The 60,948-nt window shown below is 44.7% G+C and overlaps 3 long non-coding RNA genes across 8 annotated transcripts in view; all 3 read right to left on the bottom strand.

Annotated features, from left to right (window-relative positions):
- Nucleotides 1-4,907, bottom strand: part of LOC106038951 (uncharacterized) — a 16,200-nt gene extending 11,293 nt beyond the window's left edge. Inside the window, exons 1-2 of the long non-coding RNA XR_001208926.3 lie at nucleotides 4,108-4,907; nucleotides 1-2,194 (exon numbers count right to left, since the gene is read on the bottom strand). The exon at nucleotides 1-2,194 is cut by the window's left edge and continues 3,616 nt beyond it. This is a non-coding gene — a long non-coding RNA (uncharacterized lncRNA). The remainder of the gene's footprint in view (nucleotides 2,195-4,107) is intronic.
- An 11,350-nt stretch (nucleotides 4,908-16,257) lies between these two features.
- LOC125180159 (uncharacterized) lies at nucleotides 16,258-36,251 on the bottom strand. The gene is made up of 5 exons (XR_007158484.2): nucleotides 36,051-36,251; nucleotides 25,340-25,462; nucleotides 24,433-24,513; nucleotides 19,953-20,141; nucleotides 16,258-16,484 (listed from the first exon to the last, which is right to left on the bottom strand). It is a non-coding gene; the product is annotated as an uncharacterized lncRNA (long non-coding RNA).
- Nucleotides 36,252-38,937: 2,686 nt separating this feature from the next.
- LOC106039009 (uncharacterized) lies at nucleotides 38,938-59,279 on the bottom strand. 6 transcript variants are annotated; one of them, XR_010832820.1, is made up of 7 exons: nucleotides 58,013-59,279; nucleotides 56,078-57,922; nucleotides 45,952-46,164; nucleotides 44,512-44,582; nucleotides 43,263-43,372; nucleotides 42,120-42,270; nucleotides 38,938-41,027 (listed from the first exon to the last, which is right to left on the bottom strand). It is a non-coding gene; the product is annotated as an uncharacterized lncRNA (long non-coding RNA). The 6 variants fall into 6 exon arrangements; XR_010832821.1 differs by having other exon boundaries at nucleotides 38,941-41,027; nucleotides 43,263-43,369; nucleotides 56,078-59,279; XR_010832819.1 differs by having other exon boundaries at nucleotides 38,941-41,027; nucleotides 56,078-59,279.
- Nucleotides 59,280-60,948: the final 1,669 nt, after the last annotated feature.

Here is a 60,948-nt window from a genome sequence, read left to right on the forward strand (position 1 = left end):
GTGCAATGTAAAGGCACATTTGTTTTTGCAGAGAAGAGTGTAGTTTTACACTGTTTTATATTCATGTATATCACTGAAATTTATATCGCACAGAGGAAATTTCCATTTTGCTACTGTTAACAAGCTGTTTTCTGTTTATAAGAACATCTGTAAAGGAAGCCAGAGTTAAAAACAAGCATGCACAATTTAGGAAAACTTCATACAAGTTTGCTGTCAATTCCCAGTGGTTCCCACTTACCTTGCAAGCCTCCATGTGTCAGATCTGGGCTCCAGAGCAGCCCAGACCCAGAACTGCCCCCAGCTCCCCCAGGTGCTCAGTGCCCCATGCAGCAAACTCAATGCCCGCTGCAATATTTCCATCGGTGCGACCGGTGTGGGATCGGAGCATTTAGGCAGATGTGATCGGCATCGCCTCCTTCACCAGGGAGCTCTGGCAGCGGGGTTTGCATGGCTATTTGCAATCTCGACGTGAACGTCCCTGGTAAAACCCGAGAAACGTGGGCCCTGGAATTCAGTTACGAGGTGCAGCAGCAGTACATCACTGTCATGCTTTATATTATGGCCTAGGAAAACTGTTGTGTTAAGCACTAACCAGGGACTGGACAATTATTTTTCAAGCGATATAAGCCCTGACAGCTTTAGCAACGGTGCTATATTCTGGCGTTGTAATAAAAGGCCCATCAAGCACCTCTGATATGTATATATATTAGGTGAATGTATAAGTAATGCTGCACACACGCGCAGCACTGCATCTGTTCAATTAGGCACTGACAGGCTGATAATGAGGTGATGTGAGCCTCTCCCACGTGCTTTGCGTTGCCGGAGTCTGAGCGGGCCCAGTCAGATGCAGCGACACTGGTTGAATTCCAGATGTTCCCAGATGTGCGATCCTTGCAGTGAAAAACCAGCCCTTTCCTTAAGAACGTGGAGTTTAATTCCAGCCACTTGGGTGATGTGAGCCTGCTCCCGGCCTGTGAAGTTTGGGCAAACATCTCAGCCAAATCAGCAGCAGCTGGAAAGAAAGAGGGGAAATGATGAAAAGGCCGATAGCCCCTTTAAATAAGTGTAACAGCACCACCGGGCCTCGCCATAATGGTCCCTACACTTGCAGGTTGTATTTTTTCCTCTTTTTCTCAGCGATACATTAGGTTAAGCATAGCATAGATGACACGCAACAGGTTCCAAAAAGACAAATAAACAAAAATTCCCCTGTAACTAATTTTTCTTTTTCCTATCAGGGAAAGCAAAGACAAGCCAGTCTGCTGGAAACAAAATTTCATCCTGGGTATATATGACTGCAAGATTTTAAAGATATTTTGTAGTTATAACTGCAGAAGAAATTGCCCTGCTATCTTTCCATTTCTCCTTGACACGCATCCAAAAGAACATCAATATTTCTGTTAAGACATTGCTAGACTTGACTGCTCTGATGCTGCTATTATTCTTCCCTTTCCTTTAATTATTTTCTTCTGTATATAGCAATTTGTTTTCCTCAACTGATAAATGTCATCAATTTAAGGAATGTTACTATAATATAACTGCATGAATATATTTAGCATATAGAAAGTGTGTTCCCCCTTCGTCATTATAATCGAAATACAACTTGATTTATACTATTATTCTCTCCTACAACCCACTCGATTTTTCAATGGAAAATCCACAGGTGCTGAGAAGAGAGGAGACAGTATCCACCAGCATCTTTCTTTATCTTTTCCTGTTTAAAATTGCCTCCGTGGCTCTCTGAAATGGGTGAGGCAGGTTGGCATCAAGGCACCCCAAGGCCCCTCTCCACTCAACCTCTAAATCCAGGGCAAGACTTAAACCGTAGTTTTTGAGGGTTGCTCTTGGGAGGGACAGGACACACGTCCAGTGTGCCCACAGAGCCACCAGGGCATCGTCCCTGGATGCCACCCGACCTTCCCCGCCAGCATCCTTACACGGAGGGACAGCTCCCCACCCTGCCTGGCCACTTACTGCAAAGCACCAAGGAGTAGCTCAAGCTGCTGCTGGAAAGGATTTATGTTAATCAGCTTACTCTGCAGAGCACAGCTACGAGCTCCTTAGTCACCGTGCCGCAGCTGAGGGCTGGCAGGGAATAGCTGAGAGGCGAGAGCTTTCACTCCTACATCTGTTCCACCGCTGAGCTCCTGGCTGTGCCGTGTCTGTAGTCGCCAGCGTTCACATTTCAACTTCTCTGCGAGCAAGACCGAGTGACGGCATTATTCATCCGAGTGCGTTTCCCAGGCTGGCACTTGCTGGAGTGCAAGGTAGCTATTTAAAAAGCCTTTCACTGTCTTTCATGGCACAGGGAAATTTTGGCCGCGACAATGATGAACATGTGCATGCTGAGTTTGACATAACAAAGTGAAAACCAGATTGGGAACTCACTGAAAAACACACCTATAATTTATCTCTGCTGCTCAGGGAGTTATCCACGACAAGGAAATTTCTGTCCTCTAAAGCTGCTTCTCACAAGGCGTCATGCCTTTGCCAGATCTCTCCATCAGCTATTCCAATGTTTCCAAATTCTCAATTGCAAATTTTCCATATCTCTTATCTTTTCTTAGATGGTTGCTCAGAAATGCACACACCTTGTTTTTTTTTTTTTTTTTTCTCCCAATCTTTCATATTCTTTTGCAAGGGAGGCATTTGTTTAATGAGACTTTGATGGATCTCGGCTGCCAGCTGGAAGTGGTACAGTGGTTTTGTGGGTTTTCAACAGTTGCTTTTGTTCTCAAGCCATGGCTTTGCAATCCACAGTTTAGATACACTCAGTGCTAAAGCCCTGCATGAACCACACTGGTTTCTGCCTCTATTCTTCCAAATACTTCTAGTACTGTTAAAGTCCTTGGGGACACTGAAAACTTGCCGGGGTAGGATCCTACACATGCTGCTGGCACTGACCCACTGTGGGCAGGAGGCTGGGCCCAGCAAGCTCGGGAGCTCTGCTTCCAACCACATCATCCAGTAAGGACGTTTCACCTTAACAAATGTCAAAATTTTTTTTTTGCTCAAGTAGTATTTTTTTTTTTTTTAAAAAGACACCATACTTACAGTCATTTGCTGTGTGAGTAAGCCAAAAAATACTCTAATTTTTGCTAAAGAAGTGCGCATCTTTGCAGTTTTTGCATGTCCCAAACCTATGTCCCTATAGGATGAATACCCGCCAGGTACAACTTCTGCTCAGCGTGGGCATGCTCAGGCCAGAGCTCACCTGCCTGCTCCGGGGCCCTGCTCCTCTCTTTTTTTTTTCCAGAAATGGGCTGCAGGTGTCAGCATGCAGCCCCGCCACGCCGCGCACACTCCTGATGGTGGGGTGCCATCCGTGGGGTGCACAGGCACTGTGCCATGCCCCAGCCCAGCGCCGTGGGCGCTACACGGGGCACTCCGGCTGTCACAGGTGATGTGGTGGATTTACAGCCAGTGTGGTGGGTGGAAAGTCTTGCAAAATGCTGGCTCGAAACTCCTACTCTTCCATCTATATTAAAATGAATCATGAGCATAATGCTTATCTTCTATAGTCCTTCTAATTAGAAATTACAACCAAACTGTCCGCACACTTAGACCTTTCAATTTTTGTTCCCATCTCTCCTATTCATGGATTTATGTACTATCAGTTATTAAAGAATCCTTCCCCTTCTGATATAAATATTCACTAGATGCAGGGTTGTTTTCTCTCTCTTTTTTAATTTTTTTTTTTTTTTGTCTGCAGAATAAATATTGCTCTGAAGCTCACCAGGAAATTAAAGCGGAGCCTGAAGCTGACTGTCCTTGGATGATGTACTGCGAATGAACTGTGTCCTGTGGGGATTATTCCAGTCCCTGAACATCATACTTCTTGTATCTAAACATCAAAATATGTTTTCTTCCAACTTCCAAACAACAGTACACATATAAATTTTCTAATGGATTTTCTGTTTAGCTGTCACTTTGGCTGATCCAGTAGACAGAAATATAGCAGCAACATCCACTTATTTCAAAAGTACCTTAACATTCCCAAAGTTGCTTTGAATTTGGTTTGATAGTCTGAGACTTTAAGTAATACAGGAAATGATATAATAAATGTTCTCTTTTAAACTCCTTCGCATTTCCCATTATGAGAATTACCAGCGCTGGCTGAGGGGGGTAAGCAGAGCTGTTAAAGCCTCTCTTCCGAGCAGGGCTTCCCATCCAGCGAGGGCTCAGCCTGCAGCTGGGGATTTCTGTTTGCTGCTCCCCTCGCACCCCGTCCAGGCCTGGCTCAGTGATCCGTTGCCCACATTCGCTGTTTTCCTTCTCTTGGTTGCATTCTGTGTAGGAAGCTGACAAAAACAACGTCAGAAGAGGGCCGCTGTGTGCATCACGCACCGTGCCGGCACACAGCCCGGCACGGACACCCCGCGGCACCGCAGGCCTGCAGCTCGGAGCTCGCACTTACACCAGCGTTACCCTAATGACCAGAACGGCAGCGTTACACCCGGCCTGTGCCCAGCCCTCTGCTGCGGCCTCCTGCCCCGAGCCGCCTGTCCTCAGCGGGCCCTGTCCTGGCCGGCCACCCTCACGGCGCCGGCACCGCGCAGGCCGCAGGGGCACCTCTGGTGCTCAGCTGCTGCTGCCAACGGGAGCTGAGACCTGCACGGCTCCGCGGTCTGCTCTGCCAGCAGAAACGCCGTTTGCTGCCACTGCTTCTCGGGGAAAAAGCTCAAAAAGTGTCAGCACGTTCTTGAACGCCTTGCCCTTACTTTCAGGCAGGGTAGTGGCACGGAATTGAATGCCAGAGTGGTCTAGAAGGATAAAAGGGGATGTCTGCTCTCCATCCATCAGCAGCTAAACCGTATTCATCAGTGTCACGAAAGCTGTTCCTGGCTTACATCCTGGCCCGAGTCCAGCCTGTGCTGGGACTGGTATATTGGTTTTGGATAGATTAGCTCTCAGTCAGTCTTTAGCTGTCTTGCTGAGGAATTATTGCTCTATAATACAGTCTGTAATTACATGCTCACATGATATCTTTTCCATTCAATGCACAGGGTGGAAACGTATGGAGAAGCATTAAGGCTACAGGGACAAAAATGGATTTGACCTTCAAGTGCTTGCCTCTACAATTTAAAAAAAAACAACATCCCTTTAGCCTAGCTTGTCAAAAACTCTGTTAATTACATGGTGGTCAGATTTGGCAGGCTACAAGTAGCAGTCAAGCAGGCAACAATTCCGCTCTGAGAGCTGCATAGCTAAAGATCCTCAGAAAGTAGGCACAAAAGTGAAATTGAGCCTTGGGCACACCCAGGGAGAGAAGCTGAGCGAGAGCAATGTTAGCAGCAGCCGGGCACGGGGGGACGCGTTGGCCCCACTACCACACGGCCTTCCCACCACCACCGCCAGCCCTTCGGGTCCTGCAGGAGGCCGAGGGCAGCCGCCCGGCTGTGGGCCGTGAAAGGGCAGGCACAGAGCACACATCCACCTGCTGGCTTGGAACCAGACCCGAGCCCTCAGCCCGGACGCGGGGGGTCTCTCCACACATCCCCCCTCGCCCAGAGATGCTTTAAGGACAGAGGCCAGTTTTGCTACGACACCATCCGGTGTTTCCACTGCAGCCCCTAAGCCCATTTCTGACCCAGCCCTTCCCTTCCCGAGCCCTTACTCGGCAGCGAAAGCGCCGCTTTCATCTCGTTCAGCGCGCAGCAGCAGCGTTGGATGGGCACTCGGCACTGCTCCAAGGTCACCAGCAAGTACTCGAGTATCAGCGTTACCATAGCTCATTACACTGAAATCCCATTTTAGATGCCATTATCTTTATTTTTATCATTCAACGGTTCTTATAGCCAGTCTCGGATTTTAATGTTCCAGTGGGAAAACAGACTGTGACAACAAAAGCAATAGAGCAAATATTCGATAGGGCTTCGTAATGCTGGGCTGCAGCACGTCTGCCTTTCTCATGTTGCATCCATGTACAATAATTCACTGCTGAGATTATTGAAAAAGCTTTAAATGTGTCATAAATAACAACAGGCTGAGGTTTATGAAATTTGTTTTCCTGAGGGAGGAAGCAATTAAACTATCCACTGGAAAGTGTTAATATGTTCCATAGTTATTAGCAGGCAGCTGGCGATGCCATTTTTACCAACGTCTCAGCAGGTATAATGCAATAACAGCACACTCCATTGCTAAGCTCACTTGCAGTAAAGTTTGCCTGAGTAATTTTGCTTCAGATTTGAGCAGATTTATTTTTTTTTTCTCACAGTATCAGTAGCTGTTGCCCATAATGCAGAGACACCTCCTAAAGTATACAAAGTATCTTCTAATTCAACATGGAAGGAGGAGATGGGCCCTGATCACTGCAGTGCCCAAGCCCTATATATACCAATAAAAATGTGCATCTGGACCCAGCACAACTGAAAGCTGCTGTAGGATAGAGCAATAAAGAAAACAGAATTTGTGCAAAAAGAGGATTTTTTCGCACAGCCCTTTTAAAGGACAGGAAGGGATCACGATCATGAGTTTGGTTCCCTCTGGTCTTTTCTACTCTTCCCAGTTCAGATGCCATCCTGTATTTTGCAGTGCCTTGTCATAAATACGTCCTGAGTTTAAATAACAATATTTTTTGATGCTCCTCATTCAAAACTCTTTTTATCCATTCTTAGAGCTGTTTATTTTTCTTTGTTAGTTTTTTGTTTTTGTTTGTTTAAGCAAAAGCTAAATGATTTAATTCTGTTCAGCCAGTCATTATCTCCTACTCTGAATTACCATAACAGCAATCTTCATCTACAGGGTCTGCCTCTGCCTTTTATTTGTTCTCTATGATGAAGCCATGCTTCTCTGTTCAGGCATTGTCAGAGTTATGAAGTGGATGTTTAGCTCTGCACGGGAAGCTCAGAGAAAATATAAAAATGCGCAGCAGGTCCAGAGCTATCAGTGGGATGGAAAGAATATACAGGAGTATTCCAATGGCCAAGCCAGAGCCCGTTTCTGAGGAGAATAGATGTAAACTAGCTTTTGCTTCTGTCTGGTGGGCATTTTCTGATAAAGGTATTCAAAACAGATCCTGTTTCTGCAGGAGAGACTTCTCTCAAGACTAGTCCATCCCTCAGCAAATAACTCTGCTATCTTTGAGCCAATGAGCGCTGAAACGCAACAAAAAAAGCTTCAGCTCTAATCCTTCAGGGCCTGAATGTTTGGAGCGTAAATGGGTATGGTGTAGGGAGGGTGATTATATTCTTATTCACTTTCTTTTTTTGACTTGCCATATGCAGCCAGGAGGGTTATCCATATGCAGATGGATTTGTCAAACAGCATAGCTAACAGTAACAGAGAAACCTTCTAAAAATCTACCTTATAGACCTCCTTCGTTCTATAGCTTTGAACTCCTAAGCTTCAAGACTAGAATATACCAGGATCACAGTAAAATATCTGGCATTTTTCCCCTTCTAGTCCTCTGAAATTTCACAGTGATGCTGAATATCTTGGGTTGGTTGGTCGGTGTTGTTTTGTTTGTCTGTTTTCCTTTTGGACTATATGGTCTTTATCTTAAAAAACAAATGCATTAAAAAAATAAAAGTGCCCTTAAGGAGTAAATATAGCATTTGCTATCATCCAATAGTTTCGTTAGACTGACCTATGACTATATATATATACACATATCAAATATGAAAGAAAAAGCCTCTACCAAGCATAATTCAGAGTCTTGGATGGACGTAGAATAGTGGCAGCAGTGAGCTCAGGTACTCACGGGCTGTGGGCACGGAGGGATCCCTCGCTCACTCCAGAGCGGTGCAAATGTGCTCTCGAGCAGCCTGCAAGGCACGGTGAGCTGGGCGGTGAGCCTGCTGGCAGCAAGGGAAAACACCCCGTTGGTGGAAGGACAAGCATACAGAAGAGAAAGGGCTGTGGGGGTTAAACGTAACAGGAACAAAAGTAACCTTAGGAATTACGCAAAACCATTAGTGGATGGGGCTTACAACAAATGTTAACAATGATGGACAGAAATTAAGGCAATTCAGTTAACTTTTTCATTCTGAATTGATTAAAAAAAAAAAAAGATACTCTTTTGTCTTCAGAGGAAGCTGAAGAGTTCTCTAGTTTGTTCATCACCAAAGAAAACAGTAATATCCACCTGCCAGGGGAAATGGCGAGCTGGGAGGTGATGTGTGAACGGTCTCTGTCCCTCAGAGGCTCTTTTCTAATAAACTGCAAAGTCAAAGCGCGCGACCACAGCCCTCGCTCCCCTCGCCTCGGGGCCGCTAGCTTTTCTGAGGGAGGAAATGACTTTCACCTGACACGCGTTTGTTCCCAACAAGCGCCTCCTGGTTCCCACTCACAGAATCACAGAATGGTTTGGGTTGGAAGGGACCTTAAAGACCTCCTGCCCCCTGCCATGGTCAGGGACACCTGCCCCTAGCATCACGGTGCCATCGCCCACGGTGCCCTGGCTGGGCACTGCCTGCGCGTCGTCCCTGTGCATGGAACATGCAGCAAGTGTTCAAAACCACCATCAAAATAAAGCACCAGAGAGATCTGGGACAAGTACTAACTGGGTGTAAGCAATAGCCTCCACGCATGTGTCAAAGTCCAGAAGCCTTTGTGGTGAGAGCACGGCACGCAGTGCTGAGCACAGGGCAGTGGCTGCCACCCACCTGAAGTGGTCCTGGGAGGAGGTTGTTTTTATGCAAAAACAACCACATCTTCCCAAAGAATTCTGTGTTTTTAGCACTTAGAAAGGCATAGGATCAATTATTTCACATCTGTATTTCACAGGACCATGCATCTCTAAATATCTATACTGGTGCATATATGCAATGCCTTCAATAAAACCATGGTGCTTTTACCATTTAAGCTTTCCATTTCTCTATTTAGATGACATTAAATTTTCTTTTCCTTCTCCCTTCAAAACCAACATAAAATATTGAGTTTTATTCTGACCCTGAAAAATGACAAGGTTTTTGTTATTTACTAATTTCTCTCTCCTCTGTTCTAACCAACAAAGTGGTGATATCACACTTTCTCTTACTGTGCATAAACATGGTCAAGCTCACAATGTATAAAGGATCATTCTGTATTTCATTTTCATCAGCAGTTCTCGTAATAAATGTAACAACACGTGTTTGCATTTCTAGCATATGTTGTTTGTCTTTCCAGCGTAGCAGCTTCTGAGAGGCTGATACCCTCCAACGTGACAAATCTGACTGTGGCACAGGAAGCATGAAATCTTCAAAGAGCACTGCAGCATCGCTATGAGTGTCATGTGCATCTACGTACATCTCACAGCGGGAGAGCTTCCTAGGGAAACCGGTCACTTAGGGAGTAATTAATGTAAATCACTGTTCCACATGTTCCCATATACACTTGTTCTGCTCCAAGAAGCTTGCCATACAAAGAAGGAAAATGCATAAAGTGACAGCCATGATCTGTTAAAAAAGAATAAATCCAGTAAAACCCAGTAAAATCCAAACCAATACATCTGTTAAAAAAGGAATAAATATCCAGCCTGTGTGGGACCTGCAAGACCTCCGGGGCAGGCAGGAAGTTACGGCACGTGTCCAGGAAAGCTGCACCTCCTGCTTATGCCATATATCAGAAATGGCCATGTAGCATCTTTAAAATACAGAGCAGTGTCAGAACTTTGGGAGAAGGGGGGCCCACATTTGCAAGTTTGGGCCCAGCCCCTGCATACCTAAGGTCAACGTTTAAAAAAAAAAAAAAGAAAAGAAAAAAAAAGATCTCTAGGTCCGTGTTATCACCTCTAGAAGTCAAGGACTCTCAGAGCCTCTGTGGTCACCACAGGACCTTAGAGCCACGAGCAATGGCATGGATCAAAAGCCACTCCTGGCATTTAGGAGTAACCTGCAGTTCTGAGGAAGCAGGAGCCTTACCCCGTGTCTTAGACAGCACCATCACCGAGCAGGAAGCAGTCCTGGATGAATTATTAACGCATCTGATTATCAAGTTCAGAGCAGAGTTTGTAAAAATGGTGCTCAGCATGTTTTCTGTGATGGTTTTTGTGTACATTTGTTATTTAAGTGCATTTTCCATTTTCCTGCATACTAAATTCGCTACTGTTAGCTAATCTGCTTCATGTCAGATGAAAGTTAAGATAACATGAATACTTAAAGGTTCCATTTGATACAAATTTTTTGATAAGACACAGCGAAATGGAAGAAATTTCCGAAATAATTCACTTGACATTTCTCTACAGTTCATTTCCTTCATTTTCATTTTGCTGGCATCTCATTTTCTCTGCAAATTCTTCCATCCAGGTTGTAAATTCTGTACAATGTGATGCAGTCAAAGATGACCCTTTCAAAGCCACGCAGGTGACTCAGAAACTCAGGACTTGATTTCAAAATTGACTTAAAACGTCTCATTGAAAGTCAGTTCAGGTTTCTAAGTTGTTTGATCCCTTTTGAAGATTTTGCCCAGCCTCCCTTCTTTCTCATAGACATTTTTAACAAACACTCTGGTCTTCTGTATCCTTCCTGTACATGCTCACAGTGTACAAGTAGCTTGTACACGTCTGAGCCATTCGGTGCCTCAGCAAACCTGGAGGTTTTTTTTTGTTTGCTTGTTTCTGTGAGGATGGTCGGACAGTGGGGCAGGCTGCCCGGGGAGGCTGTGGGGCTCCATCCCTGGAGAAGATCAAACTCCCTGGGCACGTCCCTGAGCCACCGGCCGTGGGGACCTGCTGGGACAGAGACCCCACGCTGCTGCCAGCCCTGGCCTTCCTGGGACCTTGTGGTTGTACAGTTCTTCAGCTAACTGACAAATAAATCATGTTAAACCCACTCCTTCAAGACAAAAAGATAAAAATAAAGCCACCTCACTTGGTATGAAAAATTCATGTACATCCAGGAATTTGCTTCAGAAAGTAGCTTCCATTATTAGATATTCAGAGGTATTATCGCTACCAGATTTTGCAACCCTTCCCTCCCCCAGCTGAATGAGGCATACAAATTGGCCCTGTAAAAGCTTCTTGTAAAACCACATTATAATTTTTTCTCATCATAAAATTACTATGAACTAAGATAAATAAACAGTATCTGGATATCCATAGCACATGGGCAATTTCTGATTGTTCCAGGAAGATGGTAAGCAAATTGATGCTGCCCTTGACTTTGTGCTCTATTTTAATTTTATATGTAGCATTTTCCTCTTTCATTTAATGGAAACTTGATTTCTACAGAGAAATAAAAAAAAAAAAAGAAGAAACAAAACCAATGTGTGATTCAATGCACTGTAGCCATTTATAATTTCCATACAGTGGGTTGGGGTGGAGGTGGAGGATTTCTCAACATATAAAATATATAATACATTTCTTTGGAAAGGAATGAATAGTGCCTGTCAGCCCAGACCCACCTGCTAAGCGATGCCCTCTCACTCAGCCCACACTCAGAAATTGAATTGTATGCTTTTCCTTGGCATTTTGTAATGATTGGTTGAAACATTGCCCTACGGGAGCGGTGACTTGGTGGTCCCCTGCAATGTGCTGCCTCCCACCAGTGGAGGAGAGACTTTGGGAACTGGGTATTCAGTCAGCAACATCTGAGGGCTTCCTCACTGGGGACTGCTGTTTTGCCTCAGTAATTGATATTTCCCACACAATGCAGACGTCTTTTGTTGGAAAGGTTCCTTGCAATCCTGTTAAGACACTTTTTAGGTTTCCAAAAGTGCAAGGAGGAAAACATAGGCTTAAGTATTTGGCTTGATGTAATTCAATCATTTATACCTTAGGTGGCTCTTAAAAGGGAGAATGCAACCATGACACCTTTGTCAGATCACTTGTTTGGTAAAATTGGCTTCCATGCTAATCAAGATCGAAGTTAAGTAATAATAATAACAAAACTATGGTAATAAACTAACACATGCTGGTGCGAGGCTGACAAAAAAAACAATTTACAGTTCCATGGTCAATATGAATATGAGTTTATTGATAGTATAAGGTACCTAGCAGCTGAGAAAAGTTTGAGAAAGTCAACAAGACAGGTATATTTATCAAAGGCAGGGGGGATAGTAATCCTTTGGAAATGTCTTTATGATTGTTTCAACACCATCCTTTTACCAGGTTGTGTTAAGTTGAATTTTGCTGAAATAAAGCTGCGACTTTCTGGAAAATCTCAGTGTGAAAGTGAAATTTAAGGAAAAGAATAAATGCTGTGTCATGCTTAAACTCGACCTAATACAAATACACCATTATTGTTTTGAATAAAAAAGTCAATAAAAAGTAGATTGTTTGGTTTTTGTCAAGCCTGCTGGTGGTATACCAGTGCGAATTATATTTCCTTCCTTTTTTTTCATTCTTTTAAATCATCTGATCCCACACTAAACTTCAGCACCAAGTGCTGACTTTCTGCCCAGCGAATCTGGGACTTGTGCACTGGGTATGAGAAAAGAACAGTGGAAAACTTGTGCTGCTTACCAAGCACAAGCGCCTCTCAGGTTACAGAAGCCAAGACTGCAAGATTAAGAAGCCATCCTTTTGTTTGCTATGGCATCTTTCCAACACATAACAAGATCTCTTGCCCGCATACATAATTATTTCTCCTTCTGGACCACTGTGGCAGATGGATATATTAAATATCAACATAAAGCCCAATTCATATTGCCAGAATTGTGATGCTTATTAGAGAATATTAAAATTCGGAATGGTAATAATGGCTATTGTTCCTCCTTTTCTGTGCGGGCCTAGCTTGTGACTTGGGGTCTGTTTTACAGACGGACGTGGTTCTCATGGTGCAGGTGGCTCTGACAGAGCAGCCCCGCACGGGGGGAGCAGCACCTGCACGAGGATCGCCAGAGGCTGTTGAAGCTCTTGGGGCTGCAGGCGCTCAGGTTGCACCACGCTAGACGTCTCCCCCCAGAATTGTTCTTTCAGAGAGAGAGTCCCTGGATTAGCCCCAGGATTATTGCTGGAACTGCAAATAGCACAAAGCCGGAGCTACTGGGTAAGACCAAGCTTCACGGGGTGCTGGTGAAGGAGTTCAGGGGACATGGGAAAAACTGGGCAAAGCCCCCAGTCACATCCCCGCTGCTGCACACTCCCAGGACACAGTGTACGTGTGCCACCCAGGGGTTTTCTCTGCACACAAGAGCTCCTAAATATCCCCTTGAGCCGATTTGTGGGCAGGTTGGCACTGCTGCCAGCTCCCATTTCCTTCTGTGCAGCAATGCACTGAGTTGTTTCAGCACTGAGAGGAGATCTCTTGCTCCAAAGATTGAAACCATCCCAATAAAACCCCCCCACACTAAATCCTTCCTGGGGCAGCCATCAGGCCAGCTGTGACCCACCCGTGCCTACAGCACTCAGGCGCTCTGCAGCACAACAGCAGGTCCCTGCCCACAGGAATAAACAAGAAGTGAGAGTCAGCGTGGGCGCTCAGGATGGAAATTTCCAACAGCAGAGTGGTGAACAGAAGAGCAATAGATGCCCCAGGCAGGCTTCTCACAGATGAGTATGGGTGTGCGGTGAGAGCCTTCATCCCCTGCTTTGGCACTTGCACATCCCAATCCTCCTCTCGGGCTCAGCCGGCCTCCCAGGGCTCACCTCCTCCCCAGCCACTGAGAGCCCGCCCTGTGATTTCATTTGGGTTAAACTAAACTAAATAGAGCACAGCTATCTTAATCTCTCTTTAATAAAGCTTAACAAGAGCAGCAATGCCTGCAGCCCGCTCTGTACAGTCTGGTAATTCTCCAGAACGTAAACCAAAATGGGTCTCAGACTTTTCCTCTCCTATTTCTGACAGCATTTCTCTGTTTTCACCCAATCCATTTGTATAAAAATCCATCTCTGAATACTTTGAAGATAAAAAAGCTGAGGTACCTCACCAAGACAGGGGAGTAAGCAAAGACGAAATGCTCGATGAAAGCACAGCAGCAGTACTTGGTAGCAATCCGAGGCACTCCGAGCAACGCCAGCAGGGTTGTCTGGCATTTAACTTCCACGAAGCAAAGCCCACGGCATACAGGAACATGACGAATGTAAATGTCCGCATACGGCTGGCCAGGAGAGGGGCTTGTAAATCTTTAACTCATCAGAAATTAATTGTAAAGTTAGGGGAAATGCGTTTGGACAAGTTCAGGCAAAAAATGGCTATTTCATAGCAATTAATTCTATCTCCATTGTCTGTTTCTTGTACCTAATTTATCCCCTGCCAAATCAGCCAGTCTTTCAGTGTATTATGGCAGCAGCCCCAGCCTCTCAGGTGTAGGGCTGCTCCTGCAAGCGCTGCCCTGGCAGTCCCGTGTGTTTCACAAACATTTAACAGCTTCAGTGCAAAGAACTCTCTTTGGTAACCAAAATACAATACATTTACTAGATGAATTAAAAAAAAATAGAAATAAAAAAGACACACATCATGTAGAAATAATTAACAAGGGTTTGATCTTCTTACCAAGAAACAGATATGGTGCAGCAGGGCCCAGTTACAGCGTGAAGAGCGACTTCCCACACCACTAGATGTTCATATACAGCCCTGAAACAGGGTGGAAAAAATCCTTTAAAAAAAAAAAAAGAGAGAAAAAAAATATATTAAAAAAATACATCTATATATTCTGCAGACAACATCCAAAACCAAAACAGTTAGTTCATATACACCTATTAAACATGAGGGTCTCAGGACGGTCAACGTCTAAATGTCTGCAGTAAATAATGTGAGCAGCTTTACTTTTTATGATTCCCCATCACTAATTGCAAACGTCCTATTAACTTCAATTACAGCTACTGAACGTTCAGTAGTCATGCAATATTTATCAATCTAGCTGCGATGACCCCTAGATGTTTTTCCTGAGATATGGCTAATTTTGTGTAGTACTGGAACCAGATAATGTGCCTATGCAGTGCACGGAATATGTGTAGAAGCATTAAAACTCTCAGGAGTGAGTAACCAAACAATAAACACATCTAGAAAACTCTTCAAAAGCTCTGTGCTAACGCCAGAAAGGGTGCTGTCCTCCAGATGATGCCCTCTTTGATCCTCCTCAGCCCCTTGCAATGACAAGAGGATGTCTCAGGCACAGAGAGGGCAATATTCAGCTCAAATTGCCCTTCATTAATTAATTAATTAACTCTGACCCCGCTCCCATTCTGCTGCACCTCTCCAGGCTGTTAGTGCCCGGGTGGTGTCACAGCACTCCCACCTCGAGAAGCGCTACCTGTGGGTGTTGGGATGTGGGATAAAACTCACGTGATGGTGATGATGATAACTGCTACGGTGATGAGGGCAGTAAGCAGCGCGCGTGATGGGAGCTCCTGTGTGGTTTCTCACCAGACCACCTCATTACGCAGCGCTCGCACTTGAAGCCAGAGCTGCTACCCCAATGCACAGTGATTGGCACAAGGCACCCAGAAGAAGGCCTGGGAGAACCACTCCATCAGCCTCCCGCAGCCCAACAAGAAATTAGGGGATACGCTATAGACCATCCTACCTGTTTCTTCCCCTGTATGTCCACTACGGGCCCTCCTCATGCTTTGCAGACCAGGGCAGGGGAGCGCCCTCCCGAAGCAGCAGGGTGAGCGTGCAGGTGGAGCCCACAGCCCCACCTCACGTAACTTCTAAAACAGCTAAATTCCCCGGCTGCCTCCCTGCTTTGTAAGACCCCTGGCTCATTTTCTCATGAAAGGCTCAAGGGAATTACAGTCTCCTATAAGAGTATTCCAAAGAAGAGGAAATAGCTGTCAGAGACTTTAAAGAATTATTCCAGAAATGGTAATAAGCACTATAAATGATTCCTGTATTTTTCTACACTTAAGAGCATTTATCACAGCTATAAGTTTTAAAAGCCTTTAAATTTTTTTTATAGCTGGCAGTAGATTTTTACTGGTATGTACTATATTAAAAAGAAAAAAAAAAAACTTGTGATCCACACAATGATTATTTTGTACAAAAGCTGAAGTTTTTCATTTTAATTTATCTACTACAATTTATCCTTTTTGTTCTTCTGTATTTTTTTTTCCTAACCTATTAAAGAACTTCATACTTATGAAATTACCACTGTCTTACCTTTAAACTAGTTAGATTAATTAATTGTGTTCCTTTATGGAGCAAGATGGTTGTACTGATCATATTTTTGAGTCTAAAGATAAATAAATTTATGAGAAAAAAAAAGAACAACCATAACAACAACAATAAAACTTGTAGAAAGCACATGTTCAAGCTGCTGGTTTTGAAGTTGGAGACAGGAAAAGAAAAGAGAAGAATGCTGCCAGAATCACAGGAAAAACTCCACAAAAGAGCTTTTGAGCTAAGCATTGACCCCTAGGAGGCTACAGAAGTAGGAGATAAGACACTATTTCTGTTTGATTTAAAAAAAAAAAAAAAAAAAAAGGAAGACATCTATGTTCTCTGTAACAAATACATGTTTCTACCAGGAACGCGTGATGGCCAGTTTCCAGCAGTGACTGCCAGGAGCTCTGGCAGCAGGGATCTCTGACACCCAGTTACACCCGGAGAACTCACGCGGGGTCGCCAGGGCTTACACGAATTCTTCTCGTGATGTTTTTTGTTTTCTCCTCCTAACTGCACCTGTATGAAAATATGAAGGCCATAGAAGATATTTGGAGTGCAAGTTCAAATGGTTTGCAGGAGCTATGGGAAAGATTCAACAGACACTGTTCAGAGTGAACTGCCTTGCTTTGAAGGCACTTCATGCCAGGTAAGCTTACTATTCCTTTACGTACTACAAATTCAACATTTCATACAGAACTACTACGGTTAGGTGCTGAGTTAAACCTAACTTGTATGTTCTGTAGATCAGACACTTCAAACCTGCCCCAGCTGCCTGTCACCCGGAGGGAAACCAAGCCAGGTGTCAAGCAGACCCCTTCTCCCTGGGGATGTCCTCTGTCCACCAGGCTGCTGGCACAGTTGAACACTTCCAGCCCCTTTGCTTGAAGCCTTGCCATGGCACAGCAAAACAACTCAAGCATTGTTGGTCCAGAGATCACGGAAACCGCAGAGGTGATTTGTGTAGGGCTGGTAAAGGCACCGTCCTGCTGGAGAGGAGGTCTGGGCTGCACTGCAGGCTCCTGCGTGTGGCCTGAAAAACGTCTCAGTTCTGGACGTCAGAGGTGGTTTTAAGTCAAAGTCCTCATACTTGAGCGCGTATACAGAAGCACATCTCAGCAAACCAGAATTTCAAAAAGAGCGACGTTTATGGAACAGGGACAGCCCCTAATTTGTGACTGTGAGTATCGGTGTCCAAATACTCAGTCCCTTTAGATACCCAGAATCATTACTGGCTTTGGTTCTCCATCCTGGCGAGAGTCAAGATCCATCTCATTGTCACTGAAGACAGTGAGAAGCTTCTCACCACCTTGAGTGAGAGCTCTTGCTCTTACTGCTGCTCCATTTTTATGGTCTTCAGTGCTTCTGTAGGAACCCTGGTGCATATTGCTTACTTGGGGACCAAAGTCAGCACAGTCACTGACATAGATCCTGCGTGTCATGAGCCTGCAGCTGAAAACACGTATTTCTTCAGTGACCAAGCAGGCAGAGGCTGAAGTGTTCCTTTCGAAGTTTTGGAGATTTCTTGTTCAGGTGACTACCAGCATCGGTGTTGGTTTGCTTATCCCAGTTACAATATGTATGTTACACATTTTGCAAGCTAGGAAATAAAATAATTCCATTTTCTATTGATGATAGCTGATCAATATATGCTTAGGAAGTGTATAATGACCGTGCTTTCTGGCTGTAGATTTAGTTTATGTGACTAGGTAGGAAACTGAGGGTAAGGGAGGGGATTACAATAAAGGGAGAAACCTTACAGTAATTAAAATTACAGGATTTAAGTGTCTAATAAGGACATTCTTACTAGCTGTTGCTTACTAATCACTAAGTAGCACGCAGACACTGCAATCCACTTGCAGGCTTCGGTACACAGACATTTCTCAAACCCTTATTTCCAGATATCTAAGACAACTTTGTTCTGGTGTAATCTGAAACAATATATTGTACTGATCTCACATTCACAGACATCGAAGTTTTTTTCTATCTACAAAGCGTGAATCTTGCTCTATTACAACACTCAAATCAGGCGAGCAAACATACCTGTTTGATGTCTTTGTTATTGCTTCCTGAATTTTGTTTGCCCAGGAAAGTAAGATATGTATGTTACGAAACCTCCATAAAACTTGTCTCTGGTATAGAATATGACAACCAGGCGGACACGGTTCATAAACATTTGTGATGTATTAATCAAACCAAGACAATCTTCCCTCCAAACATGCAGGTAACCGTGTAAACAACTTTGTCAGCATTGACATAAAAATATAGGATTTAACTCATTAATGAGTGTGGATTGTCATGTTTAAGCTGATTGTTAAGCACACAAGAAATAAAAAATGTGTTTTCACTGGATATGCCAACGGTACGCGTGCATATAGCTAGCAGAAAAGGACAGATTAAAGACTGCATCCCAGATAAAAATGCAATCCTGTCAGATCAGTGCCATTTCTATAAGTAAGAATAAGACTAACACTGCCAAATAGATATCAGGAAGAGAATCCATTAAGCATTATTGAAAGTCAGGGTATCCCCTCCAGCTAAGAAAAGTTATTATTCTGACAAATGTCAAGTGCTAATCTAGAACTAATGGAATTTAATTTTATGAATTGTTTTCATAAATATTCTAAAACATCTTTTGAGAGACATATTGTATAGTTTTAGATCTGAATTCATAAAGATATTTTAGCATAGAATATGAATAACTCACTGCAATAATTTTATCTACGTAGAGAAACGATATTTTATTTGTTCGTGCCTCAAACCATAGCATCTCAAGCTCCCTGCCTGCCACAAGCCCAGTAAAACACCAGGGAGTGTAGGAGACGAGCAAGGGGGAGCAGGCAAAGCCAAAGCGCTGCTCCGCAGAATTCATCTGCCTTAGATAATATGAATCAAGAACCATTATTTTATCTCTGTAGTGAAATAGTACTTAGGACTGTCATTTCAGAGGATGCATTGCTTTCTTCTCTCTTGTTAGGGAATCCAGAGAGAGGAGTGTTGGATGTCCCATGCTCTTCGTGCCAGCCGTCTGCTGTCAGCCAGAGACGTTTTCTCTCTGTTCCTCCTTCCCCCAGAAGAACAACGTTAGAAGGCGGGTTTAGAGAGAGATGAGAAGTACTTCGCAAGGCACAGCAAGGGAAAGAGAGAGACTGGAACTCGTCTGTTTGTGTGATTTGGCTTGTTCCTAGGATCACTTCGCAGGGCAGCCGCTGGACTGAGCACTGCCCACCCTGGCTCTGAGCCCTCAGAGAACAGGATCCAAAAACCTGTGCCTGTCTACTTCTGGATGTCTTAACGAGCAAATGACACCGTGTGTATTGTTCCACCATCTTTGCTGCATGCAGCATGCGTCCCTAACACACGCGGCAGAAGCCAGGGTTTGTGTCTCACTCTCTGAGGCTGGAGGCAGCAACCGACGTGTCCAGCAGAGAAACCACAGCACCGGGCACCTGGTGTCCAAATGCCAGCCCCCGCTTGCCTCCCACTTCAAAGTGTGTGCTGCAAGAGTAACCCCTCCTCCAGTGCAGCAGCCCCCGCAAAGCTCTTCTTCATACGAGTTACACACCCTCCCTCTCGCTCAGACTGCAGGCTACCGCTGAGAAGGTGACAAAGCTGGCATAAGCGATAAAGGAACGAGCACTCCGCCTGCCCTTCCTCATTCTCCGACTAGTTGTAATTTTGCTTTAGCTCGGGTTTTGCCTCCAAGTCTCTGGGTGGGGGTGGCTGTGCAAGGGGTACGGGGCTGATGGCGTGTCCTACCCGGTGTCATCCTTCCCTCATTTCAGCCTTTCGGTGATCCCTGCTGCTGGGTGCAGGAAGCATTTCTGAACATAGCATTTGGCAGGAATTAACTCTTAGTGAGGGGAAAAAAAAACACACATACCTTCTAATAACATTTCCCAGGCAGCTGTTAGATCCTTAGCAAAGAGACGTTAGGTGCTCTACAACGCAGCAAGGTATTTCAGCAGTAAATGAGATAATGCTGACCTGAATTTGTTCCCCAGTATAAGGGTGATATGGAGAATCATTGAAGTAACAAGCTCCCACTTCATTGCCCTGCAAACTTCAGTGCAATGTTGTTTTTGCACGGTGACATTTGTGACCAGCATTGGTGCCTTGTCCACAGACTCATTTCTTGGCTGTATCCGTGTGCAAGTCTCCATTTGGCTTTCATGCCTGCCATCAGAAAAACAAGATATTTTACCCATGGCAGATTAGCTTGCATTTTCTTAAGGGAAGAACGTGTTATTTTATAACTCCATCAGCTGAGAAGCCAATGCTGCTTTCTGCCTATTTCCCATCTAATTGTGCAGTCTTTTTACACATGGACAGGGACAGAACAAATATCACTATTATTAGTGGAGACAGGTTCTGCCATTTTGCTCTAACTCATTAGATGGGAACAACCACACTTCTGACAACAAAAAGGATTAAGTGCTGAAAGTTCAAAAAATTACACTTTCTAAAAAGGAAAATAACTGTGATAACGACCTTCTTTAACAACTACAGAAGCCTTTAACAACTACAGAAGCCCTGGCTGCCCAGGGCTTGGAGCACAACCATGGGTACAAAAGGTGAGGGGCACCCCAAAGCAGTAGATGTGGAATACATTTTCCCATGATGCTTGTTGTCTTTATTTCACCCTTTTCCACTGCCAGATCGCAAACAAGAGATGGGAAAAAAATAATTAAAAAAAAAAAAAAGTTATGGTCGATCAGAACAATTTTCAACCATAACTTCCCAAAACAAGAGATCTGCAGAGCAGCTTCTCCAGGGAGCGGCTGCAGCTGCTCCGCTCCCCTCCTTTCTCAAATACAAGTGGACACTTGCACCAGAACAGAACTTCTCCTATGAAAACACTGACTTTGAGTTAATCAGCTCCTTCCTCCCTCCCCAAAACCCCAGCTAAACCACTCCAGGTCACACCCACTTTTCTGGGTCAGTTTTTGAGTCAGCTACTCTGCTCGCAGCAGCTTTCTGCAGCTCCTGACACATTAACTCGATGGTGGGGCACGAGCAGAGGGGCATTGCCTCACATCTCCTCTTGCATAAAAGCTGTTGACTCCAAAAGTGTTAACTTTACAGAGACTTACATGGTTGAATACTCCTGCTGACAGAGATATTACTTCTGTCTATCACAGTGGAAACCTGTCCAACGAAATTTCTTATCTGTCACCCAGATGTAAGCTGAAACTTCTCCGGGATGCTCTGGTTATCTGTCTCAGAGTAAAAGGGTGAGTGCCACGTCGGGAAGCGATTTGTATAGATCGCTGGGTTTTAATGATAAGTGTAAAGTACTTCACCTCTTCAGGGGTGTCACTGAAGAAATCGAGAGCTTAAACGCGATCTCCTTGGAAAGCAATTTGTATTGCAATTACAAAATACCGGGGTGAGTGCCACGGAGAGCTAGTGGATTGCAGGGCTTTAATTCACAATTTACTGGAGGCAGGGCATTATGCCATAACTGACATCCTTGGGATGTGCAGTGTATTCAGTGGTAACATCCACATGTGGAAATAAATTAAAGACCTTTCTCTAGCAAAAACGTCTGCCTTTGCCTAAGTGCTTTACTCACTGCACACCCAGCTTTGGAGGTAACGGAAGTAGCAAGGCAGGAGTAACAGCTCCATCAGTTTGCTACGCAGTTAGTTAGCATGGCATCAAAGAAAGCTCAAAGATCACCTCTACGTTAACGAACCTGGACATGAGAAGTGTCAACCCCCCCACATACACACTTTTTTTTTGTTTTTATCAGGCAGTGGCAGAGGTACAACTGGAATGGTCTTAACATTTTAAAATCCTTTTTTATCTTTAGACAAAAGAAACATAACCACTGTATACATATTTTAAACTATATTTAAAAATATATTAGGAAACTTATTTAAGTATTATATAAACAAATTAACTAGTTTTTCTTTATCTCTAACCGTTTTATATTGTCTGGCAAATCATCTGGACCATATTCTTTAAGAATAGTTATAAAACCTAACAGAGGAGGAAATAGACTTTTTGCAGTACAAGTTACAGCAGTAGATGAATTCGCTTTAGAAATACAAAAGAGATTTTATTTGTCTCATTCTTCCAGGAAAACTACTTTTGGGCTCATCTTTCTGACTCAGAAAAAAAAAAGTAATAAAAAGTAAATACAAATCAGGAAATCCAGGTAATTTCAATCACATTTGAAGCCCAAGGACTCTGCAGAGATCCCGCTCTGTCCCTGCAGGTACAGCCCATGGGGCAGGGGCACAGCAGCACCAAGAACCCAGACTGGGTGAATGTGACCAGCCCTGCACTCCCTCATGCCTGGGAACCATCACTGCGAGGTGAGTGGCACAGAAAGCAGGCCTGACCTGAGAAGAAAATGATATTATTCCAGAATAATGTCCAGAATTTTATTTTATTTTATTTTATGTTGATAGCTTGCATGACCATGATCTTTAAGGAAAATAACAGAGGGCAGCATCCCCTTGCTCCCAGCCACACCCTGCTGCATCTCACAGCACTGCCCATCTAATTTTTTAATGTTTTAGCTCTAGGGACAGGCTATTTCCAAAAACTTGGAATTATTTGGAAAGAGTTTAGTCTATCACGTCAATTATTAATATCAAAAAAATTGTTACCTCAGGAGCATGGTGATTGGCCTGATCTTAAACCCCAAGTGGGATCAATTTTCATTATGAAAGTATCTGACACTGAAGTTTTGAGATGAACTGTGAGTTCTACATCCTGTGAACTGGTCAACAAAAATTGCCCAAATAATGCAATATGAAATAATTAAGGACATGCTATATAATCACCGCATTAAATTCCTAAGCTGGCTCTGACATTACTCGAAGCTCAGTAGGAAAACTAATAAAAGTCTCCGAGAGGTTATTTTTCCTGTGCTGTCAGCACATCGCTAGTTAATGACTTCTAGAGCAGGTCAACTGAAAAGGGGTTTCTTTCACACTTATATGTTACTATCATGATTTTATTTCCTTTGTCAGCTATTATTTCTACACTCCAGAAGCCGTGAACATGATTTTTGATTTATTTATTGTAGAAAATGATTATTTTCTCTTCACAATGCAGCTGATTTTGAAAAGTTATTCTTTTTTATGACTGCATAGTCCCATCTTATATCTCAAGCACCACAGCAAAGGAATGCTGCTTTACAATTACGAAAGCTGCATCTATTGCTGTTTGACTTGCCAGCCTTTATTAAATCTGCTTTTTATCTCAGAAGCGTGAACCTGAGGAGTGCCTGCATGTGAGCAGCACCTGCAGGGCCGTGGCCGTTGTGCTGTGAGCTACCTGCGGGCAGCGCCGTGCCAAGCCCCGCTCGGACGTCGGCCTCCTGGACACAGCTCACGAGGAGCCAGCCAGAGCTACCAAACGCACCTGGGCTTGGGAGTTAAAAGTCAAGATCAAACTTATCTTTGGGCAGGGTCACCGTGGGAAAGGTCTGAAACAAAGCTTTATTCGTCTGCAGCTCAAACCCTGTGATCACATCTCTAACTTCAGGACCACGCGTGGCTGCTTTAGGGTTCGGCAGCGAGTTACCCAACAGAGCCGAGGAGCATCGGCAGGGAAAGAACTGTCAGTGCAGCTTATGTGGTTAAGTTCCCGCCCCCCCCCCCCCCCAAAAAAAAAAAAAAAAAAAAAAGAGGGTAGATTATTAGGAAGACACCTTAAAAGGGAGAGCTTGTGGTTCTGATCCCCTTTGCACACACTAGGTAAAAACAACTTCGATCGCTTTAATGACTTCAGTTCTCAATTCAAGCAAGCAAGGGCATTGTCCTCAGCAAAAATCACAGCCCAGTACCACCAGCTGTCCCACTGCTGTCCAAGGCAATAGTAGCAACCTGAGCTCTGGTTCTAGAAGAGGTTAAAAAACACCGTCGCTAAAGATGCAGTCACCACAGCAACTTCCAAAAGAAGTGGCCAAAGCAAGCTGCACGCCGTCCCAGATATTTATCCATACAGGGCTATGTTTCCCTTCAAGAAACCTGAACAAATTTGAATTGAACTTTCAATGAAATTTTAATACCTATGTATTTTCTGCACACAAGTGATGGCGGAATTTGGATCGCTGTCTATACTTTTAAAAGCAAAGCTTTGAATAATGAATGGAAGGTGGGAATTAAAGAGTTGTCTTCTCTAGGAGGAAATGGAGTTGGACTCTCAGTCTTTTAGTTTCCTCATCATTAGCTTTATAACCAGCTTCTCGCTATTTCATGAATATTAGAAGAATATGACAGTGAAATATATTGTAATTGAAAGAATATTAATTAAGGTTCATCTCATATTCTATGGCTCTCTGTAATATCATCTGAAAAAGAGTCATTATACAAAGCTAGAAAGTCATGCTTTATTCAGGACAGTGTTATCTTTTTAAGCAGATGTGAAGTTATTAATTTAAAACAGTAAAACAGTTCAAAACCTGTATTCTTCATTGTTTCAGATATTAAGAAAAGCTGTTACTTACTTAAGCAGTCAAGATTTTACTTGATTAATTTTCTTTTCAGCGAACAGGAACTGTGGGTTCTTCATGATTATAACTTTCCTCCTAACAAATCAATGCAGAGAGCAGGACAAGTAAATTATATCCACACCAGCCACAGTACGAACTGGCGGCAAGCGCCCAGCATAATTCATTCCCTTTATTGTTTCTGATACTTTGCATTACAACATATCAGTTTTCTCATGCCAGAAACAATGCGCACTTTACTGCAAATGAATGCTACCACAGAAGTTGCATAATTTATTCCTTCTATTTCTCTTTGCTCATAAATGCCAACTTAAATACTCCAGGGATCATCCATTCAAATAAGTTATCACGTTGCTTTCCAGACCCGTAGCTATAGACAAAAATTGCCCCTCAAGAGTTTTATGACCTTATGGAAGTGAATCCTTTTTTTTTTTTTTGGAGTGGGGGGAGGACAGACTTTTTTTTTTTTTTTAAATATGCTTAACAGAAAATGCTGTCCTTAGTCACAAACCTACTGAAAAGATACTCATGGCTCCATTATGGTTTTTAAGGCGCGATATAGACAAATATATCTAGACTTTTGCAGTGATAGAGTAGTTATCTATGAAAAGCTGATAGTGAGTCACCGTTCTGAGCCTGATTACCACATACAAGAGACTTGTATAATTAATAATAATAATGAATATATATTAATTATATAATATATATTATATATTATAAATAATTAATATAAAGTTATTAATATAAAGATGAATTAGTGATAATATTGTTCTTCTATTATTTTCTAGAAATTCAGCTGGGCACAGAGCTCTCTATGGAAGAAACAGAGCTTTAAGATTCAGTAGACATCACTGTTCATATCACTAAGAAAAGCTGTTACTTACTTAAGCAGTCAGGATTTTACCTGATTAATTTTCTTTTTGGAGAGCAGGAGCTGTGGGTTCTTCATGATTGCAACTTTCCTCCGAACAAACCAATGCAGAGAGCAGGACAAGTAAATTATATCCAGAACAGCCACTCTGTGAACCTGCCCACAAAAATAAATAAATAAATAAATAAAAATTAAAAAATAAAAAATAAAAACCACAACTTTTTTCTAAGAAAGCTTTGAAAGCAAGTTTTCTATTCATTAGCTGCCTCCGGGCTCCAGGTTAGCTTTTACAAATAGAGGGAAATAAATTCATCAGAAAAACTGTCCCAATTCTGAGGGATTCATTGATCCCTCAGACACAAAAAGGGGATACAAACCGGAACAGGCTTTTTTTTTTTTGCTTTCCTATTAAAAAGTTAGTAGATTAAAAAAAAAAACAACAACAACAAAAAGAATAAATTTGCAGCTAATGGGCTGCCTACTGCTCACATATCCTGTGGATCTCGCAGGCTGACGTTATGAATAAAGTCTATTTCAAAATTGCCCAAGTTTTGAAACAACTTAACAAATATTGTCACACCATTTATTTTTTCATTCTTTTTTCCTATACTCTGATTTGGTATAAATTAGAAGTATAACATTTGGTTGAAAACATTATTTTTAAACCTTTATTCTAGGATTAGAATTAGAGTGAATCTGTTCTTAAACTCTGCATACAACACTTAATTAGCAGTGGAAATTTATTTTTTTTGACAGGAAACCTTCCACTGAACTACGGCAATGAATAAGTTTTCTTACACAGGCTGCAAGTTCACTTTGATGCTAATTCTGGTTATATTCTTGGAATGAATGATCATGAATTAATGGCCTATGAACTGAACAAATAAGTCTGGGTTTGCTAGCCTATGAATAAATATCGCAGCCTGCAGTGCCATCGCCACCATCCCAGGTTTGACACAGTCCATTGAGTGCTGTCAGGGCTGAAGGACCGTGGGAACACCGAGCCACTGCAACCTCGTGATTTATTTCCTCTCTCCTCCTACTCTGAATAGTTCCAACCCCACCCAAACCTGTCGCGAGATGTCTGGAGCCCTACATCTTATTCCACCAACCTGCAGGCATGGCTTCCCTTACTCTTCTATCCCGTTTTACTTAGGTCTATCTGAAAACCTTTTGGGCTTCAGATTAATGGGAACAATCATTGCAAAGAGAGAAAAACAGGAAAATAACAGAGTCAAACACTACTAATTAATGTGGTGTGTGTCCCCCTGCTGTATGTATTGTTAAAGTCACGCTTACATTACCAGCTATGTATTGCAGCTGTACTGATTTCTGTCCAGCCTTAGTTAACTTTTTGTGTTTTGTTTTCAGTAAAGTTCCCCTCTGATGGAAACATGAATGAGTCTGTTCAAGGACTCGTCCACTTTTACAAGGAAGCTAACGTCACAAAACCATCAATCTTTGCTGTATTCCCAGTTTTATTGCAATTCTCAGCTGCACAAAAGGAAAGCAATCAGGCTGACAATTTCTCTACGATCAGATCCCAATTCTTCTAGTTTTTCTTCCATTTCTGAACAGCAATTCAACCTGCTTCACTTCCTTACTTACCTGTAAATGTTTTTCTTCTAAATCATATATCGCTTGCACGAAGAAGGGTCAAAACACTAAATCAACATCCAAAAATAATAGCCTCTTAGCTAGTTTTAAAGTTATTCTTTAATTAAAATGGAGAAACTGGAAAAGTGCCTTAAAAACCCATCACGATTCTTATATGATTCTATATAGCTATAATTACCATCCACTTTACCAGGCAAGCCCTGAAAGTAATGATCAAGTCTTAAACGCCTGAAGTTAAAGTTCAATTACAGCAGATGAAGGGAATGCTGAAAATCGGCCAGCTGATTAAGATCTGTATAATTTGGCAGCGCACGGTGCCTGCATGTGCTGAGCCAGACCCGACGTTCAGGACAACGCCGCGGCCCCGAGCCCCCCGCTCGCAGCGCCGAGGGAACCCACGGCACGGCCGGGAGCCGCGGTGCCACGGGCTGGGGCACGGGGAAGCTGTGCAAAAAGAAGTCGTTCCGAGGGACACGAGGGCTGCCGGTCGCTTTACATGGTCTATGGGTAGTGAACAAGTAATTATGGCTTCGTACAATGCAAACGTTTTATGAATACATACACAAATAAATTTGTCCCTGATACAGAACAGAGCTGGAATAGCTTTACACTGAACGCTTACTGAAGGCATTGTTTTCCCTTCAATCTCTATCAGCTCTGAGATGCCAAGGGACGGACACCGCAGCTTTTTCTCTCGCTACTAACCGTCAAGAGAAAATCCTAAGGGAGAAATCTGATAAAACGTCCGCTCTCATTTTGCAAATGAAAGGTTAAGATGGATTGCCAGGTATTGTACCTTCAGAGGCATTGAAATCTCTAAAGCGACCCCCAAACACAGAGAGCCTTCATGCTCTGCTGTTCCAACACGCAAATTAACGGCGGGGAAATATTACAGCGCCTATTTTTAGTGCTTTAGGACAGCGCTTGCTGGAAGCTCGCCACAGAGATGCTAAACACTTCTCAGGCGGGGTTTTAGGAGGAGGACAGGCGGTTTGGGAAGACGACTTCATCCCAAGTAGAACCAGCAATTTTCTCTTGTTCTGGCTTTCTTGCTGCCTCCAAAGCCAGTAAAATTAAGCTGGCAAAAGCACTAATGACACCGCCGCCTTGCAGAAAAGGGGGACAAGGGAGGGACCAGCATCCCACCGAGAAAGGGGAGGATATGGCCCACCTGCAGCAGGAGGAGGGAGGGCACGTTGGGAAGAATTTACCTCACTGGGCACCCACAGGGGGGGACAAGTGGCTCTGGGCAGCCCCCCGGCAGCTGGTGAGGGTGGGTGCGGGCCATGGGAAAAGGCGCAGTTACAGGACTGCCCTCAGAAATTAACTCTGCTGAGTTAACGCTGAGGTGCCAACCAGTGCTCTGGGCAGCGTGGTGAGACAGGGCACAATAAACCCGGTGTCGAGCACACCCGATGATGATGGCAATAGAGGTCTTAAAAATAATATGCTCGCTTCTGCTCTCGGCTTTGTCTGGGTGATCTGCGCTGACTTTGTGGAATCACTGCAGCAAGTTGTAAATGATGTATGAAATGAAAACCCTCTGCTCGGCCGCTGCAGAGGGAAACTGCAGACCGGGCTTTTCAGCCACTTTTGAACTGTGCTATTTGCACCGATATTGAGCTCAGACGTGCAAGGAAAGGTCACCGAGCTTGCACACAGACACCAAGCAAACTGCTCCGTGGGATTACACTGAACACAGCAGCGCTGTTTAGAAACCAAACGCAGTGAAAGCCTCAGACTGTTTCAGTGCAGTGCAACATTTAGAAGATGATCCTGATTTTAAGGGAACCTTGGCTCTGAATTGAATTACAAGTTGTCTGCTGGCCGCTGCAAGCACAGGAATTTTACAGCAATTTGACTGAAGGGGACCACCGTGACTTCATCAGCACATCTGGTTACACTCCCTGCCCTTAACCAAAAGTATCTTTTTCATACCGCATCTCTGTCCAAAGGGGAATTAAACCTATAACCATCAGGGATGGCTATGAATCTTTATTTATTTATGTAATGAGTCAGAGAGAGGGCTCATATTTTCTCTTCTTCTTTTCAGTCGTTTCCCTCTCTCTAACTGCAGAAACTGGAAAAATAGGGCACAGCGAGATGGGCCATAATCTCCTCTGATATTCTTCTAGAGATGTTGGACACCACAGAGCAGTATTTTCATTTCTTCTGGAATAACAACATGTACGCATCAGTCTGTGTAAATAACATGCCCTGAGTGCAGAGATCTAGGTCAAAGGATCTCATGGCAGCCCCCAAATCAAGGGGCAGAAAACCAGATCCTACACTACGAAGACATGCTAAAGGACATCATGTGTGCATTTTGCATGCAGTAAAGGCCAAGCAGCAGACTGATGCACAAGCGGTGCACCTGCTGGGCCGCACAGCTGCCCCAGGGTCCCACCAGCAGGACTTGGTGCCTTGCAGCTCACTGCAGGCCTGGGGAAAAATCATTTCCTCTTGCGGTTTTATTCTCAGAGCACCGGCGGTTTTGTCATGAAATTATGGGACCGGGAAATCACCCAATTCCCAGGAATAACTGAAGCTCCCTTTAGCTCCCTTGGTGTTGCAGGTAAACAGCTTGGAAATCCAGCACATATTTCTAACTTGGCTCCCAAATTAGAAGCCCCTTTTGCAAATTTAACCCTCAGGGGCAGGAGAAAGCCAGAGGCACGGCTGCTAAGCGCCGTGCTGTGCTGCTCCATGGTTTTAAAAACGTATTCTCACAGCACATAAACAAAAATCCTTGTGACAGTTTGTGATCTACTTCTTACCATAAACTGCATCCACACCCCAAGCCCCACGCCCCCTCCAGGGCCAACATGATAGAAGAAAAGACAAAATGCACTTTCATTAGTCAGTGCTTTGCCCCTCAGTTCTCAGATTAAAGAAAATCTCAGTCTCTAAAGACATATCATTTAAAGGAATGGAGGCAATTAGGGGGAAACGGGATAAACACTGTTAATGAGGCTATCTAATCATGGTGTTGTGCAGACAATAAACCTCATAGTTTTTTGGTTCAGTCAACAGTGAAAAAGTTAATAGACCTAACACTAAATTATCTTACTATGCTTCTGAACTATGTCCCACACTATATATAAAATACAATATATATAAAATAATATATATATAATGTATAATATATATATTAAACTATATAAAAATATTTTTTTTTTAAATTAAGCATGAGCATGAATTCTATTGGTGTCAAACCCAGCTCTCAGTTTAAATCTTGCTCACATTTTGGAAGTATCCTTCCAAGGGAAGAGCTCCTGTTTGATTGAACACCGGGAAGGTGATGGAGGCCGGAGGCACAGACGTGTCTGCCCAGATCCCCACTGACCCCACAGCCCCCAAACCCCCCCACAGCTGCTCGCCAGGCTGGCAGCAGCGACAGGAGCTGGGCCAGCTCCGTCACACCTGGGGAAATTTCTGTCATCTACTAAAATCCAAGGGAATTTTTGCTTTACCATGTTTAATTGCTTCAAATCTCTTTTTTATTCCTTATTAACATGAACATCATGAACATCAACTGCTTTACGAACATCAGGGAACCTCAAAATTTTAAGAAATATTCACAACCAACCTTCTGAGATCCTATTTTTTGTTCCATTTCCCTTTCATGTCCACAGACAGATGGTGAACAATTAATACTGCTACAACGGCAACAGTATTTCACTTTCTTCTGTCTTTCCTTCTCCATAATTAGTTTACCCAATGCAGCCTGCCACTTCATAATCAATCAATTGGGTAAAAAGGCTTGCCTGTTAATTTAAATACATTGTGATATTTGAAGCATATTCTCACTTTAAGCTAGCACATCGTGGACTATCGTACCTACACCAGACTCGTTTTCAGTCATTGCATGGACGCTCCAGGTGGGCAACCAGCGGTTCCTGAGGTTTGCTCTCGGGCTTCCTGCAGACACTTTCCCACACAGAGGTCTCCTACGCAGCTGGATGCAGCTCTGAGCAAGCCAGCCACATCCAAATCTCCTTATTTCATAGGAGCAGAAGAATTAACGAACACGTTCACGATCACAACCCCCTGGGCAGAACAAGGAGCCTCCCGGATATGCTCAGGCAGCGGCGGACCTGCGGCAGCAGCTGCACAGCTCGGGACCGCCCGGTGGCTCTCCCACCTCTGCTGTTTGGGGGTGATAAACCCGCTGCGGACAAACATTAACCAGGGAGGAGGGAGAGCCTTCCAAATTTCAGCCTTCAGTGAGACGTTGTGCTCTGAAACAAAAAGAATTTCATGTCCCTCCAGTACATTTACCCTGCCTAATGAATAACTGGATATTCTTATTACCTATATAAATATTTAATCTCTTACAAATCCCTGTGAGTCCTTACATTCAGCAATGTTGGTATTACTGCCCTGCACTGGCTAACAGTGGCTTATACAAGAAACAATGGGCTTTATTAATTGGGCTAATTAGGCAGCGTGGTCTTCATTTGTCTATCCAGCAAGACCTTCAGCTTGATGGCCCGTTCACAATCTTCTCTGAAAAGAAACTCAAAAGTGGATTTTTTTCTTAAATTGCTCAGCCCACCCCTGGTTTTGGGAAGACCAGGAAGCTATGTCGGTTCATCCAGGCCCAGCGGCACCCACGCAGGCCCTGCAAGCAGTGTCTGCACCGTGCCCCTCTGGCCCCGGCACGCGGCGTGCGCGGCGGCGCTCTGCTGGGCAGTGGTGGAAGGTGAAGGGGGGATAGAGTGGGGCTGCAGCCACGCGAGGGGAGCAGCAGGTGGGATCCTGCCTCTGACCTGCCCCTTGTACCACTCTGAAACCGTGTGTCCAGAAGCACGGCACCGCTGCGGTGCTGCTGCACCACCCGCTGCTGCTGGCCCCTCAAGGAAATGAGGTTTAGATCAGCGAGAAGCAATGTGCGCTTAAGAGCTCAGCAAAGCCCAAACCTTAACATCAGCCACAACTGGTTATTCGGATTTCATCTCCAGCAGCTCTGATTTTTGAAGAACCTGGCACCAGAGGTGCTCTCAGAGACGTCCCTGTGAAGATGCGTTCGCTCCGCTCTCCTCCCCACCAGCGCAGGAGCTCTCACCAGCGGCTCCTCGGGTCCTCCGCTCCCCCAGGAGGGTCCCGGGAGGGAATCGCTGGCAGATCTTAAAAGTAACCTCCAATGTAATTAACTCCCTGGTCGGATTTAATGCTACAGTCACTGGAATATTAATACACCAGAGCACTTTCAGCAGAGGATGATAGAGTTGCAGAGCCAGCTGCAGCACAGGAAAACAGCCTCAGCGTGGCTGTTCCTCACACCCCCACGGATTTGTGAAGAATTGCTGGAGTGGCCACAGTCACTGCCAGAATCTCCCAGGTGACTTACAGCTTGTGTTCATTCCAGTCAACCAAAACATGTAACAAAACTTTGCAAAAATATCTTATTTACAGTCATTCTGTAAACACTGAGGAACCTCTTCAGGACAGAAAAATCCGTCTTCCTGCAAAGCAATACTTAATTTTGTTTGCAGAGGCAGTAGTCCAGAAAAGTAAATGAAAAGTTGCATTTTCTCTAGTCCTGAAACAAGCTCAGCTACCCCTCCTTATAAAAGCTGGCTGTATACAGCCAAACTTCCACCCAACTTGTTGCACCCTCTTCCCCCTGTTTTATAAAACTATCTTCCTCGAAAAATGTTCAGCAGCGAGTGCACTTCAGCAGTCAATATGTAATTACTTGCAAACAAAACATCATTTTTATGATGCCAACAAAAAGAAAAAATCAAAGTGTGATTTTAAGACCAATTAAAGAGATACAAAAATTACCAGGAGGTTGTTTTTTTTTTTGTTTTTTTTTTTTTTTTTTTTTTTTTTTTAAAGTCCATTCTAATAAAATGCATCAGCTTTAAGTGGTCTGTCCATAGAAAACTCTGCAGTTCATAGACCCGGTGCCAGAAAGTCATCTATGTGAGCCCAAGCACCATGTTCCCCCCAATACTATTTAAATAGAATTGATCAGAAATTACAAAATTATCCTTGATATATAAATACAGTAAAATTATAGCAGAAAAGAATGCACAAGTATCTTATTTTTTAAATGCACTCTAAAATACTGAAATGCTGCAGATGGTGATAGCAGTGTCACAAAACTATCCAAGTTTTGGAAGGCTGCTCAGTGGTGGGAAGCAAACCCCGCGAGGGGGTTTGAAGCCCTGGCGGGGTGCAGGAGAAGCGCCACGGGGCAGTGCTGTCCGCGGGGCACCAGGGACCTCACCACGAACCACAGCCACTGCTCCTCCGCTGCCGCTCTGCCTCCTGCCTCCGCACCGCCCCCGGTCCCTCTTCTGGCCACAGGCTTTGCACAGTAGGTTGAGGGTTTTACAAAGCCTCTTCTTACTTCCCGAAACGTGGAAAGTCCTAGCCCTGGCACATGGTCCTTCCTTCACTTTCTTTCCTCAGCTTCATTTCCGTGCTTTCCATCATTTGACCCATCACCCTGACTGATCACACCTTCCTTGATGTTTTTGATGTGAACATGCTACTTTTCCCTTCCTGTGTCTTTGAATCACTTCTAGCCTTTAGCCTTCCCTGGCTCATTCACTTCTTCCGTTCCTCCACTCATCAATAACTTCCTTATCAGACAAAACCAGAGACTTGTTAAGCTTCCACCATGACTTATTGTGTTTGCAAGAACAAGAAACCCCGTTCACAAACAACGATCTCACCCCGTGCTGTGAGCAGCTTGATCCAAAGACTTCATCAGTGCATGGACCTGTGCTGCTTGCACGGACGAGCACTATTTATTAGTTTGTAGATTCTGATGAGGTTTTCTTTCTATCTCTGGAAAATCCTCACATTTTTTTCTAAAAAATCCTCTATTTTTTTTCTAAAAAATCCTCTATTTTTTTTCTAGGCACACTTATGGACATCAATAACGTTTCATGCATGACAGTTCCAAAACCTGTGCACTGAACTTGCACTTGATGCTGCTTAGCTGTTGCTTTCAAATCATAGTCCGGTATAGATTGAGTAATCCTTCCTCAGGCGGGGATTGCGTTACTTCTCCAACCACTGCCCCGTGTCTCCCGACTACAGAAAATCAATTGCTCTCCTGTGCTCAGCTGTTCAATTAAGCTGCACCACGCTGGGAAGCACGGCGAGTACATTTGGTCTACAGCAAATGCGCACACACAGGAGCTGCGCTCTTGATAAGAGGGGGCTGGTGTGTGGTTTGAAGGCACAGGAGAAGAGCTTATTGCTAAAATCTGCCATTCTCTTTGAAGTTGCTTTTATCACCTTGTGATCTTCATGAAAGAGCCGTGCGCACATTCTGGGAAACCCTGCATTTTCCTTTTTGTTCTCTCCTGATAAGGCCAGAAGCTAGGCTGGTAAAACTAGTAAGTGGGTTTTGTGAAGCGCATTGGAAATTGTGCGCTATAAAAACAAACAAGTCAACACAACCCTATAGGTATGCAAATTGTCAAAAATCTCTCAGTTTTGCAGAGCTGCTGGTCACGCCTGCAGACAAGGAGATGAAGCTCTCCGTGGCTGCGACCAAGAGGCTTCTGGAGCTTCGATCTGACCCACTGATGCGTGCCCCATGCTCCGAGCACCACTGCTTTCCGCTCCAGTGCCTGGTGCCTCGGTGTCTGGGCGCGAACAAGGCTGGCAAAGCGCACCCATCCTGATGGAGCCCCTGTGGTGCCATGTGCCCTGCTCAGGCTCCCGCAGTGGCTGGGAGTTGCAGCTTATCCTCCGAGCAGCCAACGTGGGACACGGGCAAGGCTGCAGAGCTGCTGGGAGCTTGCATCGGCTGGGGCAGCACCCAGACTGGAGGAAACGACAAAACAGATATCAACTGAAAAAGCCTCAAGCTGAGCAACAAAATTAGCAGCCACGGAAACGAGTTTGACCTTAGCTGCTCCATAAAGCCCTCACACTTCAAATCACCCAGAGAAGCACCGTAAAAATAGCATTGCTTGGTGCTACACTAAGAACCTGACAGTCCCTAGAGAAACAGCCTCATCCAAATTACACACCCAAGCAGTCTAGGTAGCTGTGAAATGAGAACCTATACAGGCTGGAAGAGGAAATAAAAAGAAATACTTTGTAATTAAGTCATCTTTCTGAACACTCCAAACCTCTGCAGAGGTCACAGCATGGCCACATAATTAAAGATCCCATTTAAACACACAGTACAGATTATAGCATTGCTTAATTCCTAAGTGTCTGTTTAGTAACCTTAACGCCTATCTTAGCATAGCTGCTTATGAAATATCGGCATAAGTGGAAACCCACTAAGTGGAACGTTATTTCAGAATTATCACTTGCAGCGGGAATCTGAATTTGACTGCAGCAGCTAAGGCCCTTCCTAAATTGCTGTGCTGTCAGGACAGGAGGGCACACACCTGACAGCCATGGTCACCCTGCACATGCCACAGACCCATCACCAGCAGAGGCTTTTTCAAACATTTCGTGCTTGTCACTGTTTATGGACTGGAGTAGGAGAAAGGTCATTCAGCCTACATCACTCCAGGAAAACAGACTTACAGATAAAATATTTTGTCTTGCTCCTGGAGGTCATTTAGTGGCGTGAGGAGCATTGCTCACTTCGCACGCCGCTGTCTTGGAGAAGCTGCCTTGCAGGGGCAGTTTCACTGAGGCTCGGCGGTCCCAGAGACACCAGCTCAGCACTGAGTAGTTGGGACTACCAGCAAGGAGAAAAGGCACGTGGCATGCAGGTGGGCACCTGCTCATCGGGAATCAGTTAATATCCGGTGTGTAATAACCCCGATGTGTTGCAGTGCCAGCAGGCTCCTGTGCTAACCCCTGCAGTGGTGCCAGGGTGCGTTGTCCAGCCACTCTCCACGGGTAGACCGAGAGCCACTCGTCATAATTCACTGAGAAGTCCTTAATTTTGTGGTTATACGTGTCAGTATCAAATCGCGTTAAATTCTTCAAAGGAGGCGAAAGTACTAAAAGGGTTCTGTTCAGCGACTTACCAGGTGAGTGGCTCTGAGCACCTCCTGCAGCCTCCCAGCGCTCTGCCGGTGCCCTCGGCAGCAGCTCCGTCGGCGAGCAGCTCCGGCTGCCCGGGTACGGGGTTCGGTTTGAACAGCGGTGACTAACTCCCAGCTTTCAGAGAAAAATTGCAAAATCTCACCTCCCCAAGCCCTAGAGAAGCGGCAGGAAGACTCCCTTTCCGCGGGGCTTGAATGAACGGTGTTTCCCCAGCCCGTGGCCACCGCTCCTTCTCCGAGCCAGAAGCAGCCACGAAAGTTCTTCTCTTTTATCGATCTATTGTATGAAAATAACATAATTCTTTAAATTAAGAGCATCCAAAGACCATGACAGAAAAGGAAAGTAAAACCATTAGCAATAAATTTACTGCCTCGAGCTTAGCTTTAAGAAACAGACTGCCAATACTGCTTTCTCCCTGCTGAAAGCCATTTACTGGGCTCACACAATCTTTTATTGTAGTGTTTGCAAAATGCTTTCCTCATATAAAGGGCCCGTGTCCTGTTTGTGTTTTAGGCTACTATTCCAGACAGCTGTACTTGTAGGCTGGTGAAACTAATACCAACAGTTTGACAAATACCAAAGTAATGCCTGCATATAAAAAATGTTCTGAGCAGTACACCAGATAAGCAGCAGCAGTAAAAAATAACCAGGTACATATAAAAACAAGCCCAGCTAGCTAGCGGGCAAATGTGCACAGAGGGCAGCATCGCTGCAGGGCAGGATAACAGGGATACCTTCCAGGCTCACAGGCTGGGAACATAAAAACCCTCGAGAAAAAAGTAAAACCTTCATTCTCTCCCAGAACAGACGGGATCTGGCAAGAAATCAGCCCCTGCTGCTGCTGCGCTTGTGCCTCACCTCGGGGCACGCAGCGTGCGGGGCCGAGCACTGCCCGCAGCCCGTTCCCACCGCGCCTCCAGCGCTCCCCTGCCTGCACCGCCACGCTGACCAGAGCTTGGTCACCACAGGGACCTGCTGGAAAATTCAATTTTAGGAAATCAAAACATTTACCAGTACCGGATCTTCAGGAAGAATATGCGAGGAAAGTCTGGGAGCCTGAAACCAGTTGTGGTGCTCCTTGTCATTGTATCACACTGCATGTAACAAAACCGGGTCCTACAAATGCACTTACCCACAGGAAAATGACAAATCCCCATAAAGCTCTCTCTAAAAGCTCAAAATACTCGTTTCCCAACTTGGAATTAGAAACTTTAATTCTTAAATCTTCGTCAAATTCAGTACAATTTGGAGGGAAATTTTCCTCCCTGGAATACTTTCCAGGCAGCTGTACCTGTGACTCCTTTCTCTTCCCTCTTACTTTACCTTTTATGACAAAATCCATAAAATAAGTTTCAAAATTGCATGTGGGAAAATGATTTTACAAGCTGCTCCTGGCCAGTACCCATTCGTCTTGAGAGCAAAATCTTTGTCCTGTTAAAGCTTCTAATTTGTTCTGCAGAGGGCTGCTGGTGCCCTGGGATCACCTGCCCAAGGAGCGTGGAACACGGTGGAAAAATTTCTCTGGCTTTCAGTGGGCCGTGAATCAATCGCTGGGAAATTAAACAAAATGTTTTATTATAAAGGGAAATCAATTGTGAGCAGCAAGGAACAACTGGTTGAGGTAAGATAACGAGATAATGATCTCAAGGTTCATCTTTAAACCTTAGCGCTGTAGAAATGCCTCTAATTAGCAAAAGAGCGGCGCTTTCTATATAAAACCGGGGTACTTGGCTGCAGTGTAAAGAAAAAAGAATAGGAAATGTTAAGAAGCTTTAAAGGTGCTTCTCGTTGCCCAGCACAAGGCCAGCCCTCTCGCGGGGCTGGGCTCCTGGGCCAGATGGGAAGCAGGAGTGAGCACGAGGCATCTCCTGCCAGAGCCGGGCAGCGGCGGGATGCTACTGCTGTGTGCCACGCAACGCGAAGCCGCGCAGCGGCAGCAAGGGGTGCAAAGCGCAGCAGGCTGCAGGAGGGGCACGAGGCTGCTCTGTTCCCCCACATCACTGGGAATGCAGCAGCTGGGGCACCGAAGGGACGGGTACAGCGGCAGGTGCTGAGATGCACGGATAACCTCCCGGACACACCAGTGCCCCCATTGCATCTCCTGACCTACTGTCTGTCCCTTAGCAGGCAAGAAAACTTCCAATACCATAAAGGAACCCAAAGTCTTTTTTATGATCAACGTTTTAAATCACAAATGACACATAATAGATACAAGCTGTGGATTATTTTTTGTTACTATTGCTAATCTTTCACAGTTTACTTACTGCACTAGACCAGCAAAGGATCCTTTTTTTTCCTCTTTTTTTTTCCCCTTTTTTTTTTCTTCCCCTGTGGAGTCTGCTACATAGCTTATGCTCTGCACCAACCACACTTAAAGTACAAAAAGCACTTATTTATTTCTGTGATTCAACAAAGACAGCAACTGGCTGCTAGTTTCTTAAGCTAGAGACATGTCTATTTTGAACTGGACTAAATTATCATCCCTTCATTCACACACTTTATGAAACAGGTAGCATTTGATGACATACAATCACTTCTAATGCAGACCAATTCACATGACAAAATAATGTGACAAAAACCAGGTCACTCAAACAGAAGATAATTCACACGGCCAAGCTGTCTGTTTGCAATGCTTTCAATAAAATATGTCTGAAGATCTAAATAACAGTTTGAGGCTACAGAAGAAACCTCACAAAGCCATCACGTTAGCTTTGCTCTTCTACTGGGCAGCTCTGGGCAGCGAGGTGCTCCCGGGCCTGCACCCTGTCCATGCAGCTCCCTCGTCGGAGCCCTGCTCACCGGCGGCAGCCCCTGGCTTTCCCCCCACGAGCTGCCCCGCAGCTGGGGAGCACAGACACAAGGTGAAGAGGGTCAGGGTAAATCCGAGGAGCTGAACTCGTCTAAATCCTTTGTGCTTTGTCGTGACCCTCGTTAGGGCAGGGTGGGACGGGGCTGGCACGTGGCCGTGCAGCATCCTGGTGCGAAAAGGGGGTGGGAAGGGGCACACGTCCCTGCTGAGCATGGGGACGCTTCCTCTTTGCAGTACTGTTTGTGGACCTGAGCCCATCATGCTGGGTGGGCTATAGAGAAAACACGTATCAAAGGTTTTCTCCGGGCGTTGAAAAGCTAATGAGGCTACTGTGCTTCAAATCTGTCACTGCAGCTAGGTTTTGTTGTTGTTTTTCAGCATGTGCTGGGTCAGCTCTTAGAACCAACGCCTCCCCAACCAAGAAATGGTTTTCTGCCACTGCCGTGCTACAGCTCTCAGGAAAAGGCTGCTGCTGTATCGCTGCTGAGTATACAGTATTTCAGTGACCAAACTAGTGGCAAAGAGCATCATTATCCCCTCCTTTGCTGCCAGAGGAATGATGAGCCATTACATGATTTCCCATTATATAATAATGATGGAGACAATTTGCACTTTTGCTCACATGCCTCGCGTACGTGAGCCCTCGGTTTCACTTGAAAGTGATTTGGGGAAAACTTGTATCTAGCTTAATATTCTTCCAGATAATAAATTAAGCTCCTAAATTAGCATGTCTCTATAGAAACAGCTGAAAAAGAAATATTAAATTAAAAAAGCAATTTTCTTTATGATGTGATGATTTAGCAAGGATTTCATTCTGCCATATGAATTACAGCCTGCTGCTTGTTCGGCTTATTATAATAAATATTTGAGAATCAACCTTTTGATCTGTATTTTTCAAACGCATTGGTTGACCATTGTTGGAAGCAATCATCAAGTGATTTGTATCCTCTCAGCCCTGAGACAGGGGTTTAGCATAGGGCTTCAAAAACTTAATTAGAAACATTGCTATCTGCCATGTTTTATAGCCTTAGATACAGAACAGAGAAAAGATATGTGGGGAGAAAAAAGCTACTTTTTGAAACCAGCCTTGAAACTAGAGAAAGGTCTTTGTTTTAAAGAAGCCTGAAAAAAACTATGGGGTAGAAAAACGTGGAGGAAACTTGAAATGTTATTTTGTTTATAGTTAACAAGTTAATCATGAGATGTTGGACCTTATGCTGTTCCAGCACCCCACTCCTACCCACTTCTCACCCTTCAGTGTCCTTCCCCATAGGTGCTGGCTCTTTCCTAGCTTAGATGATCATCTTCCTGATCTTGCCCTGGCAAGTTGTCAAGGGTTTGATGATTTTTTTTCCCCTTTCTTTTCCCCATTTTAGGGTTTTGCCTTAATTTCTGTTATCCAAGTGGTGATACCGAGGCATTATGGCAAAGGACAAATTCCAAAGGGGCAGCTGGTAAACCAAACCCCTCTCCCTGGTCACAGCACCCACGAGACAGAAATTCATCTAGCAACAGGTTGGTTCCATTCACGAAGCACGTACAGAAGCGAGGAACCATCGTGCACTCAGCAGAAATGCTACAGACAGCAGTATTTATTAGATGATCACGAACTCTTCAAAATATGCATAGGAGAGAAATGCAAACGACCCTCCACTGCAACAGAAACCGTTTGTGGTGGCACAAAGGCATCCCTGACAGCGCTTGGTCTGCTCCCAGGCAGGCAATTCATCTCTAAGAGCCCAGCAGGAGATATTTTCCAGCTCCTCCTACAGCAGGATACCCCCAGAGCTCAGGATTGCCCTTGCCTCCTGCTTACTCTTCCCCCTTTTTCCCAGACGCTGCCTTCCCACCTGTTTCTTCGCCTCTTAATTTCTCCTGCTCCTCCTGGCAATTTTCTCTCCCCCCTTTGGCTTCCACCTCCCTTTTTAATCGCCATCTCCAGCCCCTTCTGCTTAACTCCCCTTCTCCTATTTTATTGTCGTCTACAAATAAGTAATGCCAGGCCCTCCCAAATTTCATACAACAATAAATAAATAGAAGTTTGTTATATGCGAAGAATTATTTTTTACCTATTTATTCCATAACTCAATTTTCTGCCTCCAGCGCATTCCCATGTCGCTGTCTCTTAGCAAAATATTTCCTGTGGAAGTCACTTTCATTGTCTAGGCTTCGTAGGTGATATTTCTTATCAATTATATAATAAATTAAGTCTCTGACGGTGTTACTTAAATGGAGTTCACACTGATGGTGATGCCTGAAGAATCTAATAGAAGTCAATCCATCACGGGCTGTTCAGTTTGTTCCCTTTAGCTGGAAAAATCAAAGGATTGGTTTAACACTCAGAATTTCTGAATATATCCTAGAGGAAAATGTGGAGAAGAGTGGAAATGATAAAATTAGCATCCTGCTTAATAGAAACTTCAGAAAAGTCTGAGATTTTCCCCAAGATTAATCACAGCATTCTTCACAGTCTTCTTCATAAAAATCTCATTTTTCCTATCGGCAGCCAAGACAAAGTCTCTTAAAGAGAAATAAAAAGCAATTGTGTTAGAAAGGTGATGTCACCACATTCATCATGAGAGATTAATGCTACCCGTATTTTTTTTATTATTTTTTTTTTATTATTTCCGAGGAGTGTGCTTTGCAGCTGCACCTGTAGTCGGTCAGATGTGTGCTAGCTAAATTTATGTATCTGTACTTTTTCCCACCTTACCTCTGTGATGGTTTCCTCGTTCGCAGGTTGTAAATATCTCTGACAGTCACTGAACCTTGCAGTGGTGAAGCACTTGATATAGTGAAATGTTCTCAAGACAAAAAGCAGTTTGCTATAGAAATGTTTTTGCACACCTTTTCAGGAGACAAGGTTGTCTGAAAAGCCTGTCCCTTTCTGCAAGAGCACTGCGCTGCTCTGCCCACACCTCTGCCGTTGCTGTTGCTGTCAAATATATACGTACGTATGTGTTATATGAAATAACTCATATGACGGAGGCATTTATCCTAGCAGGAGACACCTCCTGGCTAATAACGCTAACGCTAGTACCCTCCCCGACGCATTTTTGGGTGCTCCTCTTGTCCCACTGCTCAGTCCCCAGGGAGGAGGTCTGGGAGAGGACCGCAGGGACCCAGAGGCACCTCGCTGGCCGGGGTGCACGGCTCTCACAGCGGGGAGCAAAGTCAGCTCAACAGAGTGCTTCGGAAGGGCTGCATGACAGAAAATGGTCTGGAGACTACGCTTTGAGTATGTTGGTGAGTACCAAGCAGAGCAAAGTTGACTTTCCCCAGCTCCAGAAGACAGAGCAGTCAGTCTGCTAGGCAGCCGCAGCGCACGGTTTATCACCACATAGCAAACTTAACCTCTGCTCGGCAGACCCCAGGACTCGGCCATAATATTCAGTGAATTACCTCCGCGTCCAGGCTCAGCAGAGCGATACGACAGACTGCTATGATGTCTGGCCCGCGGATAAGGACGGGACTGCAGTACACAGCACTTCTGGTCCTCAATCTTCACAGACAGGAAAATCATCCCGTCATTTAGAGAAAATAAAGGCCGTTTCTGTGATAGAAAAAGAAAAAAAACATAAAAAACAACAAACAAAAAATGACATAATCAGAACATACTATGTATTAAAGGGATGCACTGAAAATATCACTTCAGAGAAAATGAGTTTAGTAAAAGCGATGTATAAAATTAATGCTTGGCTATTAGAGCAACTGATGTAAACCATCACCTAAGGGAGGAAAATCTTTATCGTCATTTTGGCGTTTTATTCACTGGAATCATACAAACGGCAAAAGGCCCACGAGAAATCCTTTCACTTACCTCAGGGCACTTTTTAAAGAACAGCTGCTGCCCTCGCAGAGCGGCAGTGCTTGCTGTGTCAGCCCCTATTTCACCCCGTGTTTAAGCGCCAGCCACCCTCCATCAAGGCATAAGTACCACCGGGGAGCCCCAGCGCAACCGCTCGCACTGCTGGAGCTGCCTCGTGCAGCAGAGCCCTGCTGAACCGGGCGCTCCCAGTGCGCTCACGGGGCGAGCACCGCTACCAGCCATGGCTCAGGATGGCTCTGCCACGTTCCCTCCCTCCTGGTGAGCCAGGGCACCAGCCAGGCTTTACCAGCACAGAAATCACAGGAAAACCGGGCGAAGACCCAGCGATGACGTGTTTTAAGCCTTATGACCCAGGTTACAAAGTCAGAATAATTTGTTATTTCTTGGGTTTCTTTCAAGCTGATAAAAAGTCACAGCAATACCATCGTGTAGAGAAGGTATGTATGTACGTGCACACATATGTGTGCAAATGCTCACGTCTATACGTGCATGCACACACCCGCTCACGTACAACCATCCTGATGGTCCAGGCAGGCACCACCCGTACATGCGCTACTCAGCACCAAACCCAGAACTCTCAGCTTCATCACACGGACCAACACCACTGTGCAGTAATCAATGTACTAATTAATGTAGAAATTAATGCAGGAAAGGAGAAGAAAACTTGGCAACAGGATCACACTGCTGGCAGCAACTGCTGAGGCTCAGTTACATACCTGAGGGCATCCCTACGGAAAACAGCAAAAGCACTCAGATCTCTGCGTTCTCTGCTGCTCCTCCAGGCTCCATGGGCACAGTCTGCGTTATTCTCACCAAGCCTTTCCTGCTTTTTGGGGGGGAGGTGGGGAAATGAAGAAGAGGGGGTATCAAAAGAAAGCGATTATTTCCTGAATTTCCCATTACCTGTTCTCGAGGCATTTCAAACTCAATGCACATCACCTGAAGCAGGAATTCTTATGTGTGATGTGTAAAAAGCAACAGGAAAAAAAAATTCAGCAGGAACATATTGCCCCTCCCAAAAAGATACCAAAAGCATACCCCAAAAGACATTTATATATAGCAAAATCTCAATATTGTATTATTTAGACAGGAAAATGTTCTGCTGCGTTGCTAACAAAATAGCCCATTTTCTCCCTGAGGGTGTAAACCCGCGTGCATCAGGCTCGCTGGGAGCCACTCTTATTTCTCAGATATCAGCAGTGTGACAACCTGAAACAACACGTACATTTTCTGAATCTAATTAGCACATTCGAACACCGAGATTCAGCACTGTCACAACTCTGTGGTGCTGAATCATAAACCAGGTCGGGCTGGAAGGGACCTGGGGGCTTTGGGGCCCAGCCCGTGGCTCCAGGCAGGGCAGCCCCCACACAGGGAGCTCAGGGCTGCTCCAGCTCCACCGCCCCACCTCATCGACCCAAGCGTCCGAATTTCCTCCAACACATTTAATATTATATGAAACTGTTTTGAGAGCTTAGCTTCCAAGAAGTGATGGTTTCTGCGAAGCGAGCTTTCCTTGGGCGTTCTTTCCACTACACTGAAGTTCCCTGGAACTTCGGGTAACTTTAAAAATGAGCAAATATTTTATTGTTAAATCATTTATCTCCTCCCTTTGTATTTATCTGAAAGCCATTTAAAGGGAGCGTAATGGCTGGCCATTTGTATGTGCTGAAAGTCTGCTGTTCATCAAGGAGGTCTGCAGGCAGCTGAGCCAGAACACAAACGCGGACGAGCAAACCAGGCTGCTGACGCGACTGGCACCACCTAATGACATAACAGCTATTCCAGCTGGAGCTGGGAAGACCTGTACCAGGAAACAGAAATAAAGATAGCCTATACCAGATTTCAGACACGGTTTTCCACCTCACACGAAGGCAATCTGTGGTCCGTAAGAGGTTGTTAACCAGAAAAAAAAGCTATGCCTGGTGCTCCCCAATAGCAATTCTTCCTTTAAGTTCTCCTTACCTGGAGACAACGCACTAAACGTAAAGAACTTGACCCAACCTCCATCGCCATGACCAGACTGGATCTTCACTCTGTATACAATTTATACAGTCTTTTAACTATTTTTTTCCCTTCAAAATACTTAGTTAATAATTAGGCCTTATTTAAAAACTGAAGAGAAAACCAAACCACTTACTACTTATACCTTTCCCTCTATAAAGAAGGAAAGAAACAAACCTACAAAAGCAATCAGTGACACCGTTTGAAGGAAAGGTTTTTAGATACTGCAATGACAAGAAAGACGTGAGGAGAATTATATAAAAACTTGAGAATGGTGCAATAAAAGGATAATTTGCTTAATTCCATCATTACCAGAGGCAGGTGTCCTCCAGTTTAATCAGAATATCAATTTGCGATGTTGGTTTTTTTTTCCATTGCAGTAGAGAAAAAAAAAAAAACAAACTATAAAAAGAGTATCTCTTCTGTGCTTTTCTATCTTGAGCCTACCACCATGACCACTTTTGCCTCTGGCAGCCAGCATTAATAACCGCTGATTGCAGCAGCAGCTGAAACATCCCTGCTCTGCTCCCGGGATTTCAGCAAGCTCAGGAGCTGCTCATGGTTGTTCCTGACATCGCTGGCTGGCTTGGTGCAGCCCCCTGGCTGGTGGTTGTTCTCTGTAGCTCACATTTGCAAAGTTAACATTCATTTCTTGGCTTTGGAACTGAAGTTTTGTAGCATGGAGTCCTAAAGCTCTTTTAGAAGCAAAAATAAATAAATACTGGGTGAGGTCCTGGACTCCTGCTGGCAGAAAAATATAAGCACACATGGCAATTGAAGAAGTTTGTGCCAGGGTAGTGATGAAAAACTTTGGAATATCTTTTTGTTTTCAAGACTCTCTTCCTGTAAACTAAGGACACGCTTCTGAGTTCACCCATACATGCATCAGAAACAGCTTTGTCTAGAGCTGTGGCTGCAGTCATTCATCAGATAGTTCAGTCCCTGGCAGAAGCGAACGTCTCAGTTCCGTGCAGCCGTGCCTGATCAGCCCTGAGGTGTGGAAGGGCCCCAGAGTTAAATTAAAGGGCACTAATTAACTAGTTAATTAAAGGGCACTGTTCTAGCTAATAAAAAAATTTATTTTTTGTAACTCAGTTATAAATGGAGTGGGAAATTTGGACAAGCAGGTTTAAACCACCTGTTGGTTCTGAGTTTTGACAAAATGCTTACAGAAATTATCTGCATCTATGCGATACCTCAAATGAAAAGGTTTCCACATAACCGATGTTAAAAAGAAAAAAGAAAAGTTAAGAAAACATTGTCTGAGTACTTTATCTGTTGCTAACTTCAGTGCTGGCTTTTCTCTGCCAGCTCTGTCCGTGAGGGGAAAACTTTTAACCACACAGACATTTTCTTGAGACTGCATCGGTAAGAATTAAAGGCTAGTGCAAATATTAATACCTCATCCATCCTCTGCAACTGTTTCCTGCTCCCGGTAGGACAATTCAAGATGTATTAAGGTCCATTAGCTGCAGCTACACACTAATTTTCAATATTTTGATGTCGCAGACCACTTTGGTGGATGACCTTTCCAAGGCTCATCTCTCCCTTTCAGTCTCTGCAGAGTTCACGCGCAGCAATTCTGTTGGCTCTGCTAGTAAATCAAACCAGCTTCTGTATGGGAGAAAAAATAAGAATCATGGGATTAAGACATCCCTCCGCACAGGAAGAGTTGCTGTTTCCGTTGGCTCCCCCACGAGACCCTGCAGAGGCAGCTCTCTTCTGCACTATTCGAACTCTCAAGGGCTTTTGTCCCACCCAGAAACCCTCTCCAGTTCCTCCTATTCGAGCTTTCAGTTTTCCCCTCCTGATTGTTTCTGATCGGTCTCCCCAGCACTATTAACACACTAAATGTTCAATAGAAGGATGGTATGCCTGGGATAAGATGTCTCAAATTATTAGGCTTGTACCAAGCCCATTAGTTAACAAGTTTACCACATCAACACTGGAAAAAAAAATGCCTTTTAGACACAGGGCTGGGACCACGACGTTCATCAAAAACTGAGCGTATACCAGCATTGTCCAGACTCAGAAATGCCAGAGTTCCAACGTACAATAAAAGAAACCAAATCTTGTAACACCTTGAGAACACGTGCCAGCGCTGCTGCAGCAGGGGTGTTTTTGCAGCCCCGGTGTTCCAGGCCCCGCACAGTGCCGCGCTGTCTGTGTTGGGCAGCACGGGCCCCTTGTTCACAGCACAACGCTGCATCACCACCTCGACCCTTCCCAGCCTCTCCACCAGAGGAAATGTTCGCTCTTGCATATGAATAATAATTTAAATGCACCAAAGCAGTGTAAATAATAACGTTGGCAACATACAGAGAGGGAAAGAGTCACAAGTAAAACAGGCGCAGCTCATTTCAAGCCCTGAGATCAGAGAGAAGTGTGAATTAGTGATTGTAGTTTTGATCATCCTACATAGATTCACGGCCTCTGAACCTCCAGGTTATAGCCCCTTGAGAAACCTTCTGGGTTTCTTTCTCTCTCTCTTTCTTTTTTAATACACTTCCTGATGATATTCTATGAAATGAACCATCTGTCAATGGCAGACATAAGCAGTTTACATTCCTGTTCTGCGTGCTAACAGCTCGGTGTGGAGTACCACATCCCCACGGCGTTCGCGCATGGTCAAATTAAGTTGATGAAATCGCTCTTTGAAATAGTCACTTTCCAACAGTTCTGGCACCTTCACAATATAATTTCCTTTTACTTCTAATTTATATAGCAAAGAAATTTGTTTGGACTGAGATTTTAAAGCTTCCTAGTAGCGATGAATTTTGTACCAAACTTGCAAGGCCTTGGAAATGACAGGTGAGTAACTGCGGACATGAACTTCACCCGCGGTGATTCCAACAGCTCTGATGTGCAGTCATTTTTAGCATTGTGATTTTATTTCCTCATACAAAAAAATAGCGTCCCTCAGGTAGCCGCAGGAACAAACCCTCAAGAAAATACTTGGGAAGGGTTATATGTGGTGTCTAAAATCGTTCTGGAACACACTGACTCTGCTTCGCCACTTGGTTTAATTTTAAACCCACGGTTAGGGCAGCCCGTGAGTATGTGCTTTCCTGAATCACTGTCATAAAACAGGCTAGAAACGTCCAGGAAAGGAATGAGGGAAAAAAAGTTATGTTACAGAGAGGAGGATATGTCTTGTCCTGTTAGGTGAAAAGCACTTTCCATTCTGCTCTTTCTTCACTTAAGGATTAACAGGTAAATAATGCACATTTTTCTTCCACTCTTAACATACCTCTCACGCTCCTGGTATCATTGCTCTCCTTTTCTTACCTGGCACTTTAACGAGTCCTGCTGACGTGCCTTCCTGCTGGGCTATTGGGATGCCATATCAAATCCTAATGCTCTGACGCACGGGAACAGGAGGAGCAGCGCCGGGCGTCCCGGGGGCCCGCGGGGGCTGGAGCTCCTCAGCGTGACAGCCACCTGCCAGCGCGCCCCAGTGACATCCCAGCAAACGAGACGGAGAGGTTGTGGGAAGATTACTGCAGTCCTGATGAGGATTTGGTTTTGACAGAGCACCTCTGTCTACTATTGGCATGTTGCAGAAGCGCGTGTCAGAAACGCGACGTCTGTGACATCCCTCCCTGTGACAGCACCTGGAAAGCACGAGCACCTTCCTGACAGAGAGCCTCGCAGAAGCGTCCCCTTTGTGAAGGCTGATGCTTTTTTTGCAAATAGCGCCTGGGTGCACCTGCTCACCTTTCAACCTTAAAAAAAAAAAAGCTGAAATCTCAGGTTCTAACCCAGTCCAGCAGCCACCACACCACGAAGGTGATAGCCTGTGCACCACGTGCCAAGGGCCGGGCTGGGCTTCCTCGCCTTGCCCTGCGAGATGCACATGCAGGTACTGAGCTCTCAGCAGATTAAACCCACGGAAAACACTCTTGGTGAGATGCAGACTGCGGGCCCAGCTTCGCCCAGGCTCTGAATAAGCCCGAGATTGCTGCTGGGTCCCAAACACAACAGATTTTGCTCCTCTTTTGTTGCCACATTCAATGCTGGAGCATCCTCACCACAAGCGCACCAGTTGCCCACCCAGTGCGCAACGTGAGCTGGGTGCTGGAAAACAAAACTCACGGCAGCTGGCATGTTTATGGGGCGTAAATCACCACAGCAGCTCAGGGCTCACAGGACCAAGGCCTCGGTTTCTGCTCTTCCAGTTCTTGTCTCTAAAGCAGGGCCAGGCTGCTTCTGTGCTGTGGCACATAGCAAGAATGGATTAATTAAGGTTTCTGTAACACTTTGAAGAGGAGGATTTCTGTACAAATGTAAAGCGTACGAGGCTGGTATTTTATAGCTCAGAGTCAAATTAAAAGCAGAGTTAAAGGAAAAGGCAGACAACAGCCTGGGAAAGAAATCACGAAAGGTTATTTCAGCGGCAGAGTTGTTATCGCTGCCTGTCCTCCCTGCTCAAAAGCTGCATTTGATCATATATTCTTCTGAATTATCTACTGCATCTCTTGAATGCTAAAGGCAGAAATAAATGCTGGATAAATATCAGAGGGTTGATTTCAGATTACATTGATGCTTGATGCTTGCAGTCTGTAATTCTAGCCTTCACACTAAGTATTAATTATTTAACATTATAGGAAAAATTAATACAGGTCACTCAGAAAGCATATATGAACAAAAGCTGGAGTACTTTTTTTTTTTTTTTTTTCAAAAAAATCCCTCTCTGGCAAATTTTACCTACAAAGAGCTTGTCAGAGTTCTTCTGCTCGCCTACAAAATTTATAGCTGCATCTGTCTCCTGCTTACGAGGCAGAGCTGCTTGTGCACCACCCATGCAGCAGGGCTTCTCCTCTCTGTCGCCCGCCTGCGCAGCCAGAGCCGGACTCCTCGAACGCAGCAGCAGCTCCTCTAGGTGGGGTGTGGGAGCCCGAAGCGTGGCAGGAGATGCACACCAGTGTGGGGACCCCTCTTCTTCTGCCAACACTTCGGGGTCCACCCAGGGTTTGGCCTGGCTCCCTACTAACTCCTTGGAGGGGCAGGCTCGGTGCGTTACACCTCCTGGTGCATCACGCCTGCTCAGCGCTCCCCCACAACCACTATGCTCTCAGAAAAAGCTTTCACATTTATCCCTTGGGGCAAGAGCAAATCTCCTAAATCGTACGCTTGCCCACCCTGGCTAGAGGATCAGCTTTGCCAGCATCTATGAAATTCATGGAAATAACATAATGAGAAAAACAATCAGTGCCCTGACAGGACCAGGGAAAATCCATGTATATTCTATGTATTTTCCAGCTTCTCTCCTCAGAATTCTCTTTTATCCACTGCAATCTCCCTGCGAGGCGGTGCGTGCATCTGACAGCCTCTCTGTGTTGTGAACATCGTCCATGAAATGCTTCAAAATCAATACTAGTTAAAGAAAACTTGTGATTTCAAAGTTATATTTAAAATTTTTAAAACCTGCATAAAGAAAGAAAAACAATTCTTAAACATTTCCATTAGATGACCTCAACTGCCAACGTACCCCACAGTTCTCCAAACTGTAAAATGAGTTTTTGCAATTTTCCCCATTAGGCTGCGTTTGACACCAGGGACCCTGTGCTGCTTGGCCATGGCCTGGCAAAACTACCCCAACCAGTGAAAAAAAAATCAAAGGAATGAAATATTCACATAAAATGAGAATAAATAAGTGTAGACAAACAGCTGACTTGAAGAAGTAGAAGAACATGCTGAACACCTTGTTTTTTCAAATTCACAAGTCATTTACAACTTGTTTATCCTACTGAGAAAAAAAACAGTGAAATCGGCATCTCCCTTCCTCTTAGCCACAGCAACAGGACTGTAGACGTTAACATACTCAGCATTATTTAATTCAAGAATTATTGGTAATATTTGTGACCAGTTTGCTCACTGCTGGCATAGGTGCATTTGACTGGGTGTTTGTAGGCAAGCTTCACATTGAGCAGAAGCCAATTACCTCAGCTATAGAACGATTGCACTGTGTTCCCGTTTGCATCTGGAAGAAACTCTGAAAATTAACTTTGCTCTGGCATATCTTAATTAGAGCAGTCTCTCTCAGCTCACATGTACAAAAGGAGTTTACGGCAAGCGGAACAGGAGATGAAAGAGCAGTTTGCTCTCGTGAGAGAGAACCCGGTGCGGTTTCTGCAGAACCGAGGCAATTAACCAACAGGTAAAGCAAAAGCCCCCACCCTAGGGTCAGCACGCAGTCCTTCAGCCAGGACAGCTATGGGTGCGGAACCACAGTGAGAGCAGCTTGACAGATTTGGCCGTGAATTCATCTATAACTTCTCTTGGGCCATTTATTCCAGGATACGTTTTTAAAATCAACGTTTATATTTTCATAAATAGGGTTATTAAATTTTCCCCAGGCTCGTTTATAAGCAGAGTTGCTTCCTCTCCTCCAGCACCAACCAAGGTAAGGCAGGGCTGCACTGAGGCCGCCCACCAGGCCGGCACCAGGCTGCCCCTCGGATGCTCCTTCTGAGGACATTAACACTTCTGGGATGCTGTGACACGGGGCCGGTTCACGTCACACGAGGACGAGAACCTCTCGCTTCCAGCAGGCCCTGACATGCCGCGACTAAGTCAGCACATCGCTCCCTCACATCTCAGAAAGACACCGCCCAGGTAACCCTCGTGGTCAGCAGCTGTGCCAAAGTTGATGTAAGTTGCATAAAAAATTAGTAGCAATGAACACATTAATTGGCAATCAGCACAAATGTTAGCCTATTTTAGACCTCTCACAGCCCAGGAGCCCTCCCTGCAGGCACATAAGCAAGATTGCTCAGGCACTAAGGGGGATTTTTCCCCCTCAGACACTCGGGAATGATTTGCTAACCAGAAAGGCAAACACTGCTTAAACATTATTGTGGAGGACCCAGTGCAAGGCACCACAGCAGTTCTGGGAATGCTCCACTGGGACGTGGCTGCAATCTGCAAGAAAAGAGGAAGGAAAACCACATTGGTCTTTATCATAATTCACAGACCAATATTTCTACATTTCCACATTACCCAGACGTGGAAACAAAAACTGTGGGTTTACCTGAGGTCAGACCGTAATCCAACAACTGTAATCTAACAATGTCTAATGAGAGGCTGGAGGTAGCTTGGGAGGCAGCTGGGAGGGAAAGGTGAAATCCCGCAGCTGCTGTTAAAATAAAAAATTCTCTTTGACCATCTCTTCCGATTAGTTCTGAAAACGCTGTTAAATTACTGCATTCCCTCTGAATTTGCCAGGGAAAAAACATCCAAGAGCTGTGTTCCTGAACTTGTAACAATCTTAATTGGTTAAATACTAATTATCTTCCAACTCTTCAGCATTTATCTGAGATATTGCAGCAATAAGAGTAATTAGCACACAATTGCTAGATTCTCTCTCAACAGTTCAGACTGGCAATAAGGTGTTGATAGTGAGAAACGATCATTTCAAATGTTAAAAAAAAAATAGTTGCCAGAAGAGAACCAGAAGAGAAATTTTTATTTATTTATTTATTAATTCAAAGAGAAAGCACACAATAACACCTGGTGCGTGCTTGCTGCTTGCGGGGACAGTGAAGGTGCAGGAGCTCTTGGTGGCCTCTGGGGATGCAGCACGAGGACCACGCAGCCACAGAAAGCTTCAATTCAACACGGGGACTCGCACGTAGCTCACCTCTACCCCCAGGATGTCCCAACACTTCTGATGGCAAAACCTTGGGCTCTCCAAAGCTGTATTTCTTGGGGAAGAACTCAGTCCTGATTGGAGCCAAAAAGTGGGCTCCAGGGGGAACTAATCTGAACATTTCATGTTTTAAATGGACAGCAGTCATTTTCTTCAGCTTTGATTAAAAGAAATGGTTACACCTGTATCCCCATTTCCAGCAGAAAACAATTACTAAGTGGTTAAGGAGACTTTTGGAGCACCCTACAAAACTGGCAAGTCTCCCGGCTGAGAAAGGAGTCAGAATAGCTACAAAAATGCCTTGCCACGCACTTCTTTCCAATTAAAAACTTATCGTGAATCAAACTGGGGAAAGGACTCTCAAGGTTAGAAAGGATGCAGACATACCTGGGATGTGCTTTAAAGCATGGAAATTTATTTTTTGAAATTCTCTGGAGATACTGGTGGTAGGGCTGTTGAGAAAGATTCCTGTCTGTCTGCTCAATTTCTTCTTACTTCTTTAAGAAAAAGAACTCCAAGAAAAAGGATTCTGAAAATCTCCTGATTCTTGCTTTGCTCCCTGGGGTACCCACAGCATGACAATACTTTTTATACAGGAAGGGACACCACCCGCTGGGGCACCACAAGGGACTTCCTGATGTTCTGATAGCACAGTGTCTAATTGCTGATGTAACTATACACCAGGTTAACGAATTGGGAAGATTTTTGTATGACAGATCCCAAGTCACTCTTCTTTTCCCCAAATATCCGAAGCATCATCCAGTACTGTCCCATTAGGTTCGCTCCATCCGTACTTTTACCATCTCCAGTAACCTACAGAACTCACACACCACTTTGGCCAAATAGGTTTGGAATAGAACTTTTTATTAAAAAAAAAAAAAACTCACTGAGAAAAACAGCAATTCACCCACCCATCTTTTCTACAGATTTCTTCAAATACTCATTATTTTAAAAGAAAATCCTTTCATAAGGATGACTTATGACATACCCACTTTCTTCAGGTTCTCCCTTTATCCTCCAAACTGATTTCAAATTCTCCTCTCCTGACATTTTGTGCTATTAAGTAGTCATTTATTACCAATGTTGTTTCACACCTTCAAAATATGGAACAAAGTTTATCAATTATTGTGAGAATCCCTTTTGCTTTCTTCCTCAGAGGCATGTGTTAATTAAATCTAAGAATTGAAGAGATTGTGCCATATTTTCGTAACCTTTGTGTCTTCATATGCATAACAAGCACAATACTGATTTAAGTGGCCTTTTTTTTTCCTTCTTTAAGGAAAGACAAAAGCAAATTCTATTAATCCTTAAGTATATTCACTTTCAGTAGTTTGAAGCACAGAGCATCTCAAAATGAATTTAAACATCTCTCTGATCATCATTCAATAGCTCAGTCAGTTTCAGCTTGTTCAGAGCCTTATTTCTTTGGGTTTGTTTCACTTTAAGGTTAGACAAAGCCAGATTTTGTAAATGAGGGCTCTCAAGAACAGAATAGCCCCCTGTAAATACATATGCTATACAAAAGGCACAAGTAACTCCTGCAGGATGTCATCATCGAGGCAAAGGTAGAGCTGAGCTGTGAAACCTCTCACTGCTCTCCCTCCACCTGCTGGGGCAGGAGGATGCTTCCTCTCACACCACAGCCCTTCAGCTCAGCCAGCATTAAAACAGGATCAGACAATAAGTTAATCATTTTCCTTTCACTAAGGAGGTTTTATAATACATTTTCTTTGGTTTGAATAACTGAAACTGTCATTGCAGTAGGTCATCAGATATCCCATCCACGTCAGAAGTCTCCCTGTAACAGCCTCAAGCTCTATCCGTTAAAAAGTTAATCAGGCTGAAATGTCATGGAATTTAATAACTACCAAGGAAGAGTTTTTAAGTTCCAAATACCACTAATTAAGTTATTTTCCAACAGGAAACAGGCTTTATGGTAATTGACCAAGTATTGTTTTCAGTAACGCTGGGCCATTTATTTTTGTTCATCCCAGTTTTGCTCTTTCCCCAGTTTGGGGACAGATCTAAACTGAAGCAGGCACCTGCAGTGAGTGTAACTGCACACCCACGTGGCTCAGACTCTGCGGTTACCAGCTTCCTTGCTCTCCCCAGTTCCCTTTGATTGAGAGACTTTATTTCCACACCCCAAGTGTCCTGCAGCTGGAGCCTCTCAACTCTTGACTTGACAGCTGAGACAGATGACTAAGGGCAGCCACTGACATTTGAAAGTATTTGTAATAAAGACATTTGAATAAAATCAAGGCACAAGCACAAAGACAGACAGGCTGCAGTGTCTTTAAGGCAGCAGTGCTTATAGAATTGTGTGCTATCACACAATAACAGGCACTAACGGTTTCTGGCATCTTCAGAAAAACACTTCTAAATAAATAAATAAATGTTTCACCGTGAACATACTTTTGATAGCAACCAGCTATTCACAGACAAGTGTGAATCCCATGTGGCTTTGTGAATTTTAAATGACTCTATCTGATGTTAGGAGCAGAGACAGAGCCAACACGAAGCACGTGCAGGGTGGGTACAAAATATACGGCGAGAGAAGAACACAAAATCTATATCACATTGATTGGAGTTTTGGTGTTAAACACATTATTCTACAATGCACAGCAACAAAGTTATTCCTTTCTGTTCTTAAAAGAAATAAAAACCTCAATGCAAAGCATGGCATTCAGTTTAATTGCATATGGGTAGAGCGTTAGAATGCTGACTGCAGAAAAATAATAAACAGTATCCCATATGGCTATCAGTGTTTCAATTTAGCGATAAATAAAAGGCAGAAGAGAAACTCCAAGGTAATAAACATTTTTCACCTGCGCCCTTAGCATTTTACCACTGCATTGCTATACGTTCTGGATTGTTTGGTGTTCATTGACATAATGGCACAAGCCAACCTATTTTAATCTACTGGAAATACATGAAGGTTACTGGCTGGTCAGGGAGGTGGACAGGAAACAGAAATGGGTGCTGTTGTGAACCCTGGCAGGCTGACTAGGCGCAGGCAGGCAGGACAAAACATTTGTGCACTGCCTGTGCGGCATCACCCCTGCTCCGCCAGCAGCTCACAGCCCCGCTGCACCCAGACACGCCACATGCAGCTTGCTTCCTTAGGCTGAGTGTTAATGAGACGTTGGCGTGACACGTAGCTGGATGTCCATCAGACACTTCACAGGGCGTGCTGGTGCTTGCAGGGAGCCGGTTTGACAGCAGAACGTTATCCCGTGAGAGTTACAAAGTCCCAGAAGCGATCGAGAACAGCACAGGGAAATGCCCCAGGACAGCCTCCAGCCTCAGTACCAAGGGCAGGTATTTCCTAGGAGTACTTCTCTCTGTTACTTTCTGCCCAGCTTTAAACGCAGGTCTCCAACAACATCCCCCAAGGCTCTATTTTGCAAAAGTTCAGCTTTTGCCTAAACCTTCCTTCTCTCCACCCCATTAAACATAGTTATATCCCTTTCACTCTAAATCTTCTTCACAGGGATTTTACCTCCTCCACCTTGTGTCTGTCACTAAGATTCAAATTTCATGTGAACAGTCAGGAGGAATATCTATGAAGCGAGGAAAGTCAGAGTGTCATGCAATTAGATTTACGCAAATCTAATGTAGCAGTAATTAAGGATTTATTATATGCCTTTATAGGAAATAATAAGATCAGATTATGTGATTCTTAACAGCATTTAATCAGTATCTGAGTATTAGTCAATTAACACAACGATCTGAAGGAATTTGCTACAATACAAACAGCGACTTAGTTCCAGATTTGAGAATGGCAAGGTTCACCCCAGACTTACTGCAGGGTGCTGGGGGAGCTCTAACCCCAAGCATGCACTTCCCAAATCCCCCTTAAGGTGAATTACTCACCCTTCTGCCTCATCAGCGTTTGTCTGTGGACAAGCTCTTCCTCGAGGAGCCAGCCCTGAGAGGCTGGGGGAGACGGGGGTGCAGCCTGCTGCGGTCCCTGGAGAGCTCAGGAAGCTCGTGCTAGGGATCGCCATTAATAGGAGTGCAACGCCAGTGTTTCTCGGTCAGTAATCTTCTGGGATTCAGGTGTTTTGTTTAGGAATCAAGTTGCACAGCCCCCCTCCCCTTACCACTTAATTGTGTCCTTGTCAATTAGTCACACAGCAGGGGCTGTGGTCGGGGTGAGGGCTGACCACCAGGGCCTGTGTCGCGCACGGCAGGTGCTGAAGGGGCTGGGGCAGCGTCGGGCTCCACCGTGGGTAACAGAGGAACGGTGTCAAGATGAATTTTCCTTTGATTATGGAGAGGAAAGGGGTGAGGCACCATGTTTATTAGATAGAGATTGATTTGTAGTCAAGCTCAGATCCCTTCATTACTTCCCGTGAGAGACTTCATGGCGATGAGCTCTGCCTGCGGCCCCGCTGCTAACGAGCTCTCCGGCTCGGGGGAGCACCCGGGGGCCTGCTGTGGCTCAAGGCCTGAGCCGGACCTGTGCCCAGTGCCGGGGCAGAGCGAGCCCATCACACAGTCAGCACACGCGCGTATGCACTGAGCACACGTCTCCCCCTCGCCTTCCTGCCGCGGGTGGCCTACATCCGCTTTGTGAGTGGTCACTGCAGAAGAAACACCGCCTGAAGCGAGACACGGCCTGCAGGATTTAGTCCTTAGTCTGTGTAACAGCACACAGCTCTTGCTTCTTGTCTTCAGACCGCTCAGCTTAACTGCAGCTCCTTCCCACACGCTGGAGCAAAACATGAAGGAAAGCCTTTGCAAACACCCCCACCCCAACCAGGAAAGGGGAATCAGCCCCTGTGAGTTTGTCAGGAATGAGCTCCGTTGGATCAGCCCAGTTTTCCCCCATGACAGCTGTGCAGACGGGCAGGGGGCAGGCTGCGGCTCACAACTTGTGCTGGCTGCACAGGGACCCCCCCAGAGCCCGCCGGCCCTCGTGGGCTCGCTGTCCCAGTTTATGGCTCTCTATGAAGGCTGCTCTATTTTCACCATACCGATTCCCTGTTTATACTTTTTATTTTTCTAAACTTTTTCTCCTTTTAGTTCTGTACCTGCACTGCTGCCTACCAGCTTCCTAAGCAGCGTGGTAACAGCAGCATGCCCTGCACTCCCTCCACAGCATGAACCAGCTGAACAAGGGCCGGCAGCACCGTAGGGGTGGATATCTTCTCCCACATTGCTCATCCCTCAGCTCACAACTCCACCTTTCCCCTCTTGCCGTCAGTTTTGGTTTCAAGTGACAGTGCTCCAGTCCCAGGCGGGTGCAGGGGCTTTGCAGGGACACGTGTGGTATGCCAGCAGCATCTAAATACCTCCTGTGTCAGCAACCAGTTACGAGACTTGTCAGCTTGTTTGTTTTAGAGCAGTGGAAATTGCTTTCACCGTGTTTGACCACAAAGAGAGAGAAAAGGCCAACGTATCCACGTGAATCTGTTCTGCAAACTGCTACCAATGAGGATAATTCACCTCTCACGTGTCCCGCTAGCAAATCTTAATTCTCCTGTGATGTTTGCTAGTTTTTTTTCTCCTCCTTTCCTAAACTTTTTGTATTTTCTCTTTGCTGTGTCCATGTACCTCAAGTGAGAATTTAAATCTTCCCATGTTTGTATTGTGCCAAAGCCTGAACTTTCTGTGGAGAGAGTTCTGTGCTTCAGGGAGCAGAAAAAGGCCTCGAAAACCCCTGCCCGGCCATCAGCACAGGACTCGCGTTTGGCCTTGAATTCCCACCAAGAGCTGGAAAGCACAAGGATGAATTCAGACATCCTCCTAGCTTGGAGCAAAGCCAGCCAGGAGCAAAGGAGAAGAGAAAGGAAATTTCCTCACCTGTTCCTATCAGCTGTGACAAAAGAAAGATCACTGTTCAATACACAGCTCCAAGGGTGTGCCTCGGTCCTGCCAACAGCTTCGTTCCTTTTCATTTAAAAAGAAAAGAAGAAAACAGCAAAGGTGAGACCAGGGGAGCTGGTCTAGGTGAATCTGTATTTATCCAACCACTCCAAGCACTGCTTCAGCTGAGGGGGTTGCCACAGCTGGGCAACCCTGGGTCCTCTCAGCTCCATTTCTTTTCTTTCAGCATCAACATATCATGGAAGACGAGTGCATCTGAGTGCATCTGAGGTACCTCAGAGCAACACAGGGAGAATATTTCTTGATGTCTTAGGGGCTGCCAACATTTTCAAGAGGTTTTCTATACTTTAAATGCACCTAGCATTACAGGATTATTTATTTATTTTAACTGGGAATACCAGCTCTAGAGACACCAACAAAGAGAGCTCTACAACTTATTCGACACTCCGTGAGAAAGCTCCCCCTGTGTGCTGGCTGAAGATCGCTGTGCTTTCACCCACTGCTGTGGGGGAACACATCCGACACAACTCCAAATGCCAGGTAAGGCCCCTTCCTTCCCACAGCTGCCAGCAATAACTTTTCACTCCTAAACAGTTTACAGAGTTGCTTAACTTTGGCAGAAAGCAGTGTTGCAGCCATGCTTCCATGGAAATCCATGCTGATATAGTTATTTCTCTGAAGGAAATTATCACTCTTCTCCTTTGGAGTTTATCAGATATCCTAAGCACAAAAGGAATTCTTAATGAATGGATTATGAAAATTCTGAGAAACTTCATGAAATAATTGGCAAAACAAATGAAACAATCTGTTAGCAAAGAATGAAAGGATTTGGAGAAAAAAAAAAAAGATAAGTTTGTTATTTCCTGTAATAAACTCATTAACTTACATTCAAATTAGCTACAACACTGGGAATCTCAGCAAGTGTTGATTGCCAAAATTCCCAGGGCTGTTGCTAATTCATCAAAAAGGCTGAAAAGCTTTCTTTTTTATAGATATGGAATTGCTGAATTAGAGCAAATAAACAAGCCATTGTGGATTATAAACACATGTATATATACACACACGTTTTGACACACTTCTGGGACTGACAAATAATTAAAGTGGCTTCCCAATGTGTATGCAACACAAACCCCGCTAATATTAAAAGTGGGTGCCTCTAGAGCACTTCTCTCACAGGTCAGGTCATTGCCATCACGATGCCAATGGCCAATATTCTCCAGCCATACCTCTGCCTCGCAGGACTTTCCCCAGCTTCTTGGCTTCTGGTATTTCTTGTTTCTCCCCTGGATTTTCCAGATGATGACGGGAGCCACCAGCAGCAAGTTCATAACAAGGACTGGGAATTTAGAGAAAGCGATGGACAACTGGCACCTGCGAAGAGGGCATCGAGGGAAACCGAGGAGCCCAGCCAGACGTGCACCAAGCCTTGTGGCCGGGGGACACAGCAGCCTTGTGCTGAAGGTGTCCCACCACATTTGCATTTTATTTACATTATGCTGTAAATTAAAAAAAAATGTTTGTACACGGTTATTATTCCCTTTACACAGTGTCTGCCAGGAGACTATAAATCCAACATTTATCTGGCAAAAGTGCTGTAAATGGAAATTAACAAAATCCTCAATCTTCATAATCAGGGCAACTTCATGCCCAGGAATCCCAGGTGGCTTTTTAAGAGGAAAGGGTGAATCTTTATGTTTGCAGAGAGCAAGTAGTAGGAGTATCACTGCTCTAAAAACATTTAAACTGCAGACAAGCATTTCTTGAGATACTTTTAGGCTCAGATTTCTCATAAATTTCAAGGTCAACAAGTCTTATTATTCCTTCTGTGCCCTATTATGTCTGCTAAGCTGGAACCTGCAAAAGTGCAGAAGCACAGGCACCAAAGCCAAGGGACTCAGCAGCTCTCTTCCAGGGTCCAAATTGCTGTAAAACTGCATGCACCAAGCTAACACAGGCTCTGATATTTTTATAGACTGAGGTAGACAGAAGAACACCTAAAAATCAAAACCAAAAAGCAATCTCCTTTGGCCTTTCTGCACAGGCTGGGGTTGGTGCTGTGCGTAGGAGGGTGCTGGGTGCAGGAAGCTCTCTCTTCGTGTCTGACTGGGGTGTGAACGAAGCCAAAGGAATAGCACAGCATCAGCACAGAAAAGAGCAGCAGCAGGTCTGTGTTGAACTTAACTGGAAATGTTTTCCTCCATCATTATTTCCTGTTTTTCCTCTATCATTTCTCTTGTTGATGGGTGAGGGAGGAGGTTGTGCTGTGATGGGTACAGCACCCTCCCGATCAGGGTTCCACTTCTGCGGGATGACCCAGCGCAGCGTGAACGCAGCGATGGTACAAAATTGATTTAGAGAGCACTTTCAGTTCTACTGAAGAAAAACAGTGTATAATGCTGAAAACTGCTCCTTGAGGCTGGTGCCGACGAGCCTGTGGTGAGAGGGGGGTAGCTGGCACTGAGCTCTCCCAATAACCTTCTCCCTGTGCTCCCTCCTCGTAATGCCAGCAGACCGCTCCTTCACCCCACTGTGGGAACTCCTGATAAGAACAACAGGGACCCGAGAGGTGCTGAAAACTCTCCTTGCCGCTCTTCACCTCTGTTTTCGCTCCAACACAGTCACCAAGACCACGCGGCGTGCTCTGATGGCCCAGCACAGCGGTGAAGCCACAGGCTGAGGACGGCCACAGCAGGGTGACCACCAGAGTCCCCACCAGCGTCCCCCAGCACTCAGGGACCCGAGGACACCAACAGTCTCCTGAGTACCTGCACCAAGGACCTTTTTCTGCCCAAGCAGCTTTCCCATAACCATGGTGTTTATTCAGGACGCCGTTTCGCGGAGGGGCTGCTGAGACGCCACCAGCCTTGTGCTACAGACTGCACGGTGTGGAAATATTACCTGATGGAGTGAGG

Source organism: Anser cygnoides, chromosome 7, assembly GCF_040182565.1.
Source record: "Anser cygnoides isolate HZ-2024a breed goose chromosome 7, Taihu_goose_T2T_genome, whole genome shotgun sequence".
NCBI classification, from domain to species: Eukaryota; Metazoa; Chordata; class Aves; order Anseriformes; family Anatidae; genus Anser; species Anser cygnoides.